The sequence below is a fragment of the Medicago sativa genome, chromosome 1 (assembly GCF_051527215.1).
Source record: "Medicago sativa cultivar Bolivia chromosome 1, Bolivia_mono, whole genome shotgun sequence".
Classification (NCBI taxonomy): domain Eukaryota; kingdom Viridiplantae; phylum Streptophyta; class Magnoliopsida; order Fabales; family Fabaceae; genus Medicago; species Medicago sativa.
The window spans coordinates 83,319,332-83,377,916 of NC_140749.1; the positions used below are offsets into that span (position 1 = coordinate 83,319,332).

Genomic DNA, 58,585 nt, shown 5'->3' on the forward strand with positions numbered 1-58,585 from the left:
TTGGTTATACTTGGCTGTAAGAAGAAAAGAAGTGAAGAGAAAAATAGTTCATTTCATGTAATGTTCGGTATTCTTAGAGAAAAATGGGAGATAAAAAAAAGTACGTTTCTCTCTTTATTTTTTATTTACTTTGTTATATACTCCCTCCACTAAAAGTAGTCATATTTGACACATTATATAAAAAAATGAGATTTAAAGTTTGGTAACGTTTATAAGAAGCATAATGTTGTATACAGTGAATAGAATTGTCGTGAAAATTAGCGTGTATTTGCTCCTTAACTTCCCCATTTTCCTCCCATGTTTTCCACCAAAGAAGGAAGTTGAAAGTTTGATTAACAATTAAAATACGAGCAATGTTATATCTCTAGAAAAATAATATCAAGAATTCTTCAAGAATAAAGAGCAGCCAATTGTACAACGCACTATTTGCCACAATTCAAGGAGGTGTGGCTGAAAAATAGGAAGTGAACAAATAAATCATACAATTAAAACTTGTCAGTTGTGTCTTGAAAATTTTTTGATGCTATTTTTATAGAGAAATAGCATTTTCCTTAAAACACAACACATATTGTTTCGGGACATTCGTTGTGTTTATCCTTCGCTGGATATAACACTACTCTTATAAGAATTTAATCGTTTTCACTAGTCTCAAATTGTTGGTGATTCTCTCTCTTTATTTTGTTTGATAGAAAGGGAGAAGAGAGAACTACTATTATCTTTAAAATAACAAAATGGTGCCTTAATGAGGGTCAAGACATTTGCCTCAAGGTTTAAACAACATTTGCAAATATATTTATAGATTATCACGTAATGATATTCTCACATGTATGATGAAATTTGTAATGATGTTCTTGTTGGATATTAGTTTAGTTTTTACCAAATGAACCTAAATTCAATCATTTCCATCAAACCAGATCAATGTTTCGTCAACAGTGTCTAAGGTAAGAGTTCTTTATACTCTATATGTATCTTCATCGCACAATTGTAAAGACTAAATCTTTCAGCCAACTAAATAACATCATAATGAGCTGCAAAATTATCCGCATATATTATTACCTACTCAAATAATAAGAATTAGGAGAGTTAACGTGCATACTAGAATAATATTCAATCATTTTTTTATTATTAAAAGATATTACTTTACGTGTATGTCAAAACACTACTTATTTGGTCTTACAACCATATTAGAATTCCTCATAACTTATTTGACTTTAAAAACATGGTATATGTTATTCTTAAAAAGGTTGTCACGTACACCAGACAATATTCCAGAGTCGGTGAGTAGACAAAGCCATTTGTTGAATTTCTTCCCATAATTATCGAAATATTCAAATTTGTTACCTCATTCAATCAGCTGAAAAAAACAAATCAAACAAATCAATTTGATTGACTGAAAAAGAAGCGAACGAATAATAAATATAACGAGGAAGAAAATTTATATGAGACTTGTCTTTTGTCTCTTTCTAGCATGTCAAAAGCAAGTGTGAGTATTGAGTGCAATCGAAACCAAACCAGACACATGAATTGGGGAAGAAAAAGAAAGGGGACAACAACAAAAAAGTTTGAGACATCATCAGTTTAGGGTGCTCTTTTTGATAATTACAGGATTAATTAAAGCCATTTGACAAACATGAACAATACTCCTAGACGAGTCATTTCAAGGACCAATAATGTGCATACAAAACAAAAGGTTCAATGTTACGAGTAGAGACCTCGCAGGAAAGTTGTTGAATTTAGTCATAAGATTGTCACTATGTATGAAATGATCAATGGACCAATGCTTCTGGACAAAGAGGAAGACGAAGAGGAAGAGTGTCGAAAGTAACGAGTCAATAGTTCGGTACAACAAATAAGACTTTAAATTTTTATCCAAAATCTTAAGTGTGTCACATGATGTAACACATATACCTCTTAGGATATACAATACGGAGTACTACTTGCATCTCATACTATACTATCCAAGTGTATGTTCTTTCATAGTTGACGTGGGATTAATCGTTCACAATTAAAACCAACGCACACCGGTGGTTAATAATTAATAAATATCACAAGATATCACAACTTATTAACAATTTAATCAACAAAATTAACCACAATTTTCTCTATAAAAAAAAAATTAACCACAATTTTAAATATTATTATTTTCACCAAATAACTTCAAATTTTGAGATTATAAATAATTCATAACATGCTTCTATAACACAGCCATAAATGTGAATGTGGCGAATATTGCAGAAGTGATTGATAGGATTAATCTTTTTTTTTTTTGTTACATTTGATAGGACAATTTTTTTTTTTGGGCTACATTTGATAGGAATAATCTTATATCAAGGTCTTTGTTCATTGATAAAGAAGGAAAAAAAATAAGAATATTGTTTACTCTAATTGGTGGATTAATCCACATTCTTGTATTAAATGTATTTGAACTAAGTTATTGTATTGGATTTGAGTATCCATTATACTCAAGTTGATAAAACACCCTTGCTTATTAATAAAAAAAAAAAAAAAACAAGAGTTTGGTATACATGAAATCATTTAGGTACGTGTGTTTGTCTAACTACTTATGTTGTTGCTTTCATGAAAAAAATTTGTTTTTGAGATGATTGGTTCATGTTTTTGTTATCTAATAGATTAGGTTTAGTGGAAGAAGTTAAACTATTGCAGCATGGCAACTATAGATATGTCCATGACTTGATGTCCTATGGGTGTCTTGAATAAGATTATTTTTCGACAAAAGAAATCTATGAGAAAAAGTGTGACCGATACAAGTTGGAGTTCACCCATCTATTAAGATTTTAAGCTAATTTGTTTAGTAAACTTTTATGAATATCTCTCACAATCAGAATTCAAACATTGCTTCGTCACATTGAGAAGTTTAGCCACTTGCACTAGAATCAGCCCTTGTTGATTGCATTCGTTTTTTTTATTTGTACAACATACTTCTATGTTCAGTGGGTTAATAGCAAATTTTGTCCCAATATCCAATTAAGAATATTCTCAAGTTGAGTTAAGTTTTGGTCAAATCCTTTATTTTGTCCAATCAAATTTTATTTGTTTGAGTTGGATCAAAAACTTGTAGTTTTTACGTCAAATTCGAACCAACCAATTTGATTTTTTTTGAGCAGCAACTCAATTTGATGATGAGCGGATTTATTTCGACTGAGTTAACGTGTTCATGAGATATATATTTTGAAAATTTTCCAAATAAATAAATTTTTTGAAGAGGCAAAAATGAAATTATATACCAATCAAAAACATGTTTCGTCAGCACAAGGTGTGCCTACAGAAACATTCAAAGTTTACAGACTGTATACAAGCTGAACACAAAAAACAACAAAAAAACAGCATTACGTGCCCAGACAAACAAGAGGGCTAACAAGCCAACTACGGTCACCTAGCACAAAAACCGCATTAGCCGCCTTCATCCACCAATATGAATGCATTTTTACTTTCTCTAATAATTGGTGGATACTAGACACTTTGTTTTTAAACAACCTGTTATTTCTTTCATTCCAAATCATCCAAACACATAATAACCATAAAAGCTGCATAAATGAGCGCCTTTTCGGAGCACTGCCAGCCAAATAGGTAAACTGCTGACAATGATCAAAAATATCAATGGGATCAGCCCCATAAACTCCAAGCCATTCACGGACATAACGTCACAATTCACTAAAAGTGGCGCAAGACATAAATAAATGGTGGGCAGTTTCGACTTCACCGCAACCAGAAACACACATTTGCGCCTCTTGAAAGATGATCCTTCGAGCCACAAGATTAGATTTAGTAGGTAACCTGTTACGGAGAAGACGCCACGCAAGGATAGACACCTTCAAAGGGACCTGTCTGTGCCATATGAACTTCGAAGACACTTCCAACTCCTGATTCTGAACAGTGGTAAGCAAATGATAAACAGAGCTGACAGAGTAGACACCATTGGATTCAAGGCGCCACCTCCAACTATCAGAGTTTTGAACCTGCAAAATCACATCAGACAACAACAACCTACAATCTCGTAACAATTCCTCCTCCCACACCCACAACCTCCTCCGCCACTGCCATGCACCCCCACCTTCCTCCACACCCAAAGCCAACATATCCCCCACCCTGCTATCTTTAACAACACATAAATCAAAAAGACGACTAAACCTCACCGCCAAAGGAATACCTCCTATCCACGGATCAGTCCAAAAATAAGTATCCATCCCATTTCCCACCTGTTTAAAGACACAAATAAATAAATAAATGACATTATGTAAAAAAAAAAAAAAAACTCCATTGTCGCTTAACTCAATTGACAGGGACAATGCATAAAATCTGCAAGGCTGAGGTTCGAACCCCGACCACCAGGAAGGTCATTCTATGTTTGCCCTCTAGTAAAGTTCTAATGAAAAGAGGTTGAAGATGATTGAGGAATGTAACATTTCTGTAATAATATTACCATCAAATTAGTCCCTGAATTATTTCTCTATCTATCAAATAGATCTTTACGTTATATTAAAAAGCCATCAAATAAGTCTCTGAATTGTTTAATCAGATATCAAATTGATCATTGAAACATATGTGTACAAAATAAACTAAAAAAGCCAGAACACACAAATTGAAACTGAAATATTACATATGCAAAAGTCATAGGTCATAAGTTTGAGAAATTAAATGTTCATCAATTTTAGAAACCAACCAGAAAAAAATCAAATTTTTAAGTCTTAACCCAAAACCCTAAAACTCTAATCAAAACAACTGTCTCAAAAACGCAGCAAACACAAACAAAGAACAAAGCAAGCATCAACAATCACAGAAACAAAATAAACAAAATGATAAAAACTTAAAACGAAAAAACAAAAAACGGACAAAAAAATGGTGAATACGAACACAAAAACTTGATAAACTAAAGGAAAGGTGTTACCTTTAACCACAGCTGAACACAGAAACTTCAAAAACGTGAGAATCCCCAGAGATGATGATGATTTTGGAGAGGTGAGAATGGAGAAAGTTTTAGCGGAAGGAGAAGAGTCAAGGACGTTTTTGATGTTTCTGAGAGAAATATGAGGAAGGGTGTATACAGGGGCAAAATTGAAATAACATAAATAAAACTGAAAAGTGAAAACTGGAATTTTTCCACTATCCATCAAATTGGTCCTTGAATACGTGGCTTCCTTTTTGCCATATGTACAATACAACACAGCATGCAGGGCGACAAATCAGCATGGCTAACGGAGCACTTGGACGGAGGGACCTTTTTGATGGATGTCTGACAAATTTAGAAACTAAGTTGATATTTCGCATAATTTAGGGACGGATTTGGCCGAGCCGTGAAATTCATGGACAAATTTGATGGTTCCCTTGACATCTAAACCATTGAAAGAGGTGACGTGGCAAATAATATGACTTGGTGGGTCATTTTAACAAATAAATATCGAGTCATCAATCAATAAAAATGAAAAATACAAAATGGTAATAAACCCCCCCAAAAAAAAAAAATATGTTAAACCCTAAACGCTAAAAGAACAAAACTGAGGCATCAAGCAAGAAAGTTGAATCAGATTGAAATTGTAGCAGTGTGAAATTCATCATACACAACATGTGAAGAATCAGAACAACTCTTCTTCTCTCTCGTCCCTCTTGAGTCTCTCTCTATCTCTCAACACAGTCTCATTCACTCTAAGGTAAGCCAATTGACTCTCCAATTGCTTGTTTTAGGTTTAGGGTTTTAAAATTCGGAATTGGAAAATTGCTTTGTAAATCTGTGTCCGTGATATTAATTATGATAAATAAGCCAGATGTGAATGTCGAATGTCGATTAGATGAATTATGCTTGGTTTGGTTAATTGGTTTTGTGCATTGTGGTTTCTTTGTACAATTCTGCTTACAAACTCACTATTTTATTTTATACTATGAACAAATTTTTGGGAATTGGGAATTGAAATTTTGTTTGTCATGAACAGGTTGTATTTATTTAGATTGAAATTAGAATTTTGTTATGAACACTTTTTTTGTTGGTTAGAATTGAAATTGGAATTTTGGAATGTTAGTTTTTAGTTACTGAATTGGAATGCATTAACTACATAGAATTGGAATGTTAATTAGTTAGAATTGAAATTGGAATTTCGGAATGTTAGTTCTTTGAAATTTTAGCCACACATAGACTAAATGTCTAGATCCGCCCCTGTAAGTCTATTTTGGGTGGAATTGGATGAACTCACCTGAAATCATGAGTTGAGGGATGAGTTACGGAGTTTACAGACCGACTTATAATTTGATACAAATTTTAGTATTTCATTATGGGAATGGGAATGGGAATGACAGCACAGAGCTCATGGTCTCCAAATAACTATAATTACTTTCCTCGAAATTGCTGCATAAGTCAAAGCTTCATCTGACCATGGCTTCAAAAACTGCCACCTTGTTCTCTGGATTACATCAGCCATTGTTCTCGGAATAACACATAGTCCCTATTCTCTTTCTCCATTCAGGGACAGTGACGGATCTCTTTGGGAGCCCAAAGATGTGATGGCACCCCCCCTTAATTTAATTTATTTCATAAATAATATTAGGATATAACACAAATACCCCTGTTTTAAGGTTTCTCAAGTCAGTTTCTTTCTCACACCGTCTCTCTAGCATCATGTGTGCACGCCTCTCACTCCTCGGTCTCACTCAGGCATTCCCTTCACTCTTCATTTTCATACTTTCAGGTTTGTGTTTGTTTGCAATTGATACAAAAATCCCTACTTAAACCTACAAATTGAAAACTTGTATTCTATGTTGCAAGCAAAACTATAAACAAAGTAATTAAAATTACTTGAACCCTACATTTACAGAGTGTCTGTAGGGTTTATAAGTGGTTTGCGGTTTTGGCTCTTTTTGTTGGTTAAATGTGTTTGGGTACCTAACTAAGTGTCCGACTATTTGGTGTCTTTTAGTTGGCTGAATGTGTTTTTTGGTCAGTATCAGGTGTGGTGGGAGGGGTGAGGTGTTATTTTTTTTCTGCGGGGTATTAGAACTTTCAGTTAGTATTAGAATTTGAACTCAATGTTTACTGTTGTGGATTCAATGTTATTTAAATTGGTGAAAAATTAATTGATCTACGGTTTGATGCTTAAAAATTGATCGGTTAACAGTCAGTGGCTGTAACAGTTTGGTGCTTTATGTTACTAGTGATTGATTTGTGCATTTTTTAAGAGTAATACAATGGTTAAACATAAGAAAATTGATGCATTTTGTAAGAGGAAAGTTTCCAACAAAGATGCAAATTGTATAGCTTCAACATTGACTCTTGAAAGGAATCCTTTCGGTGATCAAACAGTTCAACTGGATGACCAAACTTGCAATATTCGAAAAAGTCACAATGGATAACTTTGATGTCAATTGTTTAGAATGTGACCCCGAAAAATGCCTCTTTGATAATTTTATTTATAATATTTTAGTTAGTACTGGTTACACACGTGTTCCAAGTTTGACCTTGCTCTTAGTCCCAATGTCTCTGTTAGTACTATGTAAACATTCAGGTTCCTTTTCTTGCCCCCTCTCTGTTTACCTGTTCTGATCAGGGTCCAAAAATTGCAATTCTGTTGCTTAGTTTTCTTTTTGCTTGGTGGGTTGAGTTCAGATATGTGCTTGCTTGAATGATTGCTATGTTGCTACATGCTGTTGATTGGTTCTGTTCATACTTCTTGTCAGTTCTTAGTTAGCTGTGTGTTATATTTTCATACTTCAATATTTTGTCTGTGTTTTGATGGAGTAAGAATTTTGAAACTTGAGTTGTTTCTATAATATGCTTGGGTATTTTTGTTGAAATAGTATAACTTTAAAGTTTATTAGCATGTGGTAATTCGTTTGAACCCTATAAATGTATAGTGGATATTTGAATCCATTGCAGATTATCTGTAATGCTTTCACGTCATTCATAAAATCCTTCTCACTTACTGTTTACTGTTTCCAATTTATCCATTTTCTTGATGGTTCATTGATGGGATTCATACAAAATCAAGTATCACGTTGATAGGGCTATATCCCTCATCATATAACAAACTTCTATGCACACCATGCACAAAATTTACTCTACCTTCACCATATAGTCAAAATAAAATGAAATTTTGATCATCTAATTAAATGTATCATATGTTGGACTTGGCTTATAATAATATACATATGGTTTAGATCTTCTCATTAGAGTTGACTATGAGCGAGTGCTCGTTGCTTTGATGCTGTTGTATATAAGGCTTTTAATGTTATTCTCTTCTATTTTCTCAAATAATGCAGTGCTGAAAAGTATCACTGGTTCTGCAGTTTTTCTTTAATTATCGGTAGCTGGAACACTTAGCCAAGAAAATGGCAAATCAACCAAATAATGAAAAGCAGCAAGCACCAAGTTCTGAAGCACTTATCCAGAAAACTGGCGAGGATCAAGTAGTTGGTGGCTCTTCTGCTACGGGCTTTATGGATTCATTGAAAAATCGGTATCAAAAAATCATAGATAGCTGGAACACTCCAGCCAAGGACATGGCAAATCAACCAAATAATGAAAAGCAACAAGCACCAAGTTCTGCAGCACCTATCCTGGAAACTGGTGAGGACCAAGTAGTCGGTGCCCCTCCTGCTGCAGGCTTTATGGATTCATTGGAAAATCGGTATAAAAAAATCAAAGAGCATGCAGAAACTTATCCTTATGTATGGGGTTCCTATATTCTTGTATATGGCGGATTTGGTCTTTGGTTTGCCTATAGATATAGAAAGCTTCTTAGGACAGAGGACAGGGTACGGGCACTTCAAGCAAGACTACGTGAGATGGTTGAAAAGGATAAGATTGTTGAAGCTGAAAATTCTAGTAATTCTGCCAAAGTGGTTGAAAAGGGTTCCACATCTTCTGAGATTCCTTCCAAGTAGCCTACATTGCAACATTTGTTACCAGTTACAAGAACCAGGTAGTCTTGTATACTGCCACTGATGTCACTTTTCTTTACCATCATGGTTGCCATTAACTTGAAATAAGATTCATTTGGCTCCTTTATTCAACTGATCATTGGAGGAAGTCCTCAACTATATTGTGCTCTGTGGGCATTGTTAAAATTTGAGTCTCATTTTTCCTTCCAAAGTTTTGAGGGTATTATTTTACCAATCATTAGATATACTTTACTATGTAGCTCACTACTGTTAATCAGAAGAAAAATATGTCGGAATTTTCTCTCATACTCAGTTTTCACTTAATTGTACAATAATTATGTTACTCGATGGAGCATTACCTAATCATTACTTCATGTTGACTATTCTTACCCAATATACACATTACATAATGCCAACATAACAAAACCACCTAATCCTTACCATGATTGACTGAATATTATTTTTCACCCTTGTTTAGTCAAATGTCTGGATTTATTTATGGAAAGGGATACAATGGAGTGGAATAATTGAATAGTAAGAGATCCCATCGTTTAGAATTTAGATTGTTGAAAATAGGATAGAATGAAATCAAACAATGCTTTCTATCTCGTTTCATTGACTACTTAATCCAAATTTATCTTTGTAACAAAATCCAAACCTGTTTACAAATCTTTTCCAATTTGAAAGGTTTGGGGTAGGAATCATATTTTTCTTCCATTCCATCGTAAAAATATAATGGAATGGTGGTTTTTTTTTCCTGGTGAATATAGAATGGTGGTTTACCTCACTCCCCATTCCACTATTTGCTTTATTCCAACTTTTTTTCATTCTTCGTTAGATATCCAAATAGTGTCACACTTTCAACATATTTGTAGTATTCTTTCCAAAAAAAAAAAAATATATTTCTAATATAATACGGAGGGTAAGTTATATACCGTAGAAAGAATGATTCACGAGGAATAGTGGCACAATGGTTTTGGCCTAAAGTTCACTATACTTTGAACTTTGGCAGTTATCCCATCAATGATAAGTCAAACGAGGACCCTTTTATGTACTTCAATTCAACAAAAATTCGTTATCCTTCACATTCATTCTAAATTGATCATGACTACTTGAAAAAGTCTTAGAATGGTGTCCTTCCAACAAAGTGATAGATTTGAACATAAAGTAAGTAAATGTAATATAGAAGCAAAGTTTTTTTTGTTTTGAAAAGAAGTTGTACAATACAATGTTTACTATAAAGTGAAGGAACAAGAGTTTGTTATATGTAAAACAATTTAGGTACATTTATCTATCAACTTATACTTTTGAGATGGTCGGTTCGTTCATGTGACATTAGAACTTCAATGACCAAAACATGGTTGAGTGTGCCTATGTAAATGTAATGTATTGTCCACAATTCACTCCCAGAACAGACTTTTGTATGAGGAGACATGTCAAATACCAAATAATTGTTTTCCCAAACCATTTGAGATAATTCGTTCAAAAAAAATATATATATACAAGTAAAGAAATTTTGGCCTTCAGTTGTTCACTGCAAGAAGCCTCTGAACAGGTGGCATATAGAGCGTGAATAAATTTTTGAACTTTTCACGTCAAGATAAGGCAAACAAGAAGCCTCATGTGGACTTCAATTCAACTTCCAAGGGAATCTGTTATCCATCAGAATCATTCTAATTTGATCAAACATGAAACGAGTCTTGAGCATGATGTTCTTCCAACTCAGTGATAGATTTGAATATAAAATTGACAAAACTATATCAGAAATCCTTCGATTTAATTTGAAGTTTTATACCAGCCTTCTATCTTTTTGGTATCAAGTTGGTATTTTAAGTTAGTATTTTATATTTGAAAATGTCAAGATGAAGATTATTTTCTCATCTGTGTATTATCAAAAGTCTTCGATGACTAATCAAAAACGTAAATTATATGTTTAACTATGAAATACTTTTTTCCATTTGAATATAAAATAAATGTACTCCAAAACAAAAAATCTTTTACATTGTTACACAGCTTTTTTGACGGTACGTTACTACAAAGCTAGGAAATAATTTAAGTTCGTTTACCTTACAATTTATGTCTTTGAAGCAGTTGATTTATGCAATAGTAAAACATCTATATCCAATGCAAGATCGAGTGTGGCAAGTGTATTATTGACATTTCAAGCACAGAAAAGACCCTCTGATTATGAGTGTGATAAACAGAACAGGTTATATAAAGTTGAACAATTATTGACTAAACTATACTTATGTATATACCTTTATTCCAATCGAACCAGTTATACAAATTAGAACAGTTATTGACCAAATTAAATTTGATCTATTATACTTTTGTTTCAATCGAACTCTAAATTATCAGGGTTCTTCTCCCAAACACCAAAAGATTAAGACATAAAAAATATGGATCGGCGGATATGAAAGACAATCTTTGCTACTGATAATTGAATAAAAAATGTACTAAATTGCTTCTTGTCGATGGGATTTTGTACAAATGTAAAAATGTTCTTTGTTCTTTATTGAACTCTTGTGTGCACAATCCTTGTCATAAAATATATTCAAATATTCAACCAATCCTTATTAACTGTTTAATTATTTGCACCCTTATTTAAAGAGATTCTCTATACTAGAACTATAAAATATTTTTTGTAATTTTTTACTGTAAATTTTTAAGTTGTGAATGTTATATATCCACTACCCCATTGAGGGTTGAGCAGCCTTCAGACGGAGGGGGGAACAAGATGTCGAGAAACTGTTCTAAAGGTGAGAGATAATAGGAGAAACAAGGAACATATTCTCAATCCATGTGAAATGTAAGGAAGAAGGAAGATAGGAGATGAAGAAGTGTGGTTGGAGGAAGAAGAGGAAATTGTGTAGCTGCAAAAGGATGGAGTGCGACAATAGATACACTTCAGAAAGAAAGAGAGGAAAAAAAAAAGAGCTTCTTACTCAATTCAACTAGAAAATTTTATGGATTGAGAATACAACATAATGGCATATTTGGCCAAAATACAACAATGATTTAAAAATAAATAAAGGTGGTGAAAAGAAGGCAGTGATTTCCCCTCCTTTCTATTCCTAAGACTCAACTTTCACCAATCACAAAATCTACACCCCTACTCTACATTATGTTAGTAATCTAAAGAGATAATAGAGCAATGAAGATGAGAAAAGAAATGATGGGGAAAAGTCAAAGAGTGTAAGATAATCATCAACAGTAAAGTAGCAAGCAAAGCCACCATTACAAGATAATGAAGAAGATCATCATCTATCTGCATATTAAAAATCCTTCCAAATTCAGAATCCTTGTCTCTACTGAGCATAACAACCGTTACTTCAGTTGTCCACGGGTTCTTAACATTGTTAAGGCTCATATATTCTGCAATTGAGAATAGGAGATCCGAATTACCGAGCCAGAAAGCGAGGTAGCATGCTTGCATACAAGGGCTTCAGTAGCCTGATCCTCAGTCTCAAACTGAACCAGGCCTTGTTTCTTCCCATTCATCTCAAATACTTTGCTATTGACAATGGTTCCATGCTCCTCTAGAAGGGTCACAATCTCATCTTCAGTGATGTCTTGTGGGAGTGTGGACAAATGAATCATCTTCGTTGGGGAGCAGCAATAGCGGTAGTTTTTAGCAGCGTTACGATTAAAACGGTTGAGATTTGAGTTGCTGTAGTCGTGTGTGTCAGCACCTTGTGTTATGTTTGGATGCTTCGAGAAGTTGACTTCTAGTCGCTTATCAAACAACATGGCTCCCTACATCTCAAAATTGAAAATCTTTATCACAATCTTATAAATAGAAAAGAGGGTATATGCAGATGAATTAAAATTAAATTTAGTTTATTCAGATTTGATGGCACTAAACAATGTTGGCCATGTCAGAATATTACATCTGATTTTCATAACAGTATATTGAATGCTGACATGTCAAAAACATTGACCAAAACATATTATTTAACACATGCCAAACACAACAACTAGTACTACTTTGTTAAAAAAAAAATCAGGTAATAAACAATAAATATATCCTCTACTTATAAAATAGATCCTTCAATTGCAATCTTATTCCACACAATATACAAAGGGATCAAGAAAAATAAACACCAATAAAATAAATTAAGAAATTAATCTCAATATTTAAGTAAATGATTTACATGGATAATTTACCGAACCAGAGAAAGAGAAATGTGATTTTGCTTGTATCAGATAAAGCTTTCTTTAGTATGATTTAAACTTTAAAGATAAACAAAACCATCAAAGAAACTTGTGATGAATTCTCAAATATGAACATCGATATTTCCGACCAAAATTAAGAAAATAATTTATACAACGATAAATCTCTGGTAACAACTATAACAAATGCAGCAAACAACAATTACTTATGGAGTAAATTCATCAAGTAAACCTGGTATTATAATTAAATATTCAGCAAGGTAGACACGAAACAAACCTTCAGAAAGTGTACAGCCAGTTCAGCTTGGAAACCATCTCCCATCTGGATAAGTGCATGATCTGGTTTATTGCGTAGAAGTTTAATTCTCACAATGTTTCCATAAAGGGAGAACAAGTTGAACAGTTTGTCTTCATCAATTCTCTGAGATAAACAAATTTCGAGCTAAATAGGCTGAGATAGAAAGAAATTTTTAGAAGATGAAAGAGAAAGCACTTACATCAGGATTAAGATTTGAGACAAGAAGTGTACACCTATCATTTGTCCCAGTTATTCCAGGAGGCAAACCTCCCCCAAAAGCAGCTGCAATGGCCGCAGCATTGGGCATCTACAGTTCAAAAAACAATAGTATAACAGTCTAAAAAAAATAAGAGAATAGAACGGATCACATACATGTATGTCTACAGCCAGATTTCTAAAAAATCATACTAATAATTATCACGTGACTTATCTCAAAAGTGAAAAAATTCCATTGTCCAAGAAACAGAAACTCAAAACAAAATGCACCCCTTTCCCTATCAAACCCAGATTTGAAAAGCAAAATAAACTTGAAAAACAAAGCTCTAAACTGAAGTTTTTTTCGATCAACAAAAAATTCCACAAATTGATTGGCTACAATCGTAAAACTTGGTGTTTTGTACCGTTATACCTTACAACCATTACACATTTTTAATGTTGCTTCTAATAAAATGCAAAATGATAACAACATAATATATTCAACTGTGCCAGAATAATATCAAACTGTGACTTCAACTTGATATGAAAAATACTCACCTGTGGATATCCGACTGGAAGGAGGGGGAAAAAACGGACAAACATTAGTATACTAACAAATAACACAATTTGAAAACAAAATAAACCAACCAAATCAGTTAAATTTAGCACCTGCCCTGGGTCCAGAACCCTGAACACCATACATGCTTCCTGCATCACCATATCCAAGCTGTTTCACAGAAGATGAAAAAGAAAACGTACACATATGTCTATTAGAATGCACTTCGCAAAGATCAATGAGAGGATTCCATTCATAACAGATAAATAAAGAGTTGATTCATAATAGATAGATAAATAAAAAGCCAAACGAAACATACTTGCGGAGGCCTGCCTTTCTGTTCTGTAGGGAGATTTGGGTTTGTGAAGTCTCTGTGAAAGACGAGGAATGAGTCAGCAAAAATGTGATAAGAAGATAAAACAGTGATTAAAAAAGACACAAAAAGAGACTGAATCACCTTGAACGGTCATTATTATAATTCACTTGTAATTCATCAAGGCTGTAAATAAGATTAAGTGACCATATAAGAAATTAAAGTAAATAAGAGAAAGGAAAAGGTAGAAGGTTGAGGTGTTACAAATTGACTCAAACATAAGCATAACACAAGTTATATAAAATCCACAAGCCAAGCCAATACACAGAAATTATTTAGACAATTTAAACCTACTTTGAGAATTGAATATCCAGCTGACAGCAACCATCATAAATATTGCGACCCTAGAAATTTCCAAAGTTTCAATCAATATTTAGAAACAAAACAAGAACTAACAAGTCCGGTAAAGCCAAAAACAGAAAGAAAATGTTAAAAAACCTGAAGTGCAGTTCTTGCAGTAATAGAACTCTGTTGTGATTGATACTGGATGAGAGCCTGAAAGCCTACAAAGTTCGTAAGCAAGTAATAAAACAATTAGTAAAACACACAATACCTATACATGCATCAAATAAAATATAATGACAACTTTGACAAGTTTTTGTCCATATAAAAATGTAATTACAAAGCAAGGGATGCATAATGCATCAAAAAATAAAAGCACTCCACTAAACATTTAAAAGAAAAAAAGACAGCCATTAATTCATGCATAATGCGTTGAAAAAAGAAAAGCATCCCGCTAAACATAAAAAAAAAAAAAAAAAAAAAAAAAAAAAACAAAGCCTTTAGAAATTCATTTAGAAGTTACAACCCTTTTTCTCCTATGTGCCTATTACATACAAACAACATCAAGTGTTATGCTACTATGAGAGTTGGCCACATGAACCAATTGACACCACTATGCTTATACTTATTCAAATATAAATGCAGCATTTGTATTTGTATTTGTATTTGTAATAGTATGTTTGGAATATATGAAGGGAAAAAATCATTGGATTACAAACTTATTGTTGTTTGAATTTTATGAAATTTTATACAAATAATCAGTAAGAAACATAATTATTATTCAACAGTTGAATCAGTAATATCACTTTTTTCTAAGTTGTTAATGGTGTAACAGTGTCCAAGTACTAATGGTGGGTGTGGGAGTGCACGAGCATGGGTGTGGGTGTGTGTTCGTGTATCAGACAAAATTATTGCATAACAAAATATAACCTCAATTCACTCTGTTAAAATTCAGAAAAAAACTTAAAAGGGAAAGAAAGAAGAGAAAGGGAGAAATCTGAGAGAATCTGACCAGCTGACTTCTGAAATGTCACAATCTTCTCCACAGATCCATGAGGAGAAAAAACTTGATACAGTACATCCACTGTTATGGGATAGAGCACGTGATGAATTGTAACTAAGAGAATTCGGTTTGGCTGTGCATCCAGAGGGTTCCAAACAGCAGGACAGCATTGAGAAAGAGAAGAGATAGAGAGAAAGGAGAATAAATAGAGAAGTATATGATAAAGAGAAAAGGATAAATATAGAATATCAATTTTACAGACTGAACCCACTGAAATGTAACAGCCTAAGATAACAATACAAAGATCTAGGGGAATATATCACATAAGAAATAAAAAGTACAATCCAATTCTGCCTGCTTTTGTAAGCAATCGACAAAATTAAGTATGCACTTTTCAGTTCTGAAATATAGACGAAAAAATCCAACCTCATCTCCTCGTCCTTGACTTTGATCTATTGTTGTTAGCTCTTGATGAGATGAAAACTGGACATAAACATTCCTCCCCCTAAAATAAAAAGATAATTAGATTGTTCCGGAGATTTTAATATTAATTGGAAAAGATAGAGCATTGCAATCTCCGTATGTGATGACAAAGATCATGATATCAAAACAATAGTTGTGGAAATAATCATAAAACAAGCTAAGAGTACCTTATGCTTGGCTGGGTGTTTCCATAAAACTGTAAAGCACTAACTGCAGAAGGAACGTCTTGCATTTGGATAAGTGCCTGTAAATACGGCTCACACATTGTAGTAGTGTACAAATAAATAAATAAATAAATAAAATGAAATGGAGCACTTTTAAATTCTAAGGAAAACAAACAATTTCATTTGAAGGTGTGAAAGAAAAAACCTGATTTTTGGCACGTAACATCACAAGCTTTGTGATGACTCCAAAAGGTTGAAATAACTGAAGTAAATCATTCTGCAATCACAGTGGCAAAAGTTATAAATCTTTCAGGAATTTTTGAAACAAAGAGCTCAAATAACATTTTAGTATAATAATGTAAAGATAACCTATAATTGTAAATGAACATAACTCAAGCTATGCTAACTAAAAACTTATGAGTTCAAAGATTAATTCCAACTCCATTCTTATCCAATCATGTCGACAGAAAGCTGCAATAGTGTGAAATAAATGCCGATCATGGTCTAAGAAAAAGTGATAAAATAAAACAAGCACACACTATGAGAGAACATACTCGAGCCATTCAGTGAAAGGACAGCACATCTAGGCATAAACACACACACGCACCAACGAAGCACTGACATGAAGAACACGACACTATACACACACCCCTACAAAGCACTGGCATGGACACCGAACACGACATTGACACATTGACACCGGTAATAATTAGAGAAAGTGACATAATCGAATGTAATCACGTGTGTCGGTGTCGGACACCAGACACGGCTTTGATTAGAAGTGTCAGCGCTATAGAGATACACACTATAGAGATCACGCACGCACATTCAAAACAAAAAATGGTCACCAATCACAATCAATATCTAAAATAGAAAAAGTAGAACCACTGCGAAGAAATTTCTAAAATAGTAATTTCCTGATAAAAAGAGTCCAGGTCTACCCTTTTCATTCACCCTCTTGGTCAATGTCAAGTTCCCAAAAAAAAAAACACAACAATTGTGCCATAGCATAGTCATAAAAACATCATGTTATCAAAACAAATATATACAAACATTCAACAATAGAGAAAGAAAGTGAGAATCAGGGAAGTACCTCGGATATTTCGTGCCCCACATTTCGAACATGAATGACCTTGGAAGGTTCAGCCATGATAAATTAATCTGTAAACAATTTACAGCAGAAAAAAAATTAACAGAAGTTTAAACTATTTTAGTAATAATAACAACAATACTAAATGTCTAAATCACTTCAACTTTTTCTTTTAACTGGTCCAATTTATGACTATCATTATCAACAAATTCACAAAATTCTCAAGTCTGAAACAATTTGAAAGTATGCTACTGAACTGAAGTAAAAATAAATAATTGACATGCTTGAAAATCTCTGAAACAGAGTAAAACCCCAAAAAAAAAAAAAAAGCTATAAAATAAAGAATCACTCTTTCTGATTTTGTTTGAAAACAGAATTGGTGATTTGGACTAAATTACAATGTCAATTGAGATGAAAAACGAAATTTTTATCTCAGATTCAATCAAATTGAGATGAAACTCACATACCCAATTGAAGACTGAATCTAAGGAGGAATATGCAAATCAAAGAACAGTAGAATTAATTAAAAAAAATAAAAATTGGAAATTTCAAAATTTAAGTTCAGAGATCAAAATTCGATGTAAATCGTAAAATCTAAAGTTAAAAGGAGAATCAGAGAGAGAGAGAGAGAATTTGCCTGAGAGAGAAAGAGAGAGGGAGAAGTGAAGCACGCACGCACGCACGATGTGTTAACTTAACCAAGTCTATGCTATATGTGTTATGTTACACGTTTGTTAATATGACATAAGATGAGATTGATGGATGGATAGATAACCTTTGTTTGAATTTAAGGCTCAAACTTTCAAGATTGGTCCCTACTTTAGGGTCATCATCTCACCATAGTATTATAGTGTAGCAATAATTTACTTAAAAAAATATATTTATACAACTATTTAGAGACAATTTTTTCACAATTTTATGTTTCATGCTCAGGTTGTTTTCTTACTTTTTTTATTTCTTTTTCTCTATGTTGATTTTGACCAATAAAAAGAGACATAAATTATTGTCACATAATGATTGTACAAATATCATTACTCGTCTACTTATACTTACAACAACAACAACAACAACGCCTTATCCCACTAAGTGGGGTCGGCTACATGGATCAAATGCCGCCATAATGTTCTATCAAAGACCATATTTGGATCCAACTCATTGACCTCTAAATCTTTTCTAATGGTTTCTCTAATAGTTTTCTTAGGTCTTCCTCTACCTCTTTTAACCTGACTCTCCTCCATTTGATCTACTCTTCTTACCACGGCGTCTACGGGCCTTCTCTCTACATGTCCAAACCATCTAAGCCTATTTTCTACCAACTTTTCTACTATAGGTGCTACCCCCACTCTCTCTCTAATGATGTCATTCCTAATCCTATCATGTCTAGTCTTCCCACTCATCCAACGCAACATCCTCATCTCCGCTACGCTTACTTTACTCTCGTGTTGGCTCTTAACCGCCCAACACTCCGTACCATACAACATTGCCGGTCTGACTGCTGTCCGATAGAACTTTCCTTTCAGCTTAAGTGGTACTTTCTTATCGCACAAAACACCTGAGGCTCTTCTCCATTTCAACCACCCAGCTTGAATACGATGATGTACATCAGCTTCTATTTCTCCGTCATTTTGTACTATGGACCCAAGATATCTAAACCGTGTAACTTGGGGTATGATATGATCTCCAACTTTCACCTCTAAGGTAGACCCACTTCTCCTTTTACTGAAGTTACATTCCATATATTCCGTCTTGTTTCTACTCAGGCGGAAACCGTACGCTTCTAAGGCTTGCCTCCAAGTCTCTAGCCTCCCGTTTAACTCCTCCCTCGACTCACCAAGCAAGACTACATCATCTGCAAAAAGCATACATCTCGGTGCTAACTCTTGGATGTGTTCCGTCAGTACATCCAAAACTAAAGTAAAAAGATAAGGACTTAGGGTTGACCCTTGGTGCAGTCCTATTGTTATGGGAAAATCTCCGGTATCCCCATCCTGCGTCCTCACACTAGTCGAAGCCCCCTCATACATATCCTGGATAGCTCTAATATAGGCAATCCTCACCCCTTTCTTCTCCAGGGCTTTCCACAAAATCACTCTAGGTACTCTATCATACGCCTTCTCCAAATCAATGAAAACTAAGTGCAAGTCTTTTTTATCCGTCCGATATCGCTCCATCACGCGTCGAAGTAAGTAGATCGCTTCCATAGTCGACCTCCCAGGCATAAAACCAAATTGGTTATCCGTAACGTGAGTCTCTTTTCTTAGTCTTCGCTCAATTACCCTTTCCCATAACTTCATGGTATGACTCATTAGCTTAATTCCCCTATAATTCGCGCAATCTTGTATATCCCCCTTGTTCTTATAGATTGGAATTAAGGTGCTTCTTCTCCACTCGTCCGGCATTTTCTTCGTCCTCATAATCTCGTTGAAAAGTTTTGTGAGCCACCCAATTCCTCTATCGCCAAGACTTTTCCACACTTCGATAGGTATGTTGTCCGGCCCAACTGCCTTGCCATTACTCATCCTTTTCAACGCTTCTTTCACCTCGTGCTCCTGAATCCGACGATAATAGTTATAGTTTCGGTCCTCCTCTCTGATGTCTAACCTGTTAGAGTCTGGTAAGATCTCATATCCTTCATTAAATAAGTTGTGGAAATACTTCTTCCATCTATCCTTAATATCTCTCTCTTGCACCAAAACTATACCCTCTTCATCCTTAATACACTTCACTTGGTCCAGGTCTCTTGTCTTTCGTTCTCGTCCCTTAGCAAGCTTGTATATAGATTTCTCCCCCTCCTTGGTACCTAAAGATTGGTATAATCCTTCAAATGCTTGAGTTCTCGCTTCGCTCACCGCCTTCTTAGCCTCTTTCCTAGCTATCTTATATTTATCCCAAGTTTCGGCATTTTTACACTTAGACCAATCTCTAAAACAATCTCTCTTGATCCGAACTTTACCCTGAACACTGTCATTCCACCACCAAGATTCTTTACCCCTAGGTCCAAAACCTCTAGATTCTCCCAATGTCTCTTTTGCCACCTTCTTAATCTCATGAGCCATCCTCACCCACATATCATTAGCGCTTCCATGTGGTTGCCTGAAACCTCCCCCTAATATCTTGTGTTGGAATATCCTTTGTTTGTCACCCTTTAAATGCCACCACTTGATTCGCGGAGCCCCGCTACGGTCTCTTCTCTTTGCCCTCCTCTTAACCCTTACATCCATCACCATTACTCTATGTTGGGTAGTTAAGCCCTCTCCCGGTATGACTTTACAATCTAAACAGATCTTCCTGTCTGTTTTCCTAATGAGAAAGAAATCGATCTGAGAACAAGAGGCCCCACTCTTGTAAGTGATGAGATGCTCCTCTCTTTTCCTAAAACACGTATTTGCTATTGTAAGATCAAAAGCCGATGAAAAATCTAAGATGGAATTTCCCTCCGCATTTACCTCCCCGAGACCATACCCCCCATGCACGCCCTCGAAACCTCTCGAAACCCTCCCTACATGCCCATTCAAATCCCCTCCCGTCTACTTATACTTATCCATTTATTTTTTGTCTTTTTATTTGAACATTCATTGGCAACTTTCTTCGCACTTACATGCTTTTGATGAAGTTCTTGGACCCAGATTTGATGTTGTAATCGTTTCACACAGTTTCACGTAGTTTTCGATCTCGATCGTTCATCTTATATTGAACGGTTAAGATTAAAAAATGTCTTTTTCTAATTAAAATGATCTCAACCGTGCATATTTAATCAGACGGTTACAATGAAACATCAAAACAATGACATCATCTTTGTTGCGGTTGAGAACCTCTTTAGGATTTTGGATACGGATATCATTGGGGTATTTTTTGTGGTGGTCGGGGTTTGAATCTCGTACCTTGCATATATTATGCGACAGATATCATTGGGATTAGATACTTTGTTTTGGGTGGATAGGTGGGTTGGTGATGTGTCCCTTCGAGTTCGATACCCCAGATTGTTTGATTTATCAGAAAATAAATTGTTAACGGTCGCGCAAATGAATGATTTGGGGTGGGATGTGGGAGGAGAGGCGTGGAAGTGGAGAAGGAGGTTATGGGCATGGGAGGAGGAGCTAGTAGAGGAGTGTAGGACTTTATGATTGGCTGTTTCATTGCAGATTGACATTAATGACGTTTGGATATGGATTCCAGACCCTTCGACAGGTTATACAGTTCGAGGGGCGTACCGTACTCTCATTGATAGTATGCCTCTCAATCCAAGTGTTTCTTTAATATCTGATGACATCCTCTAGAGGAAGGACGTTCCGCTTAAGGTCTCTATTTTTGCGTGGCGGCTATTTCAGAATAGATTGCCTACTAAGGCTAATTTATTTCGACGGAGGATTATTCATTATGGGGATCAAATGTCTGTCGGTAGGTGTGGAATGCAAGAGACTACTGATCATTTATTCTTAAACTGCGGTGTCTTTAGTCAGGTTTGGAAGATGGTTCAGAATTGGTTAGGTGTGTACACAACTTTCCCATCTAATATCTCCGATCATTTCATGCAATTTGGTTCAGCAGCAGGTTATGAAAAATCGAGAAGATCATTCATGTATCTGATTTAGTTTGCGACATCTTAGATCTTTTGGAAGGAAAGAAATAATAGAATTTTTAGGGGCAAAGAGAACACTACTCTTAAGCTTCTTGAAAATATAAAACATTTTTCCTTCTGGTGGCATAAAGCAAATAGTGTAGCGTTCCCTTATCAGTTTCATGATTGGTGCCAAAACCCTTTGTTATGTTTGGGTGGTACTTAATTGTTATCTTTTTCTTTGAGTTCCCGTTGTATACTTTGGTCTATCCGCTTTGGTACACCTTGTGTTGAAAGGATAGCTTGTTTTTGTTAATATAATCCATTTTGATTTCTTAAAAAAAAAATAGTGAATAGTTGTTTAGCAAAAACGTGTAAATTTATCATATTAATACAAAATTTGTGTAAGATTTATCCGACCAACAACATAAAAATTCTAACCTATGAAAATATTTTTACAAGACATTGAAACAATGAAAATATCAAGAATGTTTTCATTGTTCACAAAAACGCATCATCTCAAATTAACAATTTAATTTAAGAAAATGTTAACGAATGCTCTTAGGACATAAGTATATTCTTTAACAAAGATTAAATAATAAGCTTTTATAGAAATATAAAAATTGAATTATTTAAATTCATGGTGCCCTTAGAAACACCAATACCATGGAAATTCCATCACAATTGTTTATCAAACTGGTTAACAGGCTGCTGTTGTTGCTAAACGTTATCCACCATCTTTCTACCCTCTACCCTATTTTACAGAGCGAGAGGAACCAGTAGGGACCATGCCATTGTTCCAACCTAACGAAGTATTTCGTCTTTCAAGTTGCAACATCACCACATTGGCACCATCAATACCAATGTAACTCCATCAATACCAATATTGGAACCTAACTTCCAAAAATAATAACAGCTTGTCTTTGTCCAGTTGCAAGGTCGAGCAGGCAAACAGCGAGTAAAAATTCAACAGCAAAACCAAAACCAAAAGCTATAGCCTTGTTTAATTTGAATGAAAGGGCTGTGATTATACTAGTATGCATAATAATTATGGAGGCATATGACGTGATACTATTACAAGTTAAATTAGATAATGAAAACCTTAATTGGAAGTATTATGGGAACAACTAAACCAAAATTGAAAACCTTAAATGAAAACCATAATAATTTAAATAGAATCGCAATGTAGAAAACACTACGGAAGTATAAATAAATCAAAATTTTAAGAGAAAGGAATAAAACACCAAAATTGGAAGTATAATGGAAACAACTAAATCAAAATTGAAACAAAAGTACTGCAGTAATAAATAGGAAAACTAAAATAACCCGAGGATCGAGTTATTAAAATGTCAGATGGAGACAGTACATAGTTTAAAACAGATGGTAACAATACATGAAAAACAAGTTCCCAACATTTCAAAACTACTACCATAATTAAGCTTTGAGGCGTCCATAAAACTTTTGCTTCTCTGATGTTGTCTGGAAACGACCATGTCCAAACTTGGAAGAGGTATCGATAAACTTGAGTTTGATATCCTCAAGAGCAAGACGAGAAGTCTGCTTAAGAAGGGACTGGCGCAGAGTAATAACCCTCTTCTTGGGACCAACACAGCCTCCCTTGATCATCAGAAAATCCTCCTTGACAATACCGTAGTGTGGGAAACCACCCATAGGTGTAATGTCTTTCTCAGTCCTGTTAACAAAAAAGGCTGGATAAGTTTGCTTTTCATCTTGATAGAATAAAACAATCAACATTTTTTCCTAAACTGAAATCTGTTGCAGTAACAATAAACAATCAGAGCAAGTAACAATAAACACTGAATTGTAATCTATTGCAACCAATGAACAATCAGAGCATGTTACTCACCTATCGAACTCAGTCTGGGCGTCATGGGTCTCCTCTCCAACTTTGCCGAGCTTGTAAATTTTCTTGTTCAGCTCAGTTCTGTGATGGTATCCGTTCTGACCAGCTCTGGCAACAGTGAAAGAAACTCTAGCAGGATGCCAAGCTCCAATACATGCAACCTTCCTCAAACCCCTGTGAGTCTTACGAGGAAGACGAGTAACACCCCAACGAGTAACAACACCTTCATAACCCTTACCCTTGGTCACTCCAATGATGTCAATCATTTCATCCTTCTGGAACACAGCATCAATAGGAACCTGCTTCTCAAAAAAGTTGTATGCAAAGTCCACCTTCTGAGCGATGGTACCACCGTTCACTTGAATCTCCATGATATGGGCTTTCTTCTGTTTCAAACCCTTCATTTTCCTGATCTGAGATAAAGGTAAACATTTACATATTAGAAAACTGATATTTCGAAATTAGAACCATTAGTTATTTAAAATTATCATTCAACTAAAGGACGTATTACTGTGTAAATATTCCTAATATGATAATTGTTACATAATACAAAAACTATCTCAAAAATCAAGTTATGTGACTAATCCATATGAGTCGAGAGTCATTGACCATACTGCCAAATATAAAAAATAAATCCAATAAGAGTCAGAAATCTCGTGTGGAAGTGCCGCTCATAGCACCTAATTAGCGATGCGTTTGCACAGATATTTCATCATTCTCATCTCACAAGAAAACAGAAATCATAACAGAGACATTATGTTAACTGTTGAGATACAGAGTTCAACCCACTAGTATCAAAATTGTGACTGTATAATCCAAAAACATCATCCAAAATAAAGTTCCAGAACTACTGGTGACTAGATTTTTCTTAAAAGTTAGGCTATCAAAAATAAAAAGTCAACTAGATCAGAAATCTCGTGTGGAAAATGCCGCTCATAGCACCTAAGTGCTGCGTTTGCACAGATATTTTCATCATTTTCATCTCAAAAAGCAAAGAGAGGCTATAACAAAATCAGTATTATGTTCAGATGTACAGTTCTCTTGATAAAAATTGAATGAACTACAACTTCCTCCTAATATAATGACAAGCAAAAGTGAAAGAACTAAACAGCATATTTGGCAGTTACCTGGGTGTGAGCCAAGACACGGATAACAGTTGCATACTTCTTCAGTTTCTCAAGCTGGGTCTGGATGTTTTTCTTCCCCTCATCACTTTCATACTGCTTTGAGTACTTGCTGAAAGCCTTCTTCTTGGACTTGCACCAGTTCTTGTAGAACCTACGCTTAATTTCCTCACTCAAATGCTGAGTCCATACAGTGTTCAATGTTCTAAGACCACGGGGAGTTTTCACATAACCCACAACACCGACAACAACCATGGGAGGGGTCTCGATGATTGTCACGGGCTCACAAGTCTCCTTTTTGTGAAGCTCTGAGATAATAGGGAAAAACAATGTTAAGCATTTCAAAAAATCAGGGGAATAACTTATAATACCTACATCAACAATAACACATTAGCTTCCATGTAAATGTAAGAGAACACAACATTGATATAAAATGCAAAACCAGATTTGGCTGAAAATGAATATTGGGAATACAACTACAATTTTATTTTATTTTTGAAACAACATAGGGGAACTGCAATTAGAACAAGATTTACTTCAGTGAAAAACTAAACAAAGGTGATACATGAAACAGTGAACTTTGAAACATGTAATCTCAGGAAAAAAATCAAACTTCTCTCCTATAATTTGAGGTAAAAATACTATCACCAAAAATATCAAATAAATGATATCATAAATTTTTTGGGCTATTTCTGTTAACATTCCTAAACATTCATCAAATTAGATAAGTAAATGAATCAAAGCTTGATGGGTATGGTACTTACTGGATCCTGGCTTCTCGACTTCTCTGACAATGTGGGTCATACCAGCCTTGTAACCCAAGAAGGCAGTTAGCTTGGGTGGCTTGGTTGGGTCATCCTTGGGGAAAGCCTTCACTGCAGTAGTCACACCAACCAAGTTAAGTTACACTCAGATACACCAATTAAACAAAAAAATCATAAACTTGTTACCAATGTTTTTAAGAAAATTAATTATAAAAAATAAAAAACTTGTTATCAAGGGTTTTAAGAAAATTAATTAAATATGATTAAATAAAGCAGGTCAAATTACATATTCATAAGGGTATGAATGAATCATGAAACACAATCATACAATAGTCAACAGCATTCAAGTGTTCAGGTTTGTAATTACAATACTAATATCATAGTTATAATCAGGACCAATTATATCATTAGATCCAATCTAACCAAGAAAATGATTGTCATTTTAGCTTAACAAAATTTCAATTACAAGGTTTTGAACAACATAATGATAAGAATGGGAAAAAAAGAGATACCTTTTCCTCTGTGACGAGCAGCACGCTTTCTTGGGAGAAATCCCAAAGAACCGTGTCTTGGGTGCTCGAACTTTCTGTGAGACATCTTTTTCCTCCTTCAAACAACAACAAATCAAAACAACAAAATGAGAACGATGATACAATGTTTGAAGAATGAATGAAAGAATTGAAAGAATTGAGAATGGGAAAACAAACCTAAGCTTTTGCTGCTGTTGTCTGCCGCTGCTACGCAAGTGAAGTGTACACAGACCCTAATAAACCCTAGTTATACTCGTCTTGTGTTTTATAGACAGGGCTTTTGCTTTCTATGGGCCTTTTCATCTCTCACTTTGGGCTCTATCCAATAAGCCCACCTTCAAAAACTTTCTTTCATTTTCACATTTTACTAATTTTTCTTTTAGAAAATAGAAAATTCATGGCTTAAACGCACTTTTCACCCCCTAACTTTGCAAAAGTTGCAATTTTGGCCCCCTATTAAAAAAATTGCATTTTTGGCCCCCTTCGTCCAAAAACTGCTGAGAAGAGGCCACGTGTCCCAAAAAAGGGGCCATAATTGCAACTTTTTTTAAAGATAAGGGGTCAAAAAGCATATTTCCCTTATGTTAGAGGTTCAAAAGAGCATATTTCCCTAAACATAGGGGGTCACTTTTGCCATTTTTTTTAATAGGGGGCCAAAATTACAACTTTTGCAAAGTTAAGGGGTGAAAAGTGCGTTTAAGCCTTCTTTTTTTTTTTTTTTTTTTTTTGCGAAAACACTTGATATCAATCTTGCTGGCATGTTTGAGATAAGCAGCTTTAAATTTGGCCCAAAAAATTTACCGAAATTTTATGCTTATTTACATGCATGAATGTTCAAAAACGCAAGTCACAACTTATCTTAGTATAGGGATAAAGAGGATGGTTTATATATTATTCTGGCTTAACGTGGAATCATTTACAATATTGTTTTAGCCACAAGTCACACCTTAGTACAAAACACAAAATCCTTGCAAGCTGCTATATTAAATATGAATCTTCATTGTAACGGCACAAACCATCACAAGTGCATTTTGATATCGTAACGAGTTTGCTGAAATTACAGCGAGTTACTACTGTGATTTTACAAAAGATAGTTGAAATCATAGTGAGGCAATGTTATTTTACAAAAGCTACACTATGTAGTTTTGGCAAAATCGCGATGGCTCGCCTTAATTCTCTCAAACTCATCACAAGTTCAAACATGAGTTACGCATTTGTTTGGTTCTATGGCGAGATTTCCTCGTTTTCACAAAACTGCAACGAGATTTCCTCGTTAAAGTAAAAGCTGAATTTTCACGGCAACTTTGCCTTAGTAAACCCGCAGGCGCGTGTCTCTTGCCACCAAACTTGCAGCCAAACACTCTATAAGTTGGGTGAGTTAAATTAAAACTACTTTACAAACAACAGCTGCCACATGTGGATACTGGTGAATGCTGAGTTCAGAAACACAAGCTAGCTACTGAGATTTACTAGTGTTTATTGCATCCACTTTAAAAAGAAAAACAAGAGACAGAAAACAACTATTCACTTGGATAGTTTGTTAGGTAATAACCAATATTGTAATCAAGTCTGATTCAGCTTTCACAAGACAGTGATGTAGTTCTGCACAGACTCCTTTTTCACAATAAGAACTACTCCAAATGCTTTTTATGATGAAAGTAACATCATAAATTGCTGGCATTTTAGGTAGCTCACACTGAAAGCTTTTAGTACATTAATTTCCAAGTACTTTTGTTCATACATAAAAGTGGTTTATAAGATGGCAACCGAAGCATTTAATATCTTAATCAATTATTTGGTTATCGGATAGTGACTGATCCCATAAAAGTATAGTAATGGAAAATATAAAGCTGAGTAACAAGGACTAGTAACATAAAAACTGAGTATAAACTAATTATGCTACAAAATATAAAGCAAAACCACTATATATCCCATTTCTTGTGTTTGGACTTCAAACACATGGAAATTCCTCTGATTACAAATACTTCATACATTATTCAGAAGATAATCATAAATAAAAATCTCCATACCTCATTGACCATTACAATATCTTGAATCCAATTTTTCCCTTATTTACCTCCTTTGTATCTACATACACTAGCTACAATAACAAAAATATTATGCATATTGCAGATTTTTCTGCATAAATATATACATAATGTATCCAATGATCCAAGACTTCCATTTCTTAATCACAATTCAACCCACAAAGTTCCAAAACAATGTCATTTTTGGACACAAAGGGGTTGATCCTAACCCATAGAAGTGAAAAGATTGAAGCCAGAAGAATAGCCCAAACCAAAATGATGGTAGGAACACCTTCTTGTTTTCCCATAACACCCTTAAGAAATGGATAAAGATGTAAAATAACCCATAGAGCAAAAAATAACTTGCCAAATAAAGGACCCCATGAATCATAGCCATTGTTTATTGCATCTGAAACACCAACAATAACTCCAATTATGTTTAGGATAAGCAAGGTTAAAGGAGGAATTAACAATGATGTCCACTTGAAGATGTAGAGGTCAGCAAAGTCTCCATCATCAGCGGCTTTTGATGTGACAGTGAAGTTTGTGTTAACTCCTGCTAGAACCTTAAGCAAGCCTTGAAAGAGAGCAAAGAGGTGTGAGGAGGCGCCCCCGATGACCCAGAATTGTTCATTCCTCCACCAGTCTTGTATGCCAACACCTCCCCATTGCATTTCTAGGATGCCGGTTGCAGCTATAGAGATGAAAAGTGCAATGAAAATGATACTAGCATAGTTGCTAATCTGTTAACAAGAAGGAAAAAAAAAACATTAGCTAAAAGTATCGTTGAAGATCCTATAAAAATTATCTGAAAAACAACTTATGAACGTGTCATAAGTTGTCTCTATTAGCCCTCACAAACCCTCACCCTCTCACAAGTGCTTATGCCAATAGATAAGCTCAAATGAGCTAATTCATACGAGGTCATATGAAAACAACTTATAACTTATATGAACACAATTTGACTTTATTTTATCTTTTGTTATAAAATTGCTTATCCAAATAGTGATATGTCATATATGTTTATGGATTCCTAGAATGAAAATGCAATGTATTTGATATTTGATTTGATCCTACCTCAGGAACTATGAACTTCCCAGTGAGAAGACACACAGCTGGCAAGGTGCAGTAGACAATCAAGGGAATTGATGTCAAAGGATAAACAACCGAGTTTATGTAAGACAAACGTTCCAACCATTTCAAGCCACAACCGTATCCATACCAAATAGGACAATGCCTACTCAACAGAATCTCAACAGATCCAAGTGCCCACCGAAGAACTTGATGCAGACGATCGGAAAGGTTTATAGGAGCTGAACCTTTAAAAGCAGGCCTTTTAGGCATGCAGTATACCGATCGCCAGCCATGACTGTGCATCTTAAAACCTGTTAAAATATCTTCTGTGACGGAACCATATATCCATCCAACCTGAAAGACGATATGAATTTAACACAATTGTATAAACTCAAGCTTAAAGAGACATGATATGTGTCATACATACCTCTTTTCCCCACTCAGTCTTGTCTTCGTAACCGCAACTGATAACATGGATGGCTTCTTTCAAGAGTGAGGCAGAAGTTGCTGCTTTTAGAATGCCTCCATCTTCCATAAACGTTGAAGCTATGAAAACAGACGACTGTCCAAATTTTTTCTCAAATTTTAGTTGCGACATTAGTAGTGACTTTTCATTGTCAATTCCTGTGATGATGATTTCAAAAACACAAATAAGTTCAAGTAGCATGAAAAGAAAACTAAAGTGTTCAGCCCTTTTACACATAAGTAGCACAAAATGTAATATATTTTCATGTACCTTCAATTCCCTCTTCTATATTTTCTAGTGCATGTATTTGTTTTGCGACGTCCTTTTCCCTTATCTTATTTCTTGGACCGGAGTTCACTTTCCTATTCTTCTTTCTTGATCCACAACACATGAAGCACCATTTTGGCCAACAATTACATGTCTTCCCTGGTGGTTTCTTCTTAGCAGGAGCATCATATCCATAGAGTGCTTGCCTCCTGAAGACACACCCAGTTCCCACATATATTGGTCCTTGGATGCCATCTAAGCCTTTCATGTTGATCTATATAAATACATTGAAGTGGAAATTAGCTTTTTCCCTCCAAAGCACAGAAGCACATGTAGCATAAGTCAACAATAAATTCTTACTCACATCAAAGAATACAACATTACGATTTGAGTATCTGTCGTGACGATCAATTCCATCAAATCTTTGAGGAAATTGCACATAGCATATTTTTCTCCCTGATGTAGGATCCATCATGAAACACATTGCTTCGCGAAGGGCCTTACTGTTGTTTATGTAGTGGTCACAATCAACATTTAGCATGTAAGGAGCATTTGATAAGACTGCCGAGACTCGCACCTTGATAAAAACAAATCACAAATTGGTCAGTAAAATGAAATAGCACGAGTAACCGAAAATCATATCTGCAAGATAGAGAGAGAGAGAGAGAGAGAGAGAGAGAGAGAGAGGAGACTCTACCAAGGCATTCATAGCACCAGCTTTTTTGTGGTGTTCGAATCCAGGTCTTTTCTCACGGGACACATAAACAAGGCGAGGTAGCTCGTTCCCGTCAATATCACGAACACCATTTTGTCCAAGGAAAACCTGCAAAGTGCATCATACTTGAACTTTTCCCAAAAAAACAAAGCAAATTTGGACCGAATACATGTATCTTTTGCTTACATTAAAAACAGAAGCAGTATCATATAACGCTACTCACCTGAATCATTCCAGGATGATCTTTGACATCGTTTCCAGGCCAAGGTGTCCCATCTTGCATTGTCCATCCATCCTCGGGAACCTTTTGCGCCATTGCAACCAATGCATTAATCCTCACTTTAAACTCTTCATAGTCTCTCTGTACCAACAAGATTCAAAACACCACAAGCAAACGCAATGAACCCATCGTTTGTTTTGAGACTACAGATATGATACAAGGCAAAACCATAATAATTAGTTCAAACCTTAATAGCACGGCGCTCCTTGATGAATGCCGCATCCACTTTGTCTTTTAGATAGTCAACCTTCTGACCAAAATACCACTCAGGAGCCCGCGGTTCAATGCTGAACTTCTTGCAGAATGGAACCCATTTTCTTGCAAACTCTGAAGTTTCTGAAAGGGCTTCAAATGTTAGCATAGCTGCACCGTCGTCTGAGACATAGCACGCCACTTTTTCCACCGGATAATCTACTGCTAGGATGGACAGAACTGTGTTTGCAGTTATAAGAGGAGGCTCTTTCATAGGATCCACAGTACTAACAAATATGTCAATATCAGATAATTCACACGGCTTTCCTTCTTTCTCGTACCTCAGTGATAAACGATCAAGGTATGTTTCTCGCTCAACTGGATACCATTTTGGAAACTGATCCAAAATCCATGATACAGCAAACCAAATTTCACATATTACTGATGTCAACCACAATGCATATGCATCGTTGACCGGATGGAGAATTCTGTAATGAAAAAAGAGAGCAAGAACAGCGATCCGGAGTACTATAATGATTCGATATGGATTTATCTTGCTTGGACTGATTGGTAACTTCCTCCATAGCGGTTGCCTTCCTTCATCCATTCTGTGAACAGTACAAGTTCATGTAAGAAATGGATTTTGCAACAAGATTCATGCAATATATAAACCAGATGAGTATTTAGACCAAATGGTAAGAATTAAATAATAGCACCTACTTTGGCAAATCGGGATCATTAAACTCATCAACATTGTTATCAACCCCGTGCTTAACCACCTCTAATTTTTCATTCTGCTTTTTCTTCCATTCCTCCACTCTTTCTTTCCATGCAACACTTCCATAGCCATAAACAGCCAAATCTTTATTAGGATCCATAGGTCTTGGAACTGCAATAGCACCAGCAACATAGAAATAAGTTTGAACATGACATATGTTAATATGACACAAAATTCAAACCAAAACACAAACAACTTACCCGGCACAAATGAATCAGGAAAAGGCATAGGATGAACCCGTTTCCCGCGGGGCTTGTACGGAGGGATAATCAGAGCATGTTTATCAGAAGAAATTCCAAGATCCTTAATTAACAAAATTCATAATTAGACAAATAAAACCTACAAATTCTATAAACAAAGCAAGAACAAATGAACAATCATATTAGACTTGAAAATTAATTAACCTCAACCTCATGATCGTATGTCAGGAAGGGTATATCAGCAGCCATAGAAGCTGCATCAAACTCCGATGGTGTAGTGATTCCTGAAGCATTCATTAGTGAACTCTGGCCAATATTGTTGAGGCGAGCGAAGAACATAGCATCGGTAATGTGATGAGAGTCATGTTTGATATTGCTTCCAATGTCAAACTCATTTTCCAAATCATCAATACCGTCCTCTTCTTCATCACCCTCAACTCTGGGACTACCTGATTGTTAGAACAGCAATCCTGATTCAAAAGCAAACAGATACGGAAAATACAAACAAATAACACACGGGATTTGATCAGGGAGTTCAGTCAATTGTGCCTACGTCTCCAACTGCAAAGTGCCATACCGAAATATTGGCTGCTTTGTTAGCCAAAACTTTTTCTTCCTCTTATATATAACAAATAAATGATATCAAAGTAAAGGAAAAAAAAGTTGGTTGAAGGCTTACCCTTTATGCGTTTGTATTTAGTTTTGCAGTGAGGACAAGCTTGATTCCCTTCTCTTCTTTCATACTCATAGCAGGGTCTACACACAGGGAATGCACATTCATTGCAAGCAACAAAAGGTTCATCATCCACTGTAAGCTCTATCTCATCCCCGCAGATCTGGCAAATTTGTCCACTCAATTCTGTCACAGCATTCACCTGCAATTGATAAGAACAATAAATGTCACATGCACACATGAGACAGTACATTGTTTTCACCATGCAAATTATGCAGCTTCAAAGTGGAAAACCTTCATGCAGTTAATTATCAGCACTGAAATTCAGAAAAATAAATATAGAAATCATAAAAAAGGGAAAGAAACAACAAGAAAAGGACCTATAGTAGACCCTCAGAGACCCAATTGCAAAAATAGTTGACAAGTGAAACCAAATGGAAGAACTTAGATGGAAAATTCCTAGAATACATCAACAAAAGGGAGAAAAAAATTAACTAGTACACTTGTTGCAGCTCAAATAGAAAACAAATTCAGAGAAATAATAACACATATTTTAAAGGCTATGATTGAAGCTACAAATTCCTCACAAACAACAATTGAGAAAGCAAGTATTAAACAACAAACAAGTTTGAGATAAAGAAGATGGAATAACACTCACTCTTGCAGTGTCATCAGCATTGATAAGAACAAACTCATTCCTGTTATGTGATCCTGCAACTAGTCTTCCATTAGTGTCCATGGAAACTAACACTCAGAAACACAATCACATGAATCTTCAAAACCCTCTTCAGAAACAACTCTTCTCTATCTTTGTCATCTCCTATAAAACACAAAGAACACAACTTTGCATTAAACACACACACACACACACACGCTCAGAAACACATCACAGGAAAAAACCACCTCACATAACTATACATAGTACTCAAACAATGTCAGAGACAGAAGAAAATATTGAAACATTAATGGAGGGAAGTGTTGGAGCGTCTAAATGAATATGAAAGAGTGATTCTTTTCTTGATAAAACAAGTTTTGTAACAAATGGTTCTTTCTAGCTATAAGAAAAAAACAAATAAGAAAAAGAAAAGGAGAGAACTAACAGAAGAAGTGCTCTGTTTAGTGACTGACACACTGTGCTTACTTGCATTGCACTAACAACAAAAAAAACAAGGTAGAAGTAAAATTTGACTTGTGAAAAAATTAAGCAGAAAAGAGAGAATCCAGGAATCAGAAATTATAATGTGAGGTGGGATATAAATAGTGTGTGTAACACACTTGTATATAATTTGTGTCTTTTTTTTAGCAAATATATAATTTGTGTCTGTCTATGAGACATTGGATCTATTTTATTAATTTTTTTTTCTAATAAATGTATGCAACTGCCAACTCATAATATCAATATTATTAGACTGAACACCGCCTTTACCAAGATTCGACTCCGAGACTTCGCAAGTGCATGTGCGAGTTTCAAGTGGTTTTCGCCACGTCGTCTACGGATAAAAAAAAGGTATGCAACTAGGTAGATAGGAGTAATAACAATAGCATTTAAGGTGAGTTTTTCAAAAGATCGTCTTCATAAGTGATCTATTGTGTACTTGTATTTAAATTATTACAATTTCAACGACGATCGACAATTCTATTCAAAAATAAAAATTTATGATATTTCTCACGTTTACGACTAAAACGGTGATTTGATTGATGTCGGTTAAATACGAGTTACATATTTATGTTACGTTGGTCTAATCAAACTGATATCGATTAAGTCACCATTTCAATCATAAAAATGAAAAGTACCATTAACATTTACTACCAAAAAATGATGCATGTAATTGTTGGAGTTTTAAATAATTTTCAAGTACTAGTACTTTTTTTTTCTAAAAAAAAAAGTACTAGTATATGGTGTGGACTGCTTATGAAGGTGTCCATATTAGAATTTCTTTAGTATTTATTTAAAATATTTATGATGTTACAATAGTGATTGAATGATGATAAAAAGTTTACACTTGAAAAAAAAAATAATGCAAATACTTTTTTCAGTCAATTTGCCAACTCATAATATCGATATTATTACATTGAACACCGCCTTCACCAAGATTCGACCCCGAAACTTCGCAAGTGCATGTGTGAGTTTCAAGCGGTTTTCGCCTCGTCGTCTACGGATAAAAAAGGTATGCAACTAGGTAGATAGGAGTAATAACAATAGTGGTGAGTTTTTCGGAAGACCATCTTCGTAAGTGATCCATCGTGTACTTGTATTTAAATTTTCAATATTTCAACGATGATCAGCGATTCTATTCAAAAATAAAAATTCATGACATTTCTCATATTTACGACTAATACTGTGATTTGGTTGATGTCGGATAAATACAAGTTAGATATTTATGTTTTGTTGTTCTAATCAAATTGATATCAATTAAGTCATTATTTCAATCATACAAATAAAAAGTACCATTAACATCTACTACCAAAAAATACATATGTAATTGTTGGATTTTAAATATTTTACAAGTGCTAGTATATGGTGGACTACTTATGAAGGTGTTTATATCAGAATTTCTTTAGTATTTATTTAAAATATTTATGATGTTACAATAGCGATTGTAAGATGATAAAAAGTTGACACTTGGCAAAAATAATAATGCAAATACTTTTTTTCAGTCAATTTTTTACTGTTTATGCAAATATATGCCATCTACTTATACAGCTTTTTGACTCACTAACTAATCAGGAGCAAGGTTAAAAAAAGTATGAGTTTGATCAAAGAGGGTGAAGAAAAGGTGCAGTAACATGTGATACTGAATCTCATTTAAACCCTGCCAAGCATTACCAGACAAAAGTAATGCCAAAGTATTACTGACTCTGTAAATTTTCTGCCTATACTGAGACCACCTTAATAAATTAGTGATAAATTTGCTTCTTATACATCTCTTTAATTTAGGGTAGTATTGAGTATTTATATCACCACATTTTATATGCTCAACAATTTAATTGTGCCCAAAAACATTTTTCAGGAATGTAAGTTTAATATTTAAATAAAGGTTGAATAATTAAGAACCTTCACCAAATTAAAATATCTCAGCTTCATTTTCTTATAGTGCAAATAACTGCATATATTATTTTTGTTCTGCCTTGACTAGGGCTTGAGAAATTTATTGAGCAACCACAATAACAATGAGGATCATGTTTCATATTTTATTTTTCATTGGAAATAAATAGACAACATTCTTTTAACATCACATGACACAAAAATGTTTCCCTATAGACCCAACTTGTTTGACTCAGAACATACTGTAACAACTACATAAATCTCTTCATCTACACTAAGGCCTGAGGGGAAAGTTTACAAATGTCATCAACTACACGAGTACATCTCATGGTGAATCACAAGGTAAGTGGGCCAATTTAGTGACTCCTTTATCCTATAGGAGCAGGTTGTATATATATGGACCAACCTATTAATGTCTTCAGTATTTATTAGCACCAAACTTATCTGATTAAATTGATTAAATTTAACAAATCATGCAATTGATTAAATTTAACAAATCTTCTAAAGTAATCAAGTTTCATTGTATTTGATCCCTACATTGATTTCAGTTATACTAAATTTCTTATGGCTATGATTAGGTTTGGTGTATATATCGTTTTGCTCATTTGAGAATTAACCTTGCACCCACTAAATTTGGACTTTGTTAACTACTTTTTTTGAAGAAGCACTTTGTTAACTACTTAAAACAGTATATATTTACCAAAAAGAACTATTCTATGTAGATAGCTTAACTAACAAGTTTTAAGTGTAGTAGTGGTACCAAATAAACTATTTTGATCAGCATTATTAACTTAGTGAGTTTGGTTAAAAGACATAGCATGGGACCATATAGTCTTAAATGTTAAGATAAGTTGTCATTTTCCCAAAGTCTATGATCACATATCAAGTAGAGGGGTAATTGGAGGAGAACCAAAGCTTCAGAAGGGACACCAATTAATAATGTCATCGAACTTACATGTATATATTATATTGTCACTTTCGTGGAGATATGTAAACCGTAGACTATGAATGAATACTAGTTTTGTTTTTTTTATTCAATAATTTTTCATATACATTAAATGATACGAGATATTTTGTTTGGAATGTAGCTAATGGCTCAACTTAAATATTTTCATAAGTTGAACTTTCATAAATCACACATTTTAAATATGAATAAATGAAGAGTTTGAGGTTCGAATCTCGACCCCATGTAATATTGTCCTTATTACTACTAACATGCTTATAGCCTTACACATGACAATTCTCCACGATTTAATATTAGACATCATAGTAATAAATTTGGTTCCCATTAAACATATTTCTTATTTGAGATAGTAAATGAAAATTAGATAAGGAGTGGGTTTTCCCTTATGAGTTCAACCAGTTCAACTCAAATTAGTCCGAGATCATCCAATTAGATAAGAAGTGATAAATACCACTTAAAACTTAGTCATACAACCGTGAGGTCTCATATTCAAACTCAGATGAAAATATACAACTTAACAATATCGACATTGTCAGTTGAATTATATTTTATAAATGAATTTAATGTGAATTTTAAGTGCATGAAAAAAAATATTACATACACGTATTGGATTAAATTTTGTACACGCGTGTATAATCAATGATATGATTGAATATATGTATAAAAAAATTACACAATTGTAGAGAGAAATTAATCTAAAAAATAACCATCATAAAGCAGAAAACATCTTTTCAAACCAAAAAGAGAACATTTTATCACACCATACTATTTTAGCACTATGCTAAAATTAATCTAAAAAAGAACTATCATAAACTCAGATGATTGAAATAAGTTGCAACCAAACTATTTTAGCACCAATGAATAAAGAGACTTGTTTCATCCCCTCAGACAAATTTTCATCATAATTTATACATAAACAAGAAAGCAATGTCAACGTTATATTTAATATAAAACCCATTGGAAGAGGTTGTTGCCTAGGCTGCACTATTGCTCCACCTTATGATCTCACACAAGATTCTTGCTGCTCCACCAACTCCATAACATCATAGATAACAGACTATAACTATCCTTAGACAAAGAATTTAATAGCTTAAAGGAAATTTCTCTGAAGCATAAAATGGTCTGCACTAAAGGATCGATTGCTTCCTATAAATATGTTGAACGCCATACAAGGTTGAGGAGATAAATAATTATGCAGATCGTGAATATTCTACATTTTTTGATTTGACAACATGGGATGATGGACTTATAAATATGTGTATGTAGGAATTAAATAAAGTTGAGCAAACATGCCATTACCTAACCAATTATCCCTAAACACATTTCTGTGTTGACCATTACCTATTGGCTACTTTATGTCCTGCTTCATACCAAACATAGCTTCACAAAACACAATGCATTAGATTTCAATTTGTCTTACGTGTCGAGATTAATCTCTCGAGCCGAGTATGACCATAACACGTGGTTAATGAATAAAAAGATTTATGATTTAATTATGAGGTCTTGTAATAACTATCTATTTGACATTGTTAAATCTTGACAATATTTTTCCTATGCAAAACTACTCTTACTTTTGGAAAAAGCCTGAGGATGTGGTTGTGCATGTCATTGTTGGTTTAATGAGTCTAACATCAACAACATACGAAGCAGTATTGATACATTAATTAATAAAATAAAATTGATACATGACTAAAAGAATTATTCTCTACCTTTAAGAAAAAATAATAATAATTCCTCTCATATAGTAACACGAGTTAAAAAGATTATACTACTAGTGTAAAATAATCTTGCACGTAATATTTTTCATATAACGTGTTTTTAGAGTTTCGGTAGTTTGATTGAGTAACCTTATGGTGTAAATAATAGTAAACCATGTCATATTCCATTTCAAAATGGACCAAGTTATACAATATAATGGGACTTTTCTTACATAATCCAAGTCATTACCGTAATTTCAATTGTGCCCAATAGGCATACCCATGAAGCAAAAGAGGATGTTGTTGGGTAAGAGCGAAGAATAATAGTCTAGAAAAAGAAACAAAGTTGTGTTAGCGAAATAAAGAAAATACATCAAAATCTAAAAATTAAGTAAACCATCAAATTGGTCCCTGTCTTTGTACCAAATTCTCAATTTGGTTCCTGACTCTATTAATAACTCAAAATAATATTTGTCTTTGTTAAACATTTCTCAATTTGGTCCATAACTCTATTAATAACTCAAAATGTTTTCACTTGAAAGCTTTTATAAACATTGCTCCAAGAGTAAAAAAATCTCCCAAGGACATTTAGGCTCTCTGCATATGGCTCTTGCTCTAATTTTATCATTCTTCTTCCACTAACAGGGGGACCAATCTGAGAAACGTTTGACAAAGATAACGACCATTCTGAGTTATTAATAGAGCCAGGAACCAATTTGAAAATTTGGTACAAAGACAGGGACCAATTTGGTGGTTTACTCTCTAAAAATTGTTTCGTTGTATAACGTGAATCTGTTCTTAGATAATATTTATTTTGGATAGATTGACTTAAGAAAATTAGTTTGGATCTAAAGTAAATTAAATATAAAGTGATTTATCTTTTTAAAACATTTATGAAAAATGAGTTAAATAGTAGAGAAATAATGTGAACATTCTCTTTTTTACACTTCACTCTTCTATTGGATGAAACTCATGTGAGTCTTACCATTTTATATGAGATCAATTTTTAAAGTGTTGTAGCCACATGAATTTTATCTAATAAAATAGTGGACGTTAGAGTGAATTTATAAAAAGTGAGCGTCCATAACACTAGTCTAAATAATACTCTCTTATCTAAAATTCACAAACAATAAGAAAAATACAAAACATGCTTTGAATTGTATATTCCGAACGGGAAAAATTGAAAATTCGCAGTCTAAAAGAAGCACTGCGATAAGAAATTCCATGATTCATTTTAGTAAAATAATTTTTATTTTTTTTACCTAACTTAGGTTGAGCCCAAATAATATTTAGTTCAATTTTTAGCAATCCCACTCATAATTCATTTTGAGCACATTCAGACGGTTCAAAAATATGCATATGAATAACAAAATTGTAATGATTTTTTCTTATGAATAAATTATATCTGCAGGAAAAGTAGCCCCAAAAAGACTGGTTTATTCACCTGATTAAATCAATAATTAATGAATACTTTGTATTCATGTTAATCCAAAAAAGGGTATTTCCATAATTTGAGAGATCAAATACAAAACTAGTATGGAGAATCAATTGAGCTAGCTTGTTTTTTTGTCTACGTTGTTGTTTATCATGATTTTTATAGAAGGAAAAAATAAAAGAAGTTAAGGATCAAGTTTAAGGAGGGTGGATCTCACTACCTCAAAATGTAACTTAAGACTAAGAGAGGGGAAGAAGGAAAATCCACAATAGTTCAATCAAAAGATCCACGGTGTTTCAAGTTTTCTAGCAGATACACAGAACTATTGACTTCTCCATAAATATGAGATACTTGCATAGTTCAATATTATAGGTTGCACACTTGAGAGAATAAAGAATATCTTCTAAGATGGATTTGACGACAATATTGAACGTGGCACCATTTTTTACTAAGCTAACAACCGTCAAAGAGTATATTTCAACGAGAAGTGAATGAATATATAAACTTCCAACGAGCTTCAAGACAATGTTGAGAACCCCAACTCAGCAAAAATGGCAACAGAGGTTTCTAGGCTACGAAGCTCGGATACGTAGTATGGGAACAATACATATACATGAATATACGAAATTTTAAAATTTAGGAATGCTTCAGCTAAGATACATTAATAAAAAAAATTATAATAAAACTCATATGCATATAAAATACTTGAAAGAAATATGCATTGATTACTCGTCATTCATATGTAACTATAATGACCACAATTTACAAAATATAGTTTTTGATGTGTTATGTTTCACTTGTCGAGTAGTATGAGTTTTTCGCATTGGTACGAGCCATTTTGATGAAAATACCAGTTTGAAGACTAACGGGTTGAAGCGTTGGTATTGCTGACTATTGGGCCTTTTGGTGCGTTTGCTAATAGCTATATACACCACCTATATAAATTTTTTTTTTGGGCCCCTACATGCATGGGCTTTAGGTCATCGCACCCCGGACCAATATCCAGGGTCTGGCCTAAGTAGTACCATAATATATGTCAAAATTCTCCCTTTAACAAGACTGCATTCGCATGTTTAGATTTGAACTCATTGAAAAAATATATATTTCTTTTTTGAAAGAAAATTTACAAAAATAATTTTTATTTAAAAAAATTATTTTCTAATGTGTATCTATCAAATTTGCATTTTATAGAGTTTAATCTTTCTATATTAGATTTATTATTATTATTATTAAAAATAATCATATTAAAAGTATAAATATTTAATTTAGTGTGGAAAATGATTTCCCTATTAAGATTTCAGGATACAATTTTATTCTAAACTAATCATAGTTCAATTTTGAATTATAAATATAGTAATTAAAATAAAAATAACAATAATAGTTGATAAAATTTATCCAAAATTTTAAGTCTAATTTTGTGCGAGATTTCTCGATGAGTAGTTTGATTGATACATCACTGAAGGGTTGGAACCATGAGGTGATTCAACAAGTCTTTAGTTCCGACATAGCCAACACCACTCTTTGAACCCCTTTACTTGATCAGACGATGGAGGATAAATTGATTTGGAAAGTAGAATAGAATGGTTTGTAGATAATTCTCATCTACGAAGGTCGGGATTTTGGGCTGGTGTTTGGGAGGTTGAAAGTGGTTTAGAACTTAATTTGTCGTATGTGTCGTGGGGGGCCTGCCTACCTGGGTTCGACTTCAGGATAAACAAGTGTAGTGTCCTAAAAATTACGTAAGTTGTGATGGTTCTAATGATGACCTTGCCCATTAGAACTTAAGCTAACACCACTATTCTGGCAGCTAGTCACAATACCAACTCAACAAACTTCCCACAATGATCAAACGACAGCTATAACCCCATAAAGGAAAGGTGCATTAGGTACGATTTGTAATCCATCTACTTCATCGGTGGTTGTTACAACTCTGATTAGGTGGCAGCGCCCACAAAGATGTTTTCTTAAATGTAATGTTGATGCATTTTTCTCCAAATAGTTGAATAGAACGGGTATTAGTATTTGTGTTCGTGATGATATGATGAAGACATGTTTATGTTGGCAAAAACTTTATTTGTCGATCCTATGTACGGTGGTCGTGGGAGAAGCACTGGTTCTGTTTCACGCTTTACAATGGTTCAGTGACATGCAATTCGATAATGTTGACTTCACTTTGGATTCAAAGATTGCAATAGACGCCCAACCCACATGTAAAGGGGGTTTAAAAAAGAACAAGGGAAAATTGGCCCATTTTTACATAGGCCTCAATAGTACTAATCCCCCTAAATATAACATAGGCCCACAAGCCCCAATATAACATTGGTCCTTAATCGGAGGTGGTGGTCCGGTGGTGGTTGTATTTTTCTATTTTTTTTTTTTGGAAATAATTATAATAAGGGGCTTTGAGGCATTTGATATTAGGCTCACAAGTAAATAGAATATATAGTGGTATGGGGCAAAATAATTTTGTTCAACTAAGGGGCTTAAATTTAGTGGCTTTGGTGGGGGCTTTGATGTTTGGAGCTTTATTGATATCCCTACATATGCCTTCCATCATCACCGGGTTGATGTAACAGAATTTGGTTACGTGGTTTCAACTTGCAAGAGTCTTTTTACTACTTATTTCACCAAATTTAGGGTCGAGTTCACACAAGAGACGAGCAAATGATGAAGGTTACACCTTTACAGGGGCTACTGCATTATCAGCTAGTCCCACTATTCATTATTATGTACCCCCATTGTATAAACTCTTATTATTAATGAAATGTTATAAAAATACTCTTTTACAAAAATTCTAATTTTCGCTATGATGAAGGTTGACTATGATCTTCATTAAAAGCTCAAAAACGAGACATGCTCTTATGCACGTTAGTAATTATTAAATTGAGTAATAGTCATTTTGGTTCCTGAATGTGTAACGAGTAGTCAAAATAATCTCTCAATGTATCAAAATTCTAAAATAATCCTTGATTGTGCACTTCGTTAATCAAATTAATCCCTCAATACCGACATTAACTCTTTTCATATAAGAACTGATATGACAATATGTAAGTATACCGCGAGATTAATATAACAATAATAACAATATTAACAAAACATTTTAACGTAAAAGACTATTTTGACTAACATAATGTACAATCAAAGATTATTTTAAAATTTCGATATATTAAGGAACTATTGTAACTGATTGTTACATATTCAAGACCAAAATGACTATAGTCTCTTCTGAAATAATAACAATTATACAACCTTTCTAAGATTAGATTTTTCATACATAATTTTTGACAAATAATTCCACAAAAGGGCATTTTATAACTTCACCAAGTTCTTCTATTGTTCCTTCAAAAACAAAAGCTCTTCTATTATTTTACACTTTCACTTTTACTACATAGTACATGCACAAAGGGACCATGCAATAAATTTCTTCAAATAATAAAAGTAGCTTTGGATTATAATTGATGCCAAAATTTGTCATCTGTCAGTGGGTCATGCAGTGTTTTAGAGGCTGGCCTGATTTCAGACTCAAAGCTCCCCCACCACCATGTGGCTATGTTGTATTGTATCTGGTCATTTTAATTCTTATCTTAGGACCCCATAATTACCATTAAAGCAAAAAAGGGAATAATTAGAAGAGGAAAACATAATTTTTTCAAAAAGTAGCAATCAATTATATTGCAATTTGCAAATCCAAAGAGCAAAAGGTGCTAAAAAAACTCTAAAGTAGAATATAAGAGCATCTTAATACATGGTATAATCATCACTCTTAAAGCTACTTTAGGCCCATTTCACCACATTTAATTTGGTTTACCATCCCTACCCCATTCTCTCCCAATTTTTGCATAAACTGCCCTACAATTCTTTCTTCTTACAGCAGCAGTAAAGCCATAATGTGCACAGCAGCATGAAATCCAAATGATCCAATCATCACCTGCAGTCAACCACAATAGACATCAACTCCCAATCAGTAATTCATCAATCTCACTACTCATCAATATATATATTTTTTTTTTGGAAAGTCAAATATGAGAGAATTTCTAGTTATGACTTATGACATCCTTCTTAAAACTCATTCAATGTCCAATTAGTTCTTTACTCATCAAAGTATTATTCATATAATCTTTGATTGTAAATCAATAAATCACATAATGATGCTTAGCACAAAATATGAGATTTATTTTCTCTCTAAATGTGATTTTTACACTCAATTTTATTATTCAACTCACTTTCATATAAACCCATCTAAACATAACCCTAAAGGCCTAACAAACTGTAATCTCAGGAAAGTGCATGACAACATAATCAATGCAGAAATGCTAGACATTAATGAGTGCATACTTTAGAAAAGCAAAGAGTGAGAGAAGAGTATGGGAACCTGTCCTTGATGACCAGAAGTAGCAAGGGGGTGTATAGTAGCAGAATCAACTTCACCAGTAGGTAGAGGAACTGCAGGGTTACTGTTAATGAAAGGCATGCCATCACCACTACCTTTGTATGGTACTAATGGAAGTGTTATTGGTGAACTTGCTTCTGGTGTTGGTGCTGGACCTGGTGAAGAACCTTGGTGAGGACGAAATGGCCATGGAAATGAAGGAGAAGATTGTATATCTCCACCTGAAGAAGGACCTGGAGTAGTTGGCATTGGTGAAGAAGCTTCTGGTGCTGAAGCTTTTGTTGGAGTTACCTTTATGGCTAGCTTCTGAGAATCTTGACAAGCTTTGAGTGAGTCATTGGAGAAGGTGAAGTAGAAGAAACCAACACGAGAAGGGTGCCACTGAAAAAATGAAAGAAAATTGGTTTAAGAAAATTTGATAGTATATTTCTTAAGAATGACTTTTTGAGCTGTTATAAAAGAACCAAGATGAAATTTGAAGGGTCTTACTGTATAGGAGGTAGTGCTAGGATCAGTGAGAAGATTGGCTTGAGTGAAATTGCAGAGATTGAAGGCTTTCTGGTTCTTGAAAATGTAGAGGTTGTAGTTTTGTTTGTGCTTGAAAGCTGAAACAGAGAAAAACAGAGTGAAAACAGAGTCAAAACAGAGTAATGTTAGCTAGCTGCAATTGTTTTATGGTGATAATACTTACTGATGGAATCACCAATGGAAACAGTGGGGTTCTTCCACTCTGAAGATCCATCAACAAGAATTGTGGTGGAGTGTGAAAGCTTGAAGAACAGTGAAAGTATAAGAAAGTAAAAGAAAATAGGAAGAGACATTGTGATGAATGTGCTTTGTTTTTTAGGGAAAATTTCGGAGAGAAAGACCAAATAAGAAGAGGTTTTGTAGCTTTTGTGTTATGTGAGTATTTATCTCTGGCCCATCACTGTGAGTAGTTATGGAATAGTACAAAAAATATAAATAAAAAAAAAAGGAAAAGAATTTTGAAAACTGTGTTTTGTGTGGGGAAGAGAGAGAGAGAGAGAGAGAGAGAGAGAGAGAGAGAGAGAGAGAGAGAGAGTGGGGATGGAGACTGTTAAAGTGTCAGGAGTGTTTGGCTTTTGATAAGGAAGAGTTTGAATGGATGCCAGACATTGCTGTTGGGGATAGTGTGAAGATATTTTACTTTACACAGCAAAAGGTTGCATGATTTTGTTTCTTGAAACCTATCATCAAAAAATTACATAGCCTATACACCTCCGGTCACAAATATAAGCAAAAATCTATGTTTTAGATTCATTTAATAAATGATGTATGTGGTCTACAATATTTGATATGTGAAATTGATTCAAGTTATAAGTAAGTTCAAAGTAAAATTATTTATACTTCAATATATTCATGTAAAAGTGAATTGAGTTCAAGTGATTAATGATTTTCACATATAGACAAATCATTCAAAAAAAATCCTAGTTTGATTCTTAAATGGAATAATTCTTAAATCAATTCTAAAATCAAAAACTCCATATTTTTAACCAAAGAATTAACAATTGAACTATTAATTTTAATGTTAAATCAATTCTAAAATAAAAAAACTCCATACTGTTAGTTTTAAATAGAATCAACTTTACTTGAGAGCTATGAAATATGTTAGATTCAGTTCTATATATCTATAATCAATTTTACATCTTCTGGAAATGAAGTCAAACATACACATAAGAGAAAGAAAGTGAAAAAAAAAAGGGTTAAGGAACATAATCACAAGGAAAATTTGGCTCACTGAATAATGATGATGGGATTACTATTATTCTAAAATGATTAGTCCATTGATTATATCATATCCAATGAGTAAATACACTGCTTTCATTTTTCAATTCAAAAACCTTTCTTGGTTTGTGAGAATGCCTTTCTTCTTTACCCCACTTATTTTTTAAAAAAAGGTTCTTGGTCATAACTTTGTACTACAATACAATGTTGCTCATACTTTGATGCACAGGGGAATGAACTTTTCAAGGTATCGTTTTTTCTACTTGTAAGCTAACTACTGTGATTATTCAATGTGAGTCTACTAAGAAGAAGAAAAGCATGCTGAGATGTGGGAACTCAATTACCTAGCTAGGCATTTTAATTTTATATAAATTAGATCCTTTTTTTAGTTTAGATATAAATTAGTTATTGGATTATGTACTGCATTTTTTCTTTTGTTTTCAAATTTAAATTGTCAGCTCCAATTTCGTGTATTTCATGAACTTTAACTACGGATATGATGCTATGATATCCGTAGGACTTGTTGTCCATACATGGTGAGATAGCAGTACGATGAAATAACTATAATGGCCAGAGGAAAAACCACATACGATAATTACTTGGAGAATGAAATGACAATTACAATTTACAACAATACCAAATCTAAACAAAAAATATTAAGATCTTGTGAAAATAATATGTTTTAGTTTCACTTTAACCCTTCTTGATTGAATTTATTTTTCTTCTTTTTTGGGGGTTAGAAGACTATATGATCCCCATTATCTTTTCTTTTCTGTTAGTATATTGATTTATCATATTTATCAGACCATCTTAAGATTCTTAACTATTTTTGATAGTAATGTTATTGCGGCATAAGTGGTAATTAGGTCATGCAAGGAGAGGCAAGCAATTAGACAAGTAGCTCGATGTCTTGACCTAAGGTAGCAGCTTTGTTAAACCCAACAACTGGTCCCACTAAATTACAGATAACGAAACCACTAGGTAGAAAACGACAAGGAAGCATTATACCCCTCGTCCTATGTCTGTTGAATCTCTCCCCCTTCTATCTCAATCTCAATCTATGTATAATCGATCTCAACAACATTATCTTTTTAACACTATTTTCAACACTCATTCTTTTAATTGACAAAATTAATATATGATTCGCTGCTTTAAGGCTCTGTTTGGTAAGACCATAAAAAGAGCTTATAACTTATAGCGGATAGCTTATAAGCTCGTCTGACAAAATAAGCTCTGTTTGGTAACATTTTTTACAACGAGCTTATAGCTTATTTCACGAATTTCCACGAGCTTATAAGCTATTTTTCAGAAGCTATTCCAAGTAGCGTTTGAGCTTATAGCTTATAGCTTATCATCTTTTATTCCATTTTTACCCTTATTAGTTTAACTAAATTTCATTTTTTGCCCTTTAACATTCATTATATTATAAATTAAAGGGAAATGTTAACTTGTGCCCTTAAGGCACAAGTTAAGGAATCAAATATGGAAATAATGTATTAAAATGTGTGCATTTCATTTAATCTTTAACTTTTTAATAAATTCAATGCACAAAATTTTATAGAATATTTCTTCTTTTGGAGTTCTTAACATGTGCCCTGAGGGCACAAGTTAACACTACCCTAAATTAAAATACATATGGTTTAAACATGCATATATGAATGATTCTTTTTTTAATGAAAGATATTTTTTTCCAGTTACGTTTACGCTACTTTTGTTTTTACAATTGTTATGTTTTTTTTGGTAACTATTTCAATATTTACTATCGCTATATTGTTACGGCATAGCATTATTTTTACGCTTTACTTTTTTTTTTTTTTGGGTACAAACTACTTTTTATTTTAAAGAAGGTACAAACTACTGTTACATTCAAAATATGTAATTTTGTTTTTGAAGCGATGTAATTTTATTTATTGTTAATATATTTTTAACACTTTATATGTAATTTTTCTAAACAAATGAAAATAAATATAAATTAATATTTAGGGATTAAAAATTAATTTAATAATAATATTAAATTAATAAATTTAAATTATTAAATTTTAAGTACTTAGTTGATATAAACTTTATTATGAATTAAAAATGTCCTTTTATGTCATTTTACATTTATCAGCTAGTTGAACGCTAATTTTACCAAACACTTCAAATAGCTTATCAGCTATAAGCTATCAGCTATAAGTCATCAGCTATAAGTCATCAGCTATAAGCTATCAGCTAGCTTATCAGTCATCCGCTATTTTTACCAAACAGAGCCTAAATAGAACTCATTTCTAAAATATAAAATCCACCTTGATTTAAGACAATAAAAAAGTGAGCGTCGGAGAAAACGTGGAAAAGATAGTGTTGTTCAGTGTTCACTGCTCATTTATGATTTACGTTAGTGTAGTAAGAAACCACACTTCCTCCAAATATATTAGGTAAAAAAATTACAATAAATCTTTGAAAGTAGTGTGTTTAAATTTTTATCGTTTTAGACAGTTCAGCGCCTAAGATACCAAAACAAAGTTGTATCTAATCATGCCTTTGTCTGTCGAAATTCTGCTGCTAGGCAATATATTTACTGCATCATAACATTTTGAACATTCTAATATTTGTCTCTCTTAACACCTATTCTACCTTCCTCATGCAAACTATTTCACAACCTTAACATCCTCAACAAGACTACAAGAGCACCACCAGTGGTCAAAGTAAGATAAATTCCTCAAAAAGACGAGGACTATTAGTAACAGTACAACTAAATTTACCAAGGCATCTCCACATGTCAGTGATGGTTAATAAGTTATCTTTCACAAGCACAGAAGTTTCAAGACGGAATCACATAAATGATTTCTGTATATGCATTTCTTTCCTAAATAATAGCATCTCACTAAACCGTGACTACATCATATAGTCGTCTACAATCCCCTTTGCCCTCTACTAGCACATTTGCAGTCTGCACAGGGGTGAGACCAGGATGCCTACATTGTATCTAAACTACATGGTCCAACTTCACAATTCTGCTTTTATCTCCATAAAATGAGCAAAAGACATTTCTTATGTACTCCATTCAGGTACTGATTCCTTCTATCTCTTATCATTAACCACAGTTACCCTTGAGACTAACTATTTTGATTTGATAAATAATGATTAATTTGCCCATTTTATTATTTCCCACAATCTTCAGTTCACATCTTGTACCACCAGCAAATATGATCTACCACTGCAAGGAGCGAACCCTACGGAGTAACCGTGGCGGCCTTCGCTGCTCCACAACAGGAATCACTTTTTCCATAAGCTACACACAAATAAAACAGGTCAGTTGTCATCCAATCACTATAGATAGCTAACATCTATTAGGCTGGTAGCTAAAAATACAATACTAACAGCAAACAAACTTCATAAGGTGATGAAACAAAGCACACTTGAAAATCATACTTGCCAAACTATTCTTTTGTATCTCTTAAATCTTTGAATCGGTAAAATTTCCCTATTCTTGATTTTCCATATCATATGCAAGTAACCTTCAACTAATAAAACATGTGCATTCATGATTAACTACTTAGTACACATATAGTACATTGTAGGGAATTTTTTAAAAATTTCAAATAATACTGAAAGAAAAAATATTTAAAGGGATACTATATTCAATTACAAAAATAATATGTATAAATAACAGGCAAGACTTTACAAATCATCAAGAAAAAATGTGAGTGAGTACACCAAACTAGTGTGTCAAAAATTAATTGAGATTTCTAAATTTTTTGTAGTGTGTTTTAACATGGATGATTCAAAATTTATACAACCACCAAAATCTTTTCCCACTAGGTGGTATTGGCTCTTTTACATGGATCAACTAATGCCATAATGTTCTGTGATGATATCTACAGATAAACCATTTAATTCTATATTTCACATGATAATGTCACCTATAGTTTTCTGTAGTCTCTCTTTTCCTTTAACTATTTGACAGAATTATCAATAGTGTACATCCACCAGTCCCATAGCACATTAGCAAATTGCTCATGTAGGGATTCTAAAATATTTTATATAAATAAAAAAGTCAACACAACACAAATATAAATGCTCAAGATAACAAACAAAAAACTCAAGATTCATAATTAACAATGGAAATACCCCAAATCTACCTTTATAACCTAATAATTTTTAACTCATTTTGGGGTTTAAGATTGGTTCCACTCTTGCAACCCAATAGTGACGCTATAGTGTCACACAAAACTAAAAAAACAACGGCAGCCGTTGCGCCACCGCTGGCTACTAAAAAAAGAAATCGCAGTTGTTTAGAGGAAGCAAATAGGATACTAAAGTTCTAGCATGCAGCAACAATGTGCACAAGCATAATCATATGTCAGATGTGCACTCATACAGCTCCTTAATGATTTCTGTCCACCAAAAAACTAACGAGCAGCCCATAACTTTTGTCTTGCTGCATAAATGGATGCCTGAATGAACTTTGGTGGTTTGACAGTAATCCCTCTTCCCAAGCATACTAATTGATAGTAATACCCTCTTCACTAGTAGGCAATGAAAGGTACATCAATGACACTTGTGCAGTAGAGACATCTGGAAACAAATAACTTTAAATCTAGTGCAAGAGATAACCGGTTATCATCTCGGTGGTGTGGCCAAAGTGGGTTTTTCCGTGATTTATAAACACAATGTAATTGCAGGCAGATGCCCCTGTGGACCCCATCATGTGATGCGGTCTGCAGTTTAAAATCCTGACCAGTGCACCTAATTGACAGTTTTTTGTTGGACTGAAATCATTCAGGATATGAGTTACATCTTGGAATATGATTAGCCCTCTATACATATGTTGCTGCATCTGCTTGTTAGAATTTTTTATACCCTGGTTGCTGCCACTACACGTCAACTAGTGATTCAATTTTTTTTTTTTTACTAAATGTAAGCAATACAATCTCCATTTCTTTTAAGTGTTGGTTTAAAGTTTTTCACAAATACCAAGGAAATTCATTAAAAAAATGATTAAATTGTCTTTTTTCTTGTGATGCTCTTGACAGTTTTTATCTCGTTCTAAGTATTTTTCTTTCTTCAATAAATAGTTAAAAGATATTATTGTCAAAAAAATAGTTAATATTACTTTCACTTTGATTATTTACATATTTACAGTACTCACTCCGTCCCTTATCATAAGACTCTCCAACAAAGTTCAAGGGTATTAAGAAAAGTAGTTGTGGTAATTAATTTGTCAAAGAGTTATTTTTACGTACTTATCCCTATAAATTATTGATATCATGAGAGAGAGAGAGAGAGAGAGAGAGAGAGAGAGAGAGAGAGAGAGGAATTTATGTTTCTCAATGGTGCTTTAAACAGGTGTATTTTTGTAAATAAATCATTAATGCATATAGAATTTTGAAAAGGATCTTATATTAAGGGACAATAAAAAGTGGAAAGGGGTCTTATAATTAGAGGCAGAGGGAGTAACATAAAGTTCTAAAAAACACTTAAAAATGAACTGGGGAGTAGTCTTTAACAAATCTAAAAATAATACTATAGAAAAGGTGAGATGCTTGATGTAGAAGAAACCAATGGCATATTGGAAGTAAAAGTAGATTAGTAAAAGTCCTCACATTTAAGAACGAAAACTCAAATTTAATTTGCAGAAGATGATTATCAGCCAAGACAACATATTCATCAGTAGCAACTAGCAAGCAATCTTCAGCTATGGTATCAAATGGGAAAGGATTTCGTTCAAAGAATAAGTGAATTATCAGTTATATTGTTTACCAAAAGGTCCAAAACAAACCAACAAACAATAGCATAAAATATAAATCAGTACCTGCTTGAACCTCTCCTTTTTCCTCTCAGCCTGCACAAGAATATTATCTGTTAGATGTCAGGAGGAAAGCATAATCATTAATAAACTCTAAATCTGAAAATTCAAAGGGTTGCAGGAGTATGAGACTGAGAGAGACAGAAGTTGTAACCAACAGTGCTCCAAGAAACATTCCAAATATATAAAAACAAGCATGGTAGCATGTGTTAGGAGAACAAAAAAGGAACTTCGTGGCTCAGACACAAATAGAATGAGATTTTAGGACTGAATTCTATGAGGCCGTTATGGAAATTACCCACGTAAAAACTAATTGCACAGTCAAAGGCGAAAACATTGATTTCGTTGTTTGAAAAAAAAAACAGAAGGATTTCAATAATGGACATTGGTTCACCACTTCTGTTAACAAGCACAACTTGAGTGCACTAATTATAATTTAGTCCCTTAATCAGAGTCGAATGGTTCAAGTTCAGCATAGACCACAAAGAATGTTCGCCTTGTAGCATTAACCACAGCAAAAAGCAAGCAGCTGATGGAAAATGTGGAATGAATTAATCATCGTTTTAGTCTTCAAAATCGTAAGCATCAGACAATATAGTCCCTAATTTATGAAATGTCAAAATTATCCCTTAAATCGAAAACTGCCAAACAACTTTGTCCCTCTGTCGTGAAAAATCATCACTTTCTAAACTATCATCAATAGAGGAATCCAAATTAATTGACAGCAATCTCTTCTTAGTTCTTAATTGCACCCTAACCCTACTTTAAATCCTACCGACAACAAAGTTTAAATAGAGATATTCATTAAATCCACAGACCATCATCAATTCCAAAGACGGTTTTACCATTTCGGAAATTTACTATAATAAATAGCACAATTTCTACAATTTTGATGATCAAAATCGCAATTCATTGCTGATTTATAAAAAAATTGCGGAAAATGCAAGTATACATCACCTTTTCCTTCATCAACTTGTCATTTTCCTCCTCTAGCTTCACCGCCAAGGACTCCAATTCCACTTGATAAGCCTAAAATCACACAAAACCAAAACAAAAGTCAAAAACCCACATCACAAAAACAAAAGCACATATCATGTAGCACTAAAACATCTGAGCAAAGACGAGTCCTGTATCCGACACGTGTTTTTAGTCCAACACAACACTGACACATTTGATTACAATCAGTTTCTCAAATTATTACTCGTGTCAGTGTCATGTCCGGTGTCCGTGTATCATAACATATCAGACACAAAAACAATCAATACCTGCTTGCGTTCCCTAGACCTAGCAGCAGATTCTCTATTCTTAATCATTCTCCTCTGTCTCTGCTGAGCAGCTTTATCCAATTGCTCCATAACAGGCCGTCCTCTCTTCCCCCTCCCCCCACCTTCAACCATTTCCACCCCATTCACATTCCCATTGCCATTCCCATTCCCATTCCCAAACCCTATCACCGACCCATCAACGTTTTCAATTCCTTGAAAACTCGAATCCAACGAAAACATACCACTACCACTGAGCGTCTCCGATAACGGAATCGTCATCTTCACATCCTCACCCTCCTCCTCATCCTCAACCGCACCAGCTTTCACAAGAAAATCCTCCAGCGTCATCATCTCATCGGAAATCTCTTCTTTACACTCCCTATCGCCGGAGATCACATCGCCGGCGACGATCTCTCGCCAGACATCGTCGACGGTTCGAGGAGTGGCGACGGCGTCGGCGAGGGAGATTTGATCGTCGAGGAAATTGGCGGTGGTGAAGTGAGGTTTAGGAGATGGAGAAGAAGGTGGATCGGAAGAAGGCATGAGCTTGGAAGAAGCCATGGATAGAATAGATCTAAGAATTAGGGTTTTTGAAATTGGGATTGTGATTTTGGATTTGCTTTGAGTTTTGAGCTGATGATGATTCTGACAGTGTAGAAGCTGCGGACTGACAATCCCAACTACCTCTTTACACTCGCCACTTGTCTCGATTCTGTTTTTCTCACAAGTACATTATTCCTCTCAACAAAAATCTTAATAGTACATTCATTATTTGCTCAAAACAAAAAAAAAAAATAGTACATTCATTATTTCTTCAAAAAAATAGTACATTCATTATTAATTAACTTTCGGTAAACGGCACTCTCTAGTGGATAATACTTCAGTGACATAATGTCACGGTGACATTAAATCTGGGCCACACAAAGGTTTGTGTTGTGTGGCCAAGATGTGTTGTATGGGTGACATTAAATCTGGGTCACACAAAGGTGTGTGTTGTGTGACCCAGATTTAATGTCACGGTGACATTATGTCACCAAAGTGCCACCCCTCTCTAGTGCGTGCGAGTTGTGTGACATATCACACAATGGTTTGTTTGATAAGTGTACTCCCCCTGGTTGTTAGCTACTCCCTCCGTCCCAAATTGTAAGGCAAAAAAAAAAAATCACATTTATTAAGAAAAGTAAAATATAAGAATTTGAAGTATAATTTTTTATGTTTTCTTTTGAATAAGTTTTATGTGTTGGATTAATTATTTAATTAATCAATTATGGATTGACAATAATCAATTATTATAAGTTAATATTAATTTATAAATTATGGTCTATAGTGTTGAGCACTAATTAGTTGATGAATATGTGTGATTGGGCTATTCTTACTAAATGGACCGTGATGGGTTGGACCATTTAGATAAGCCCAATGAGAGGTCCCTGCCCTCAGCCGTTTAACTATTTAAACGTCATCTCATCAGACGGTTAATTATTCTGAACATTCTGGTGCTAAACGGAATGAGGTTAGTCATCCCTCTCATCCTTCCGACAACCATCCTTCATGAATCATAAATCTTAAAGGTACACAATCTCTTATTCCTTCTTTCTTGTCTTGCTATATTTTGTATCTAATGATCCATGACTAAATCCTAAAACTTTTATCATTGTGGAAAAAAATATAAAAACAATTTTCATTGGCTATTAGTTATTGAGAAAAGTGAAGAGAGAGAAAATTTGCATTTAATTTTAGGAGAATAAACAAAAGTTTTTCTTTGAAAATCTTATTTTTTTAAAAAACAAGATTAAATAGTATAAAAGTTTGTCTTTTTTTTTTACATTTTGGGACAAAAAAATTTAGTTTTTTTTTGCTTACATTTTGGGACGGATGTAGTATTTTTGAAGATGTTTGTAATTTGTTGGGTGTTTGTTAAAACAATTAATGGCAATAATTTTTTTTTCAAAAACAACAATTATTTATTTAAAAAATTTATATTTAATATTAAATGTACAAATTCCAATACAAAATCTTGTCAAAAAAAAGTTTCAATGCAAAATTTTTATTTTAAATTTTTTAACATGTGCAAATTTGCACATGATAGAAAAACCATTTGTTATTTATCCCACTTTGTTCAGGTTTTTGCGTTGTTTAAATATAAATATGTTTGAATACCTTTATCATTTGAACTAACTTTTGGGACGAGGTTCAAATTAATTTAACAATTATAAGGCAAGATATCACATGACAAACATTTTTATTGTTATTAAAAAAAAACTTTTACAATGTATGTTAAAAAAAAGTTATTTTCGTATTTTTGTATGGACAAAGATTTTAATTTTTGTCATATTTCTTGTCTCCTAGTTTGTTTAATCTCTAGAACAAATATAGAGTCAAACACAATATAATTGTAGTTGTTATGATCAATCTTTTATTTTATTTTTTTAGCAGATCAAACACATTCAATATCTGTATAAGGTGGAGAGTTTTAACAAGATCTTTGAGCAATATGATAGAATCTTTTGATTTGTTGACATTTACATGGTCCACCAAACTACATAGATTCTATATAAATTTGATAGAATTTATTTGAATTTTTTAATTCATTAGACATCAAAGAAAATGTGTTGAAAACTATATGTGTTAAAAGCGTGTTGAGAACATTATTATGTACACGATTTATAGTTTAACCACGTCATTTACTATCTTTATTTAATCCATTCGTTTATTTTTTTAGGAAATGTTTTATATGTTTGTTTTATTAAAGTGTCTCGTTTGGTTTACGCATAGTAAAAAATGGTTATGTAAGTTTAACAATAAAATAGTTCATATATTTTTTTCCTAACCAACCTTAATTGGGATTTTTGAGCTCCAATAGACGTCCAAACTATTTTCACACCTTAAACCCTTTAAATCTATTATGTGATTGATCATCGGGTCGACAACAAGACATCTAATTTGTTTACCAGAGTTGGATCACCTCTGATAAATAAAATCCATTCGTTTCATTATTTTGTACATGATTTATTTGTTTAAACCCTTTGGGATTTTTAGGAATTGTTTAATCCATTTGTTTCCTTACAAGTGTCTTGTTCGATTTGCGCATATTTCTTACAAAATTATTATAGGAATGCTAACAACACTCTCTTTTGAACCCACTTTCTAATACTCATTTTTTTATTGGTTTAAATCATCGTGGGTCTAAACTTTGAAAATTAAACCCACACAAAATGGTGGGACATACATTGATTTCATCAAATAAAGAATGAGTGCTAGAGAAAGTGTTGAAAAGTGAGTGTTGCTAGCATTTCTCAAATTATTATGTTAACTTCAACGATGAAATACCTCATATGATTTTGTTTCTAATCTACTGTAATTTAGTCAAAACAATCTTTTACGTTAAGATGCTTTGTAAATATTGTCATATTAATCCATTAATATACTTACTTATTATCATATCAATTCCCGAGTATTTACTGTCGTATCAATCCTAATTCGAAAATAGTCAATGTCAACATTGAGAGGCTATCTTACTGTCAAAAACTATTTTGACTAACGAAGTGCACAATCAGAAACTTTTTTGAAATTTTGACACATTAAGAGACTATTTTAACTAATCGTTACACATTCTATTACCAAAATGACTACTACCCCATTTAATAATTACTAACATGCATAATAACAGTCCAGTTTTTCAACCTTTTTCAGATGAAAACCATAGTCGGCCTTCATCGTGGTGAAAGTTAGACTTTTTGTACATGATAATAAGTAGCGACACTTGTTGATAATGTGACAGCCCTTGCAAAGATGTAAGCTCCCTCATTTGTTTGTCTCATGTTGAAGTCAACCTTAAAGTTAGTGAAATAAGTACTCCCTCCGTCCCGGAATAACTGACCCATTTTCTAAAAAAAAGTGTCCCAAAATAACTGACTCATTTCAATTTTCAATACAACTTTCATCATTTCCAATACAATATAACACTAAATAATACTACTTTTATCATTCCCAATACAATATATTCCACTTTCCCCTTTATTTATACACTTTTCTTAATCTGTGTGAAAAACCAAAGTAGGTCAATTAAATTGGGACGGAGGTAGTAGTAAAAAGACTCCTTTCTTGTGTCATCACAATGTGCCATCGTGACTAACAAAAAAATTATTATGTTAACATCAAGTGTCATTGTGATGACACTGTTTCAAGTGCGGACACTATGCTCAAGACCACCGTTAGGATACTTTTTTGTTAGCCATAATAGGTCATTCACGAGTAAAAGTCTTTTTGTTTCTTCCTTCTCTTGGGTTTCTTTGTTTTCCAAAATCCTCTTAACTCTTCATAATCAATTGCCTATAATATTACTACAAGAAAATTCAAACAAAAGCATCATAAACAAACAACACAACTTCTTGTTAGATACAAGATGGAATAAATATATATAGATGCATTAACGTACTATCAGTAATTAAAGTGACATGTCCTCAAAAATATTTGAATTATGTCATTTGAGGTTACAAGGGTAATCTCTTACCGTCTAAATGACACTTGATGGGCAGATGTATAAATATATCAGCTTAACAAACATCCTTGAGCATTTAGTGTACTCATTGTATCTTTCTCCAGTCTCTTTATACTCAGGTCTATATGAATCGGAAAAGCAAACAACTAAATGATAACACCGACTAAAAATATATTTGATACTTGCATAACATTTTTCTACCCCTTCATGCGGAGAATCTTATCTTATGCTTAAACATCTTTATAAGTAGTTAGGTTTAGAATTAAAATATCATTAAAGATATACGGTGGAAGAAAAAAAAAACACAACAAGAGGCATCAAAATATTTAGTTAACGAGCAAAATGAAGACGTAGGTTAAAAACCACCTAAAATCCGTAAGAATGTCATGTCTACCATGGAGTACATAAGGTACAAAAAATTGAAGCTGTTCAAAAAGGAATAATTTCAATCACAAAGAAACTCAAGTCAAATGTAGATGTCGACCTCATTCAAGAAAGTATTGGTAAGGATTACAACAACACAAAAAAATGAATTTCAACTTGAAATTCAATGTCTCGAAATAGTTTTTTTTTTCCTTCAAGTTTAGCGTTTGTATCAAATTAATCCTTTTAGTTTTTTTAGTTTTAAATTAGTCATTTATGTTAGTAAAAGTGTGCACCTAATTCTTTAAGTCGTAAAATATATGCACCATTACCTTATTTCCATCAAACTCAGTTAAAAAGTGTTTATATGAACATTGATTT

General features: G+C 33.7%; 7 protein-coding genes across 14 annotated transcripts; 1 reads left to right on the forward strand and 6 right to left on the reverse strand.

Moving 5' to 3' along the window:
• Positions 1 to 3,662: 3,662 nt before the first annotated feature.
• On the reverse strand, positions 3,663 to 4,205 carry LOC146958259 (uncharacterized). The gene has a single exon (XM_085751852.1). The coding sequence runs from the start codon at positions 4,203 to 4,205 to the stop codon at positions 3,663 to 3,665; it is 543 nt and encodes a 180-aa protein (XP_085607978.1).
• A 1,264-nt stretch (positions 4,206 to 5,469) lies between these two features.
• On the forward strand, positions 5,470 to 9,266 carry LOC146958260 (uncharacterized). 3 transcript variants are annotated; one of them, XM_085741352.1, is made up of 2 exons: positions 5,470 to 5,666; positions 8,290 to 9,266. In XM_085741352.1, exon 2 carries the CDS (start codon positions 8,332 to 8,334, stop codon positions 8,884 to 8,886), a length of 555 nt encoding a protein of 184 aa, XP_085597478.1. In that variant the 5' UTR covers positions 5,470 to 5,666; positions 8,290 to 8,331; the 3' UTR covers positions 8,887 to 9,266. The 3 variants fall into 3 exon arrangements, with proteins under 3 accessions (XP_085597478.1, XP_085597477.1, XP_085597479.1); XM_085741351.1 differs by having other exon boundaries at positions 5,488 to 5,666; positions 8,263 to 9,266; XM_085741353.1 differs by lacking the exon at positions 5,470 to 5,666 and adding an exon at positions 6,228 to 6,695.
• A 2,566-nt stretch (positions 9,267 to 11,832) lies between these two features.
• On the reverse strand, positions 11,833 to 18,186 carry PTB3 (polypyrimidine tract-binding protein 3). 2 transcript variants are annotated; one of them, XM_085741354.1, is made up of 15 exons: positions 18,138 to 18,186; positions 17,504 to 17,571; positions 16,616 to 16,687; positions 16,414 to 16,490; positions 16,190 to 16,268; positions 15,773 to 15,896; positions 14,917 to 14,981; positions 14,773 to 14,822; positions 14,563 to 14,604; positions 14,425 to 14,476; positions 14,219 to 14,276; positions 14,108 to 14,121; positions 13,554 to 13,661; positions 13,334 to 13,477; positions 11,833 to 12,639 (listed from the first exon to the last, which is right to left on the reverse strand). In XM_085741354.1, the coding sequence occupies exons 2-15, from the start codon at positions 17,558 to 17,560 to the stop codon at positions 12,250 to 12,252; spliced, it is 1,332 nt and encodes a 443-aa protein (XP_085597480.1). In that variant the 5' UTR covers positions 17,561 to 17,571; positions 18,138 to 18,186; the 3' UTR covers positions 11,833 to 12,249. The 2 variants fall into 2 exon arrangements, with proteins under 2 accessions (XP_085597480.1, XP_085597481.1); XM_085741355.1 differs by having other exon boundaries at positions 17,968 to 18,186.
• Positions 18,187 to 23,307: 5,121 nt separating this feature from the next.
• Positions 23,308 to 26,575, reverse strand: RP1 (ribosomal protein 1). Its single transcript, XM_085741356.1, has 6 exons — positions 26,518 to 26,575; positions 26,323 to 26,417; positions 25,811 to 25,921; positions 25,050 to 25,354; positions 23,926 to 24,335; positions 23,308 to 23,751 (listed from the first exon to the last, which is right to left on the reverse strand). The coding sequence occupies exons 2-6, from the start codon at positions 26,405 to 26,407 to the stop codon at positions 23,493 to 23,495; spliced, it is 1,170 nt and encodes a 389-aa protein (XP_085597482.1). The 5' UTR covers positions 26,408 to 26,417; positions 26,518 to 26,575; the 3' UTR covers positions 23,308 to 23,492.
• A 1,865-nt stretch (positions 26,576 to 28,440) lies between these two features.
• Positions 28,441 to 34,241, reverse strand: LOC146958263 (cellulose synthase A catalytic subunit 5 [UDP-forming]-like). 4 transcript variants are annotated; one of them, XM_085741359.1, is made up of 14 exons: positions 34,154 to 34,241; positions 33,671 to 33,832; positions 33,019 to 33,214; positions 32,550 to 32,788; positions 32,340 to 32,442; positions 32,082 to 32,250; positions 31,357 to 31,969; positions 31,113 to 31,250; positions 30,872 to 30,997; positions 30,539 to 30,751; positions 30,178 to 30,448; positions 29,869 to 30,065; positions 29,445 to 29,795; positions 28,441 to 29,110 (listed from the first exon to the last, which is right to left on the reverse strand). In XM_085741359.1, the coding sequence occupies exons 2-14, from the start codon at positions 33,749 to 33,751 to the stop codon at positions 28,529 to 28,531; spliced, it is 3,279 nt and encodes a 1,092-aa protein (XP_085597485.1). In that variant the 5' UTR covers positions 33,752 to 33,832; positions 34,154 to 34,241; the 3' UTR covers positions 28,441 to 28,528. The 4 variants fall into 4 exon arrangements, with proteins under 4 accessions (XP_085597485.1, XP_085597484.1, XP_085597483.1 ...); XM_085741358.1 differs by having other exon boundaries at positions 34,113 to 34,241; XM_085741357.1 differs by having other exon boundaries at positions 32,544 to 32,788; positions 34,113 to 34,241.
• Positions 34,242 to 43,299: 9,058 nt separating this feature from the next.
• LOC146958264 (Cupredoxin superfamily protein) lies at positions 43,300 to 45,780 on the reverse strand. Its single transcript, XM_085741361.1, has 4 exons — positions 45,236 to 45,780; positions 45,034 to 45,149; positions 44,527 to 44,925; positions 43,300 to 44,082 (listed from the first exon to the last, which is right to left on the reverse strand). The coding sequence occupies exons 1-4, from the start codon at positions 45,363 to 45,365 to the stop codon at positions 44,020 to 44,022; spliced, it is 708 nt and encodes a 235-aa protein (XP_085597487.1). The 5' UTR covers positions 45,366 to 45,780; the 3' UTR covers positions 43,300 to 44,019.
• Positions 45,781 to 48,966: 3,186 nt separating this feature from the next.
• On the reverse strand, positions 48,967 to 54,072 carry LOC146958265 (G-box-binding factor 4-like). 2 transcript variants are annotated; one of them, XR_015025010.1, is made up of 5 exons: positions 53,344 to 54,072; positions 53,036 to 53,107; positions 52,085 to 52,114; positions 51,876 to 51,967; positions 48,967 to 49,561 (listed from the first exon to the last, which is right to left on the reverse strand). XR_015025010.1 is itself a non-coding variant. In XM_085741362.1 (4 exons), the coding sequence occupies exons 1-4, from the start codon at positions 53,902 to 53,904 to the stop codon at positions 49,481 to 49,483; spliced, it is 744 nt and encodes a 247-aa protein (XP_085597488.1). In that variant the 5' UTR covers positions 53,905 to 54,072; the 3' UTR covers positions 48,967 to 49,480. The 2 variants fall into 2 exon arrangements, 1 of the variants encoding a protein (XP_085597488.1); XM_085741362.1 differs by lacking the exon at positions 51,876 to 51,967.
• Positions 54,073 to 58,585: the final 4,513 nt, after the last annotated feature.

Excerpts from the sequence above, each read along its gene's own strand:
- LOC146958259 (XM_085751852.1), bottom strand. The coding sequence starts at position 4,205 with ATGGATACTTATTTTTGGACTGATCCGTGGATAGGAGGTATTCCTTTG.
- LOC146958260 (XM_085741352.1), top strand. The coding sequence starts at position 8,332 with ATGGCAAATCAACCAAATAATGAAAAGCAGCAAGCACCAAGTTCTGAA.
- PTB3 (XM_085741354.1), bottom strand. The coding sequence starts at position 17,560 with ATGGCTGAACCTTCCAAGGTCATTCATGTTCGAAATGTGGGGCACGAA. Across the intron at positions 16,688-17,503 it reads TGGGGCACGAAATATCCGAG|AATGATTTACTTCAGTTATT; the intron begins GTACTTCCCTGA and ends CTGTGATTGCAG. Across the intron at positions 16,491-16,615 it reads TGTTACGTGCCAAAAATCAG|GCACTTATCCAAATGCAAGA; the intron begins GTTTTTTCTTTC and ends CCGTATTTACAG.
- RP1 (XM_085741356.1), bottom strand. The coding sequence starts at position 26,407 with ATGTCTCACAGAAAGTTCGAGCACCCAAGACACGGTTCTTTGGGATTT. Across the intron at positions 25,922-26,322 it reads TGCTCGTCACAGAGGAAAAG|TGAAGGCTTTCCCCAAGGAT; the intron begins GTATCTCTTTTT and ends TGACTACTGCAG. Across the intron at positions 23,752-23,925 it reads GCCCAGACTGAGTTCGATAG|GACTGAGAAAGACATTACAC; the intron begins GTGAGTAACATG and ends TTTTGTTAACAG.
- LOC146958263 (XM_085741357.1), bottom strand. The coding sequence starts at position 33,751 with ATGGACACTAATGGAAGACTAGTTGCAGGATCACATAACAGGAATGAG. Across the intron at positions 31,251-31,356 it reads AGGAGCGCCGTGCTATTAAG|AGAGACTATGAAGAGTTTAA; the intron begins GTTTGAACTAAT and ends TTGTTGGTACAG. Across the intron at positions 30,998-31,112 it reads ATCATCCTGGAATGATTCAG|GTTTTCCTTGGACAAAATGG; the intron begins GTGAGTAGCGTT and ends TGCACTTTGCAG.
- LOC146958264 (XM_085741361.1), bottom strand. The coding sequence starts at position 45,365 with ATGTCTCTTCCTATTTTCTTTTACTTTCTTATACTTTCACTGTTCTTC. Across the intron at positions 45,150-45,235 it reads TTCCATTGGTGATTCCATCA|CTTTCAAGCACAAACAAAAC; the intron begins GTAAGTATTATC and ends TCTCTGTTTCAG. Across the intron at positions 44,926-45,033 it reads CTAGCACTACCTCCTATACA|TGGCACCCTTCTCGTGTTGG; the intron begins GTAAGACCCTTC and ends TCATTTTTTCAG.
- LOC146958265 (XM_085741362.1), bottom strand. The coding sequence starts at position 53,904 with ATGGCTTCTTCCAAGCTCATGCCTTCTTCCGATCCACCTTCTTCTCCA. Across the intron at positions 52,115-53,035 it reads ACAAGTTGATGAAGGAAAAG|GCTGAGAGGAAAAAGGAGAG; the intron begins GTGATGTATACT and ends ATTCTTGTGCAG. Across the intron at positions 49,562-52,084 it reads AAAAGGAGAGGTTCAAGCAG|CTTATGGAAAAAGTGATTCC; the intron begins GTACTGATTTAT and ends ATTTGTGTGTAG.